This window comes from Bradysia coprophila (assembly GCF_014529535.1).
Source record: "Bradysia coprophila strain Holo2 chromosome X unlocalized genomic scaffold, BU_Bcop_v1 contig_12, whole genome shotgun sequence".
NCBI classification, from domain to species: domain Eukaryota; kingdom Metazoa; phylum Arthropoda; class Insecta; order Diptera; family Sciaridae; genus Bradysia; species Bradysia coprophila.
Window position 1 is genome coordinate 5718573 of NW_023503293.1, and position 72089 is coordinate 5790661.

General features: G+C 34.2%; 1 protein-coding gene across 2 annotated transcripts; it reads left to right on the plus strand.

Annotated features, from left to right (window-relative positions):
• Positions 1–20558: 20558 nt before the first annotated feature.
• LOC119067308 lies at positions 20559–49429 on the plus strand. Of its 2 annotated transcripts, XM_037170217.1 has the most exons (7): positions 20559–20976; positions 39318–39471; positions 39585–39793; positions 42270–42403; positions 44275–44386; positions 44477–44533; positions 47470–49429. In XM_037170217.1, the coding sequence occupies exons 1-7, from the start codon at positions 20940–20942 to the stop codon at positions 47544–47546; spliced, it is 780 nt and encodes a 259-aa protein (XP_037026112.1). In that variant the 5' UTR covers positions 20559–20939; the 3' UTR covers positions 47547–49429. The 2 variants fall into 2 exon arrangements, with proteins under 2 accessions (XP_037026112.1, XP_037026111.1); XM_037170216.1 differs by having other exon boundaries at positions 44275–44533.
• Positions 49430–72089: the final 22660 nt, after the last annotated feature.

Sequence of the window (72089 nt, forward strand, 5' to 3'; positions counted from 1 at the left end):
TGTTTCTCGGCAATTCATCATTGTTGGCTGATTCGTGCAATCGACAAGAAAAATCGGCAAAGTGTGAGGAAACGCCGATAGGCCCAAAGTGTGGTAAATTTGTCTTTACCGCGTTTCTTCACGATTTAGCATTTCTTCAAACTCCGTCATTGTTTCTCGGCAATTAACCCAAGTAAAAAAAAGTTCTCACAAATGTCTCAATCGGTCGAATTCAGACATCTCAAATCTCATTGAGACAAAAAAGACAAAAGATGTTGAGACTAGAGATATCTGAATTCGACCGATTTAGACATTGAGATGTCTCAATTCCAAAAAATTTTCACTGGGGCATCATTGTTGACTGATTCGTGCAATCGACAAGAAAAATCGCCAGAGTGTGAAGACACACCGAGAGACACAAATAATGGTAAATTTGTCTTTATGGTGTTTCTTCCTCGGTTTCTTCACACTTTGGCGATTTTTCTTGGTGATTTAACAAATCACCAAAGTGTGAAGAAACGCCAAAATATGACGAAACATCATTATATGACGAATCACCAAAAAATAAAATCTTAGCTATTTGTCTTTGCTGATACTAAACGGCTATCCGATTAGGCTTCGCCCCAAGGGCCGCCAACATTTTTATATGGATCTGGGCAACGCAATCCAAGAACAGGCACGATAACAGAATCAAATAAGAGGCCTCCACGACGCATTAGTCTAAAATTCTCACAAATATTTATTTTTTTAAGTTGGTATAGGCCACTGCGTTACGGACGTTCCATACAAGTTGGACATTATCGTTTTTGTCCAAAAAAGCTGGCGTCCTCAAATAAGAGTAGAGGCCAAATGACCGTTAAAAATTCTTTGCCTGTTATTGGAGTGCGTTGATCTGGGCCGGCTTGGAAATCTTAATTTTTGTAAAAATTTTCAAATCTTGAATGTAACATTTGCACTTGGTTCTATCACATCTGACGAAGTCGCTATATTTGATCACTCCAAACAATTAACTTTACATGCTTCAGTTAATGTACTTACGTCATTACGGTTTGGCGGTTATACTGAAAAACAAAAAAATTTCAAGATTGCTTCAGCACATAAAATATAGTATGTTTTGACCATCGATATAATGTAGGGTAGATAAGTAGCAAAGCAACTTTATGCGAAAAGATCACATGGATGTACGTGTAACGTAACTTACGTTTTTAGAAAGCGTGCGTAATAATGTCATACAAATATTTGAAAACAATTGAAACTCTGCATTTCTCAATTTCCTTTTTCTCATCGTTTCGTGTTGTGATTCGTATTTTTTGCACTTGTATGTGTGCTATATTTCCGAAATTTCGTTCTTCGCGTCTCATTATCTACAGTATATTATATCGATGGTTTTGACTAGTGGATTACGCTTTGCCTTCGGCTCCAGTACATCCTAATCTACTAAGAGTTACGTGTTTATATGTTCAACTCGGCTAAGTAATTATGTTGTGTGAATGTCAGAGGAGGTAGTTCTTAAATCTAAACGTTTCATTTTAAGAAAGCTCAACAGATGGTGTACATAACTAAAAGAAAAGAAAAAAATCTGCTGAAACAAAGAAATCTGAACGTGAATTTACGGCTGACAGAGAAGCATCTTTGTGCTTTACCGTTTTGAATCCTTTATGTTGTTAAATCGTTTGTTGCACGATGACGGTGATGTTTTTTATTAAAAAGAAATATTGTTGGAAAATGTCTTATGGATTAGCTGCTATAGAAATATATACCTGTCAAAGTGCAGATGAAATCCGTAAGCGATTGAGAAAAGAAATCAAATTTTAATTTTACATTTCCTTTGACAAAAAAAGGAGTTGTCATGACAATTTTCATATTTTAATTTAATTATTATTATATTTGTTGGAAGGTAAGAATTCCATATCCTTATTTTATTGTTCTATTTAACACCGTAACCCTCTTCTCGCCGTTCATAAGACAATGCCTTGTTGAACTCTTTTTGGAAGTATAAAATATTTAACGTGCTTTTTATATCCAAACAATATAAATTATTCGTATGGATAGTAGACTAGAATAGAGTGTATAAATAACAGGAATAAAAGACGATATGCTTTAAGCTTCAGAATGCCTTAGTTTTTTTTTGTCACAAACGGAATTAAGAATTATCCAAAGACAAGAAATATAGCCTAAAGGGGCACGTAGTGTAATAATATATAACAAGAAAAATAGCAACAAAAGACCAATTTTCATTGTTATACTCGTATCGCAGACATAAATAATGGTAGCATGGTATTCATGTATGTTTTCTGTTGCTTGTGTGTTTTATTAATCGCCAAGACGATGAAATTATTGTGTTGTTGGTAGAAAAAGTACAAAATATTGCAGATAACTCAAGCGAATTGAAAACATCATATTGGTGTAACGCAATTGATAGAATTGTTTTTGATATAGGAGTGGTCAATTGGGTGCTCACAATGCATTCCTAGATGTTCCGCAAATTAATTTTTTTTGTAGCTTCCGTGACCCGTTTAGTGTTGTATTAATAAAGTCGAAATTGGATTTGAAAAATTCGAGATAAATCCGCAGAATAGCACATTATTCACATATCAATCGACAGCTACTTTATGAAAACGGTGGAGGTGTCTGCATGTCAATATATGTACAGGGTGTACAGCTACCATAGTAACTGATACCCATAGCAATAATTTCGTAAACAGAAGCGACTTCTTACTCACAGAGTAGAGTAAGAAATACTCAGCAGCTCTGAGCTACCGACTCTAACATTCCATCTTTGAAAATCCTCAAGAATTTGGTTTTAATTTTAAGCCAATCCTTGAAAGGCTAGGAATAATCCTTAAAAATTAAAGAAAATCAAGGGAAAATCCTTAAAGACCGTGTAAAAATGCTTGGAAATCCTTTGACATTGGCAAAAAATCCTTTCAATTTCTTGAAATTAATTCTGCACTCAAAAATACACGATTATCTGCCCGCCGAGTTCAATGGTTTATTTTAAGTGCGTTGATTGGATTACCAAGAAGAAAAAAATTCAAATTAAAGCAATTTTATTTTGCCTCTCAACTGCATTGAGAAAAATTTGAATCAAATGAGAACTTGATACAGTTTGGTTGTATAATGCTAAAAGAAGGCGCCTTGCACCCTTACTTCCTAAAAAAGACTCCACTCTCCAGTTTAACACACGCCACAACAGATAACTATAAGTATAATAGGACAAATTCAAATGTGATGGACACAAATGGACATTGTACAATAAATGTTGAAGACTTTCTTCTCTTTATCATCGGTATAATGCATGGATGAGAGTGCTTTCTTCCATATCAAGAATTCAATATGGATTCCGAGAAAGGATTTCGTGGAATTTGTTCTGAATTTTTGGTACGGAATTACGACGTAAGTGCATTTATATTTGTTGAATGAGTAAATACCCATCGTTGCGTACTTTTGTTAGTTAAATATAAAGCAAGCGCGATTAAATTTTAACATTGAAGAATGAGAAACCAAACAAAGTGGCATTTTTGTAGCGTCTTCTGATTCTGATTCTCTTAGTCAACGCGAAATTGGTTTTTATATTTATATTTTATATACTTTTGCTTTCTCTAGGGTCGAAAGTGGCTTATTACACACCTAGGGAAAACAAGAAAATTGGTCTAGATTTCAAAAGCATGAACAATCCATTAGATAACTCGGCTTTCGTGAGTTTATTGACCTCGGCTTCGGCTCGGATCAACAAAATTCATACAAAAACTCTACTTTTCAACTTTCTATCATAACAACTATTATATTTACGTAGGTATTTTTTTTCGTTCTGTTTGTATCATAGTTGTAAAAACGAAAAGTGTCTGATTCTCAACGTTAAGGCGAATATTATACGCCGTAGGTGGTCGATGGAGGATTGAAGTTTTAGCAAGGTATTTTTTAATCGACGTAAAATGTTATGCTAAGGGGAAAAAACTGTTTTAAGGTATGTCTGCATGCATCGTTTTTTTGATAAACTTTATTGAAAATATTGAATTTTCTCAGAATGCACCTATAACCAGTACAGCCGTCAACGTTGAAATATCAATATAGAGGCGGTCACAAATATTCAATTTTTAATTGCTTCAAAAATTTTACTTCCACTCACAAGTCTGGATCCTTCAATACATTTATTGCCACTTGAGATTCACTGTCATTTTTCTAAGAAAAAGCAAAGGTGACCAGTTGTCATCTCATTTCTCTCATTCGTTTTTTAATATATTTTTCACGCTTACACCTAAAGTCCAACCTGAAAAACATAGCTAACGCCGACCCGTACGAAACACCTATTCGTATCAAAAGCCTTTAATGTGAAACTCTTCATTTCTCTTACTTCATTTTCTTCTCTGCTGAAAAACTATTCTCCCTTTAAAATCACTTACATTATCCACTCTTTGCCTTGTTATCATATACAACTAAATTGCCGGAGGCAATATAGACAGCCCCGTACGAAGACAAATTTCATAAATTCCTATTTAAACAGCTATATACCGCTATATTTAACTATATTTCACTATAAATAAACATTTCACAGATAAATATATGCTATTATATAGCTCTATATGACTGTATATAGCTCAATATAGCTGTATATAGGTATATATAGATGTCCGTATATGGAATCCCTGAAACCCCACACACATAACAAATTATTTCATGTTAACAGAAACTATCTAAGTACAAATTTTCCCACTTTATATCGTTTTACTAAAATCCAATATGGCCGCCGGCAGCCATTTTGTTAGGAGACCGGAAATAGTACCGACGCTTTACATTCGTTAATACCTTTCAAACAAAAAAAAAATTCATGAAATTCGGTCAAAATTTACTCGAGATATTGTCAAAATACACCACGTTCACTGTACTTCCGAGTAGCCAGATAAGAGCTCACTCCAAGAGACCTAGCTCACGCTCCGGAGAACATAATTTCATAAAAAAAAATTTCCCTGATTGGTACGGTCAACACCTATCTAATAAAGCTAAAACAGACGAAATATGTTCAAATGTGGCCGACCTACAAGCAAAAACTGCTTGCCGCCCTGTGCCTGTTACACACCAAGGGGTCTAACTCACGAGTCGGTCATCCGATTTCCATAAACTTTTTTTTTTGTCGATCGGTATTGTAAATACCTTTTATTTGACGTATCACTTACAAGTTTAACGTTTAAATGTCCGGAGATATCTTCGAAAAACCGTAAAGCACTTATTGGGCCACAGCTCGGGAGGGGTCGATCCAAAATCACTCATCTTCGAACTTAGCCTGTCTTTTGACATTACCAAACGGGAAAAAAAAAGAATTTTCAAAATCGGATGCGTTTTACTCAAGTTATCGTGCAGACAGACAGACGGAGAGACGGACAGACGGACACTTTTTTTTTCGCGGATTTGGCATCTCTAGACAACCACAATAGGTTTCCCCTTACTCAGGGAGTCCAATTCGACGTGTTACAAACATATGCGTAAACCTATAAGACCCCAGTACTTCGTACGGGTCTAAACAGCATAGATCAGAGGTGCCGACCTTAGATTTTGCCATGAAGGGCTCGAAGGGACAAAGAGCAAAAAATGATAAAAAATGTTGGAAAACCCTAGGAATTTAAAGCATTTGCCACCGTTGCCCAACGTAAATCCGGCGCCATTGGACTAGATGTCAGTTGATAATACATTTGGCTTCCGCAAAATGTTTGGCGGCTGTCCGTTTCGGTTGGAAGACGCATACTGTAGAACAATTTTTTCGCTTAAAATGTTGTTTTATTTACGTGGACTAAAAATAACTTCTACTTCCTATTCTTTGATAATAAAGCCCCAACTACTCTACTACCATACCAATTTTTATTCGTGTGGCGTAAATAACCTTATTTCTCCACTCAAATGCAGTGAACAGATGGTGTTTTGTTGTCACTCTCTCGGATGACAGTTCAGGTGAGAAATTTTTTATTTTCTCTCGACTTTTCACCCATGGGACGAACAAGAGTTTTTTTGTCTTTGCAACTGTCACGCGTTTTTGTGGTGACACAAATTGATGTATTGTTTCGTGGATAAAAACGATGGATGGAAAATTTTGTGTTCACCTCGGGGAGAAATAAGAAATTTCAACTTTCGCTCTTGTTGGAATTTACTATTTTCTTCACTTGGTAAACAAATAACCATTTTATATGTACAAGAACAGCGATTCGGTTAGTAGTTGCCCCACTCTCACGTATAAAGAGAACAGCTCAATAAAAACACAAATCAAACGAATGCTTCGATACTGACTTGACATAAGAACAAAGGAAAAATTTGAATTGGGTCGCGTTGCTGTGTGTTTGTAGCTTAAGTAAGTTGAACGAGTACGAGGGGACCCCAAAAGTTTCGGGAATCGGGTAATTCAGATTCATGAAAGTATTTGATTTGAACATATTTGTAAATTTCAACATTTTTTAAGGTAAGTCAATTCAGTGCGTGTACTCAGTCATTATTGCTTATCATTAAAAATTGAAGTAAAATTTCACGACTTTGGCAAGTTTAGACCAGGGTTTCTGTTGTTTGGGTCGCAGTTCGCAGTATCGATGTGATACCAGCATATTTCGATAAAAGAATCCTAAAAATATGTGTCTAAGGAATCCTAACAGATTTCATCAGAAATTTCCGGAAAAATCGAGAGAATTAGATTCACATGCAATTTCACTGCGAAAGCGGCCCTACAAAATGAATCATGAGCTTATGTTTCAGTTATGAAAGTCCATCCCTTTCAGGGCAGAAAGGAAGAACATTTTTCCGCTTCTGAGATATTGAGGCTGAGAAATTTAGATCACGAAAAAGCCTGATACTAAAGTCTCACTTTGAGATCACATTTTTCGTGCCTTAAGTTCCCGGAAAGTTTTTAGTGAAATTGTTCAAGGACTACATAATTTGCCAAGGGACACTGACTAAGATCAAACTGGTTTTATCTGCATATATCAAATTATTTCACATGAATTATTACTTTTCTGATAGCTGAGGCAGATCTGTGGAGCTCTGAATCCGTCAGCAGTAGATATTTTTATTTTATCGCATTACTACGAAGTGTCAACATTTGAAGGCCGCGCGTATATGACTTATTACCATTTAGTTGGACCATACTTTACATGTAAACATAAAAATACTTTAATAAAAAATAATTATTTAATTAAAAATAAAAAACGAACAGCACTTCAGAAAATGAATTCCTCCATTTTCAAAAATGGCCGACAAGCCTTTTTATAATTGTTCCTCACCTCATATCAAAATCTTTTTTTTACGATGTTAAGACGTCATTTTACTTAAAAAATGTTGAAATTTACCAATATGTTCAAATTAAATACTTTTATGCGTCGGAAACACCCGATCCCCGAAACTTTTAGGTTTTTTTTTCATTCATTCATTTAATATTCAAGTACAAATACAATTAATAAACTTAAAACGAACATTTAAAAATATCACATAAAAGAGCTGGGGTATCACATGAAAACATTTGTATCACTTCTATCACCAAAAGTACCGAGGATACTCATAGCATTGCCCCTCTGAATGGCAATAGATATTCGCTGCAGCAAAAAGTCTAAACTTCTCGGCTCGCCTGTATTGCGTTTCATCAGTTTGCCAAGATTTGATAAAAATATTTCTGTTTCTGGACCGACTGATCCTAATGTTTCGAACGCCACTGGTGGGAAGTGGTTGCACTTTAAATCAATGTGTGTATTGTACTTGCCGATCATTTTATTGCAAGAGTCTGGCTCGATCAGAGAGATCACTGGACGACAGCAGGTTGTTGTAAATGTGGTTTACCCGCAACAAATCCCACGATGCTTGGCATACTTTTTGTTCCGGTTTCACGGTTTCACTGGAATCCATTCGGTTGGATATGATTCCATTGATGCGGAGGAACAATCGCTCTGAACACAGAAGTTGAATTTGGCAAGAATTCGATTTGACAAGGCCTCTGATTGATAGACGGATGCGAAGTATGCAGGGTGAGCTAAATCGACTAACTTTCTTATAACTTTCTTTCCAGTGCCAGAGGTAATGATGCTTGGGTGCACGATCTGTCGTTCAATTCGTTATTGGTAATTGCTTCGAGAGTTCGCCGGTAGAAGCTGTCGATATCAGACAGTTGGCTTGGATGCGTGAAAGTTGGGCAACATCTTAACAAATGTTGGAATCGTGGCGATGACAATGTCAGCCGTTTGCACAAAGTTTTCACGGTACTGAGTCCCTTCTCTTATGCACCGGGAATGCCATTTACTGTAATCGGTGACCCAAGCAATTGGAATGAGGTATCATCGAGCACTTTTATACCTGGCAACAGACGGTTCAATTTTTCCAAACTTTTAGGTTACCCCTCGTAAGTTAGGATTAAATTTTAAATCCGTGTGGGATTACTTTTGACTTGTTATAGAGATTAACCAAAAAATATTTTAATTTACCTAACGAAACTGTACGTCTGCTGGATGCGCTATTGAAATACCTACAAAATGAGCTATCACCACAATAGCTTGAAAAAAATTCACCCAAAGGAGATGGCTTTTTCACTAACAAAATTCTTGAAAATTGCACCTCGGTGAAACTTGGTGCTATACCAAAACCACGGTAAAGCCTTTTTTTAACTTTTTTTAATTTTTGTATGGTCTAGTAGACCCTCTAGATGCCGTACAGAGTGAAAACTCAGCAAAAGCATCTGTAGATTTTTTTTGGCTCGGACCCACAATCCAGCTACCTCTTGTAGCTCTAAATTTTTTAAAGAAGCAGCGATGCAAGCTTATTTTGACTTCTAAAAAAAAAACTTTTTGCTGATAATTATTGCTAGTGCGATGGTGAATCGCTGTAGGTCGGAATCCGGAAACACTGAAAAAAATTGAAATCGACACACCCTAGTATCCCATGAGAGAGTTAATACTTGGAAATTTTGTATGCTATGCCAGCAAAAGGATTTCAATTTCGCTTGCTAACTACTCGTAGCATATCCCTCTAGCATTTTCTATAAAAATATCCCATGTTCACGACCTTCGCAAAATAAAGTTGTTCAGCCCCACCTAGACATGAGTCGGTTATCCGAAAAACCGAAAATTTCGGTTCGGTCAAGTCCAAACCGGAAAATTCGGTTCGGTCTGATCCGAACCAAACGATTCGGTTCGGTCAAATCCGAATTTTCCGGTTTGGACTTGACCGAACCGAAATTCACTGTACTTGCTGAAAACTATTCAAAATTAAAATCCAATTACGGCAGAGTAAAGTAAACCAGGCAGGAGCACTCGATTTGACTAAGGACCTGAATTATCTTATAGCCTTATTTTTGGCGAATAAAATTATTCAATTTATGTCAGTGTTCATTTGAGTTCATTTTCATACAGTGTATAAGGTCCGTTTGATTCGGATCAGACCGAACCGAATTTTCCGGTTCGGACTTGGCCGGTTTTTCGGATAACCGACTCATGTCTGGCCCCACCGTGATAATCTAGAGATAATTAATTTTACTACCAGTTCGAAATGTAATAAACGTACTCCTGAAGGATTAAATTTTATTTCCAAAAAAGATTCGGGCGCGTACTGTTGATCGTGTTGATCTCTAAAAGATTTCAATCTAGCTAATCCATCTTTCTATCTGTGTTGGATGAAAAGTACCTATTTTTTTAAAGGCAAATCTAGAAATTGATTCCTGTAACATTATATATAAAAATATATATTTCTGTAACTGTATGAAATAATCATCATTGTGAGGGATCAGATCCGAATCCATTACAAAAGTCTGCTGATATTGCACAGTTGTAATAAACGAAATGGATTTCTACTTGAAATTCCGGAAATCTTTAATAAATCTGTTTACATCAAAGAGGTATTAAAGTATAGACGATGAATTAGAATTTATTAGGAACACATTTTTCAAATAAAATTTAAAGTTTTTCGTTTTCCAACAAAAAAAATGTATTTTATTGAAATGTGATGGGAACCGAACGAAATGAATTTATTTCGTATAAAAGTATAAAAGAGTACAAATAGAAAAGTTGTAAAAACTTGTCGGTTTGTAACATCAGTCGTCCTTTTTGCTGGACACGGAGACATAAAACTTTCCGATTATATTAAACTCGGTACTAGAGTTACAATATTGGACAGATATGGAGGGTGAATGGAATTTTATGCACTTTAAAGTTTTCTCTCTACTCCCCTTCCCCCATTCAAAGTGAAATTAGAAACTTCAATTGGATTTTTCGTTGATGGCTTTGCAATTTCCGGTAGTTTTGAAAAGTAAAAGCTAATATTCTCATAATGTTTGAATAAATTTCTATTTGAAAACACGGTGTCGAAAATGTTTTATTGACACACCAGGAATGAATGTGCACTACATATATTATACGAAAAAAAAAAGAAATCTCGCTGAATACCAAGATCTAATTAAAATTCATATAAAAAATTTATCAACAAAATACACATCATTTCGACAACAATTTATAATAAAATTTTGTCAGAAACAAAAACGTAAAGGGAACCCTCTGCTATAACATGTCCCTAAACATATGCCTCCCGGGATTGCCTATTTATTCAAATTAATATTTTAACATCGTTAAAACATATACATAAATGAATGGAAACCTCTAATGTTTTTGTTGACAAAGAAAACCCAACTAAAATATGGAAAATTGCCATTAACATTGTACTTAGTTGCGAAGCACCTATAATCAACTCGTATAATACACCCGAGTTTACTTACTTAATTTTCATATATGCCCATTAAACGCGACGAAGCATTATTCTTGTAATATAAATGGATTCAGGGTAGATATACTTTACATATAATGAAGTAACTACATGTATGATGATGAGATTGTTGAGTATGTTTTAGATAAAATAATGTAGCATGCGACCCAGTTAGAACAGCTAATAAAACAATTTTATTTTCCCTTTTTTCTCTGGGACAATAATATTTGCTATTGAAAAATGGTTTTCATATTTTTTGTCGTTTTCCCCAAAAAAAAAAGAATTAGAAAGCATTTTGCTGTAAACAATGAGTGCATATTAATGATGCGAACAGAGAATAGAACGTATAACACAGCGCGTTCTAATTTTATAAACCGTTCTCAGACTGCATGCAAGAACATTAACATTGCACAATTGCAATTATCGAGTCTTCTACTTATTTTCATGTATGTTTCAATATTACATTACTCAGCTACGCCTCGATCGGTAAATTTCACGCAAGAAGTACCATTTCCATCATTTGCCTCATTGGTAAATAATATACTATTACATGCGTCGAAAACCATACTTTCCGTGTTTCAAGCACTACTTTCGACGCCCGCAGTAATAGTACATTACTATGCAAGGGAAGTAAAGTGATATCTCGTATCCAGATGAGAAAAAGTATCCGAGGGCGGCAGCCCGAGGTACTTTTACTCATCGTGATACGAGATATCACTTTATTTTCCGTGTGTAGTACGACGTTTTACTATGCGAGTGATGTAAAGGTTATTGCCTATACATGTAATAGCCTTGTTACATGCACCAGCATAGTAAAATCCATTACATAACACGGGATAAAAATGAAAATTCACGTTTTCGTGTCTTTATTGACCTTGGCTACGCTTGAGTGGTGACAACGCACTAACTACTGCGTCGAGTGTCTTTTTAAATCTGCCTGTTTGAAGGTGGTGACGGCCCTTACCAAAGTCGTGTAATTATTAAAGTAAGTGAAGGAGCATTAAGAATTACAAGGGATTCAACATCAAATTTCACATTCCTGTACCCAGAAAAACATGCAAAATTTCGTAGAGACTGTTCTGTGAGTTATTGTTTAAGAATTTTAAAGATGTCCGAAGGGAGTTGCACTGGAGTTTCAGCCAAGTAATAACAAGGTTTTGAATTGCTGATGTGGATTAAACTATAAATTGTTCAGATAAATGTTTTTGTTGTCAAGAGTGGTCTCAGGGAGTAGAGTACTCTTTTCTTACTCTGTGTATTTTCCCCTTGGAGCAGTGTTTGACATTAGAAGTAATGTGATGAATAACGAGGTGAACATGCTAAAGCGGTATCTTCAACGCGTTCTGATGTTAAAAATACTGTTCCGCAATTCCATCAACTTCCATTGAGTTCTGAGTTCAATCCAATTCATTCCACATAATAAGACAGTATGTAGGCTTATGCATGTATCGTCACGTTGATGTCGTACTAACATTTTCATAATTTTTAAAGAATCTACATTGCGTTAACTTAGAGTTAATTAATATTACAGCTATCAAAAATTAGATATTATCACATTTTTGTTTTATGTGGGATCTGATATTTCTTGTCCCAAACATTCTGACAGCTTTTATATTGAATGAAATATTTGAATTTTTTCCCAGTCGAAATTTTTGTCATATGTAACGACCAGTTTACTGGGATACAAACCAAAAAACCATTCAATATCAAGACTGTCAAATCTGTGGATCTAGAAATTATGTAGAATCTGTTGAAAACGAAAATGTGATAATAAGTAAATTTTTTTAAGTGTAAGATTAGTGATAGAGAAATGTACAAAATTAAGGTAAATGATGGAGAGTTAACATAAATTGACAAATCCCAACTTTGAACTTGAATTTCTTATCGATTTTGGAACTATGTTACATGGAACCACTTTTAATTTAAAGATTTATCTTTTATTTACTTAATTAATATAAATTTTATTAACTACTGAAGATTTCGTCTAACAAAGTTAATTAATTAAAAAATACAGAGTTAACATACGTGAACTGTGAGTTGTCCGATTTCATATAATTTCATTAAATCGTGAATTTCCCCTTATACAAACGTCATAGGACAACTCGCGGCTTATTGGCGATCATTTTTTTCTTCACACAAATTTACACGGACAACTCAAGATCACTTTTCCACTAGGTCAACTCTCCATCATTTACCTTAATTTCATTTTAACTATAGATTTAGCGATCAATTGCTATATTTGGCCGTTATTCCTCATTATGAAAAGTTTCACCGAGTAATAATAAAAATTTCCTACCTTCTGTTATATCAACCCATTTACAAAACAATCGAAGTTTCGCAATCCACTTAGCCTTATTCACCAAATCCTTATTAATGTTTTCCTTAATAGAATCCTCTTTCATTTTCGTAACAAACGGAAAAGTGTATAAATATAGAGAGATTCAAAATAAACTTTTCCTATCCTCATTCATCAATGTTTTATTATGCCACATCAATAATTATTCAATCGAAGTGGTGGTTAAACCCCCTTATCGCATAGCACATTACAAAACGAAATTTGTTTTAAATTCCACCATCGTAAACCAAATTTTAATATATCTTTTGAGTTGTTGAACTCCCTAAAAGTTCTCTTTTTTCATAGCTTTGATCCACCTAAAATACTTAATGAAATTCAATATCCACATGAAAAAAATGTCGTACTACTGAAAGAGATGACACTAAAGTGATTTAATTGCAATAGTTAACTTTCGGAATTTAAAACAAAGACTATGTAATAGAAGAGGAAGACATAAAGGTATGTCACAATTGAAAATTGAAGATGTTCCTACAATTGAAATTAAAACTTTCGAGCTTAACTCGCGAATGTAATCTCCAAACGTTTATTTCAAATTAACATAGAATCTCTGTTATTTAATAACCTAGACGAAACTTTACATCGTTGTCGTTTCAGCTACTATGTGAAGCACGGAATCTAATTGCTTTTTATAATAATAAAGAATGGGAAGAATTAGTTACGTTTGTAATCGGAGAGGGCATGAAAACTCAAACAGGAATATCGTGTTTTGTAATTTAAATGGAAGCAAGAGCGCCATAGTGCATGCTTACACAATTGTTTAACGATTTCATAGATATTACATGAATAAATTTAAGCACAGACACCGAAATCTCACAGCCATTTACGTATTGATACCTTAATCCAATACGATCCAAATCCACGGATTCTTTTTGCAGATGAAGTGCCATTATGGATTGTTTTGTGTTTTTGTAGAGTTTCTGCGGGGATGAATTGGGATATATGCTTTACATACCGTAATTTTCATGTGTAAGGCAGTGCTTTCTTTACCCACTACATCCCTGAAAAGTAAGCCATTACTTCGTGAGCGTTAAAACCAGGATCAATTTTTAAGATAATATTTTCACAATTTTTCCAGAATTTCCACATTTTTCAAAAAAAAACGAGCCGTCAGAACAGTCGGAGCGTTTGCTGCGACTGAGCCCCGTACGAACCCGTACATCTATTGCGCACGTGACCCTAGTTCGTCCGTCGCCCTACTCTTACCGTAAGTCTACTGCGCCCGTAAACGTCGGCAAAGAAAAATTCTTATGAAATGTGTACGTCTTAAAAATTGCGCATAGCGCAATTACGAAGCCCCGTACGATGTTCCTTTCAAACGTAACACAAATTTCAAATTGACCTAAAATTTCCTCAGTCCTATATTAGCCTATATTTACCTATAAATAAACAATTTACTGATAAATATGCTAGTATATAGCTCAAAATAACTATCTATACCGTTGTATAGCTCAATATAGCTATATATATTTATATATAGATATCCATATTTGGGATCCTTGAAACACCCCACACACAAAATCCAAAATGGCGGCCGACGGCCATTTTGTTAGGAGGTGGAAAGTAGTACGACTGCTTTACATTCGTTAGTACCTTTCAAACATAAAAAAAATCATGAAATTCGGTCAAAGTTTACTCGAGATATTGGCAAAAAACATCACCTTCACTGTACGGCCGAGTAGCCACATATAAGCTCACTCCAAGAGACCTAGCTCACGCTCCGGTGAACTGAATTTCATAAACTTTTTACCCTGATTGGTACGGTCAATACCTATCTAATAAAGCAAAATCTATCAAAATCCGTTCAAATTTGGCCAACCTACAATCAAAAACGGCTTGTCGCCCTGTACCTAGATCACACCAAGGGGTCTAACTCACGAGTCGGTCATCCAATTTCCATCAACTTTTTTTTTGTCGATAGGTATTGTAAATACCTTTCATTTGATGTATCACTCACAAGTGTAGCCTTTAAATGGCCAGAGAAATCTTTGGAAAACGTTAAAGCAGTTATGGGGCCCCAGCTCGGGAGGGGCCGACCCAAAATCGCCCATCTTCGAACTTAGCCTCACTATTTTGATTATCTTTCAGGAAAAAAAAATTTTTTTTAAATCAGATTTGATTTACTCAAGATATCGACGTGACAGACAGACAGACAGACAGACAAAATTTTTATTGCAGATTCGTCATCTATGAACATAGGCAAACACTTTGCCCTTACCGTCTGCTTCGAATTCCATCAATTACACACGGCATCGTAATCCTATAAGCCCCTTCGTACTTCGTACGGGGCTAAAAATTGGAAAAATTTGGGAAATTGTAAGAAAATGTGGTAAAAGCTCATTTTTTTGGTGATTAGCAAGTAAAGTTACTTAAGTCCGTGTTTGAAAATGTTTATTTTATCATGTGTAATTGCAGCTAATCTACTAATCCATAGCTCAGGATAAAAATAAAAGATCACGATTCCATGTGTACTCATGTACTTTCCATCTTTTTATTCTTAGTCATGCATACATGACAACTTTCGTTTGTGGAAATACTTTTGTTTCCCGTGGGTTTTTCTCTTTGTAACAATAATGATTCGATTTTCATCAGGTATATGAAACATCGGGTGACCTGTAGTTTTTCAGTACGTCTTTCTTTATTTCTCTATTTTCAATAAATTCACCCTCGTATCCATGAAATTCATAGCTGTGAAAGTTGGTTCACAAAAAATAGAGCTCTGACATCAGTAATTTTGTGACAAAATGTATTAGAATTATGCGAAGGTCCATTACATTTGAGCTCTAGTTTCCAAACAGCATTTCCCTAAATACTTGCTTAATGTTTACATTCGGAACGAACAATACTAAACATGATACATGTACTAGAATTATAGCTGTGGATTGCGATTATAAAGTTTTTTCCACTTTGCACAGTACAGTCATGACTTCATTGTCAGATCGGATCAGATCGGAAAAGTGTCCGAAAAATTTAATATAAATTTTAAAAGACCAATGCACCCTACCATACATATATTTCGTATTTTCTGCTGGTTTCACTTTCGTATGAAATCATGAATGGTACTGCAAGTCCTTGATTGTCTACGGTTCGTTTTTATTGTATTTTTTTTATTGTCTCTGCTTTAATTAACGATAGACTTGGCAAAAAAATATATTAAAAAAATCTGCTCGTATTTTCCACATAACTTACCAAACTTGATACCTTTAAATCGGTGTTCCACATTGTCGCCAGATTATAATCTGACCTGCCGATCTTAATGGTCTTTCCACATACGCCGTAACGAAGTAAATATGAGAACAAAAAAACGATACAAAGCACAATCAGCCAAAATTCGTTCGATTTATTTTCCAGCCAATACATTTAATACTTGATACACTAACAACTATACATGCCAAGTACCAAGCAAGAAGTTTTTTTTTTTCGTCTTGTACGTATATATACAGATCCCATATTACGACATTGAAGCTTACATTCTTGAGCTTTGCCATTTTTACATGACCTATCCGAAAAAAGCAATTTTTCTGAATGGGAAATTTATTCATAAATTGATTCGATTCAATGCGTTGGAAATATTGTTATATTGGCTGAATTACCGAAAATCGAAATGAAAATGAAAATAGAAGACTACGAAATGTTGATTTTTGCGTCGAGAAAAATCGAAAAATAACTCGACATAATTATTAGCGAACGATACAAGTGGGATATTATTTTCAGATTTATTTAATTCAAATGGTGTACACATTTCCGTCATTTCCATATCAATCAAATTGGTTTTGTGTATGTGTATGTGTTCAGACGGTCTACCTTTTTTTAGTCATTCACCAAAAAATTGTTGCTGTAAAAATTCGAGCGAATAATTTTTGATTTTTAAATTATTTTGTCATTGCGACTTTGTTCAACTCTGTCCTAACTTATACCACCTGATGCTATAGACATTGTGACAATGTATCGATGATAATTAATTTCGTTTCAACTGAATGAAAAAAGAAAAAAAAACCCCAAGCATTCCGAATTCGTACAACAAATAAAATTCAAATGCAACATAAAAGTCAATTTTTCAATTACTAAAAAAAAAATTCTCCGCTCTCCGTAAAATAGCCTAATTGGTTCCCACAGGGATCACAGAATTTATAAACTGAAAAAGCTTCATTTTCAATGGATATTAAATTATGTTGGAGATCCATACAGCATGTAGCATGCATTATGGTGAATGAATCCAACTAAAAATGTTATTCCCAGAAGTTGGTTATGAGAGAGGTATTTATATTTCTGCAACGGCATTTTGTTTTTAAACGCGCATCCAAAATTTAGGCTGAACAATAATGTTCATCGTGAATGATCATTAGTGTTCATGCCTTTACCAACAATATAATAGCAGACTCGAATGTAACCAAATTAATATGACTCAAATATTTTCTCTTTATTTGCGGCTTTGTTGGCTACCCCATGCTGAAACTGGCGCTGATTCGAACACGCATCGTCGGTTAAATAGAATTGCGAAAGTCTCTAACGAGGATAAACTGTAAAGGCCGGTATACACACTTCACCGTGAGATAGTCTGTTTTATGTCGAGGCCCTAAAATGCTAGTATTTGTTTTGAAGGAACAGGCTAAGACACCCATGAAGGCAGTCGCCACCCAAATTTGAACAGTTCAGTTGCTATTTTCCAAATTAGTTTTTAGAACACAGAAAAGTTCGTGTTGAGTGCTACTGACTTCGGGATCAGTACAGAGATGTCGTACCTTTTTTTTAGAACCTAGTTTAAACTGTGTATTTAGGTGGCGAAGCGGCAGAAGTCGTTTCCCTGCCTCAAAGTATATATCAAAAATAATGACATGAGGGAATAACTGACAGGGGGACAACAAATGACATTAACGAGTAAAGAAAATCTAACTTTTTTCTCCGTTTTCACATAAACATAGTGGTCACGTGAAATTCTTTTGCTTAAGTCCACGAAATTTCTGTATTATTTTTGAATCCAAAACCAGATCACATTGATCCTTTACCTCTTCTGCATGCGTAGGTCTCCATTCCCAGTCGAGAAGATATGTATCAAGCTGCCTCTGAATTTCGTAATATCGGTCCCTGTCTGTAATACAAGACTCTAGATGGCTTCTTGTACAACTTAGTGTTCGCTTAAATTATCAACCACCAAAACAAAAACTGGTATTTTTCTACAGACTAAAAAAAGGTAAATTTAATCCAACTGTCAATACTTAATTAAAGTAAAAAATAAGGCTCACTTTGGAAATGTAATTTTATTTCACGGTTTGTCAAAATCTTAAAAATGTGAAATTTTTTACTCAAAATCAGCATTCGGAATTTACGGCCTCACGTGTCTAAATATGCCAACTCTATTATTGTAGAGGTAACACGGTAGATTTACGAAGAAAACTTTTGACTCAAAACATCTTTCCGCCAAATTTATTGAAGAGATTCATGTGATTTATTTAACCAAAATATGTTTTCTTATTTGATTGTATAACCATTGGGTTACACCTCCCCCGCGAAAAAAAAACTGCAAACCATTATAGCAGTGATCATACTTTCGTGAAAACAATTTTTTCCGTATGGAATATGTGCACAGTGTGTCGAAGCAGTCATACGAGCTGTAAAATTGATAAGCTAATCGTGCATGCTTTGAAACGATATTTGTGTTTCCTCTGTGCGGCGTTGTATTGATTATCATAATTACTTGACGAAACTCGGTTGAAATGGCTATTTGCATCTTAAAATTTGTGGAAACTTTTGAAATTGCAGAGACTTCTAGAAATTAAAGAATATTTCAGAAAGACCAAAGTAACCGTTTGCGTAGTTTGCAGCCAGTGACAAAGGCGAATATAAAAACAAATAGTGAAAAAATGTTTCACGCGTGCGGCGTGAATAACCTTATTTTCTCCACTCAAATGCGGTGAGAAGGTGGAGTTTTGTTGACGCTCTTTCTGAGATTCTCGGGTGAGAAAATTTCTACTTTCTCGGACTACAAAGATATTTTCGTAAATATGTATGCGTGTCGGCCGATGTACGTTAACAACAACTTAGCAACTGTTACTTCGTTTTGGTTTAAAAAAATGGGGAAAACAATTATTTGTTTTGTCGATGAAAACGTCATGCCACGCACGGATGAAAAATTATGTATTCACCTAGTCGAGAAATAGGAAATTCAAACTCGAGCAAATCACAGCCTCCCCTTGGTATGCAAATAACCATTCCAATCTCAAAAACACAATTTTGGTTAGAAAAATTTACAGAAGAGATGAGACAAATGCTAACTCGGTAAATTAGACTGAAGTGCAGAATTTGCAACAACAGCTGGTCTTTCACTCTCTCCGTTTATCCACTCTCTCACATAATCATACACACGTGTGAGTAAATAAGCTGACAGATTTATTATTGACTTGACAGTGAGTTGTACGTAACATCCGTAGCCCAGATGGCAATTTCATGCCGACTTCATCATTTGTAATTTATGCTGCGTCCTTTTCATTTTTGATATCATGAAGAAATGGCCATCCCGGCATCCCTCGAGAAAGACTCGAAGAATAATTCACTTTTTCCATACAAAAAGTTGTACTCTAACTGAAGACGCATAAAAATATCTTCGGCCAGTTTTGGCTGATGGGCATTAAATCGATCGGGGAAAAAATACGTCCAATTTCGGAACTCGGATTTAAAAAAAAATCCCTTGCTGTCATAATGTACAGCGACAGTTTCAACAACTTATTTTTAATTTAATCGACATACAACATTCATCTAACTAAGAGATTTTCCTATTGTACTTATGCATGTGAAAAGGATCTCTACAATGAAAAAAGTAAAAACTCAACCAAATTTTTACGGTGGATTGTTTCGAATAGGGTCTTTGTGGTAGAAAAAAAAAATCTCATGTCACTTTTTGAGAACAATGTCTGGCGTGTAGCTTATTAAAAATTTCGTATTGTCAATTAAAATTTCAGGCATTGTCCCTTACCTTATCGAGTCAATTAAATTTTACCTGGTTATCATGTTATTGCAGGTATATTTATAAGTAGAAACTAAATGTAAAATACTTTCATCTGTCTAAAAAAAAATCCTCAAACAATTGACCATGGGTTTCATCGTAACGTCGATGCCTGGTATACAATAAACTTGATACGTACTTTACAAGTAATTACTTAACCGAAAAGATAAAAGATATTACGCCATTCACCATATCTACGAATTATAATTGTGTGAGATGACAGTGAATGTGTAAACTTTAGCACAACATTTTGCACAAAACTTTTCTACAGAGTGAGTGAGTATCCTCTCGAGGATAATATTTTGAAAATGTGTATTATACACACACGTTTCTGAATCCAAAAACGCATAAAAACAGTCTGCGCAAAGGATGCTCAACTAAAAGTCAAATTCATATATATACGAGATAACGATGCTCTCGTTAACTCTCGCCAAAATTTCATTCCCCGATGTTACATTGTAGACAAAATGTTAGGAAAAATGGGCGAGCCCTTTTAGTCTCTTCGCGGATTTTGTAGCATTGATATGATGTTAGATGCAGTGGACCCTCGCCACGCCCCAGTCGAATGAATAATTCAAAGAAAAATTATGCTTAAATTTTATGTGATTTATAAAATACAAACGGGAAAATTTTCGATGCTTTGTCGGTTAATGTGTGCACATGGTTCTGATAATATTAATGACCAATTTTTTTTGAATTGAATGCAAAATTGAATTTGTAAATTTATTTTATTTTTCGTATTTTTACTCTGTTTTCTGTATATTACACTCGAAATTTCGTGTATATACATGGGAATGTACCATAAATATTTTAGTGAAAATGTGGATGAACGTAAAAATATTGCTCAGGATATCAGTGCACTGAAGTGATAACAAACAAAAACAAACAATAACCGAAATGGCCAACACTATTCAAATAGTACTCATATTTGCTGGTATGTTTTGTTTATGTATTAAATAGGAACACACCAGGAAAAAAAACATTTTTTTGAACTGAACAACGAGAGATGTAGTAAATATGCTGAATGAGTATATTTTAGATAGAAGGCAATGAACGTGGTGTGGTTCGGAATGAGATTATAGAAACGAAGGAATTTAGAAAGCCCACACCACCCCAAATGTAGTGATATATAGATATATAAACACAGAGAACTTTAGCAGCAGTAACAGACAAACATATATTTGAATTCAGCGAAAATTTAAAATTGGCGTAATTATTAACGGGTCACTGAATTTTCATTACATTACGTTATAGAGGTTCTCGGTCTGATGTATGGAAGTGAAACATTTATAAAATTAAATTAACTTGAAATCCGGGGTATTTTGGATAAATGATGATGTTGTTTTTTTTAGTCTTGGTGTGTTGTGTGTCTGTATTCTTCGACTCTTGTCTGTTTTGCTAAGAGATACAGTTTTCTCATACCGAATTATGTTAACTCGATGATACAGTCGACGATAGATATATTTCACTGTGCCGTATAAATTGTGGATATTTTATGATAATTTTTTTTATTATTTAAAAATAGATCTTTAGAGCTATAGAGTTTAATGTGCATGCACACTCTCGTATATTGGATTTTTTTTCTCTATCTAAAGGACAAACCGAACTATTAGAATTAGTATTTATTTTCACTTTTTTGCATTCTTTTAAGTTCAATGTCTCGACGTTTCACCTTTTATATTATTTTTAAAATAAGTATTTTCCAGAAATTTTTAAATGTTTTGTATTTTATTAATCCATGCCGAAGATTTTTGTACAAAAGGAAGTTTTTCAATTTATTTTTTTTTTTCGTCGTCGTCTTCTTCTTCTTCCTCTTTCCGTTAGCCGAACTTTGATTGTGTAAAAGAAGTTTCATCTTCTTTTTGTGTTCGCTTTTTTTATAATGCGATATGTATTACATTGCTCCGGGAAGTGGTGTTTGCATTGTGTATCGGAGATATATATAAGTGGTTTGTTGAACTTTTTAAAACAAAGTTTTAACTTAATTATTTCTGTTATGTGTACTAATGATACAATGCAACATTGAAAAAAAAGAGATTGGAATTATCATCATTACAGCGGATGGTATTGAAAATTTCTAACTTTTCACCGCACTTTATATTGTTGTATTGTAACATGCTTATTTTCAACATTTCATATGATTGAGGCGTTACACCGTAGTATATATATAACTAACTATATATGAGTGGTGTACTGCGCACCTCAACTAATTAGCAGTCAAGAGTCAAAAGGGATCACTTTTAGGTATGTTTGTCGCAACGTAAGTATATATGTGAGGTAGGGCAAACAATTTTCAAAATTACGAGGTTATAACATCACTTTTCGTGTAATATATTCCTTCAGATAGTGGTTCCCTCGGCTCTTCAATGCTCACTGCCTGAGTCATGTCCCCCAGTTAGTAATCCATACAAAAATTTCATTTCCCTTTGGTATGAAGAAAGGGGGAGGTCAAATGGAAGCGTTGAAAAAAAATTACATTGTCTTCAGATAGTGGTTCCTTCGGCTCTTCAATGCTCACTGCCTGAGTCCCGTCCGCCTGTTAGTTATACATACAAAAATTTTATTTCCCTTTCGTATGAAGATAGGGGGAATCCAAATGGAAGTGTTGAAAAATGAGGGACATTGTTTAAACTGGCATTTGACAAGTGAAGAAATAAGTCACTTTCGACGCCGATGTAAGGGAGATTGCGATTTTAACTTATAATTAAAGGCTGACGTAAAACTGAAAAATTGTCACTTCTACTGACAAAGTATATCTATATAGAAAGACAACGTGTTCAACTAGCAAATTATAATTAAAATGCAATTTCATTGATTTAGCTCCCTTTATAGGGTGACGATGGTTTTTCTTCTGATGCATCAAAAGACTTTTATTCACGTCGTCAGAAACTAGCTTAAATCAATAAAATTACATTTTTCTTATAATTCGCTAATTGGACACACATGGAATTAGATATTCAATGGAGAGTCAATTTATAATTTTTAACTTTTGAGTCTACCTAGTATGAATCTGAATCTCACGACTAAACTAAACTCGAGAAAATAATGAACGGTCTTGGTTTGTTCTGTGCACGCGAAGTGATGAAACCGCGAACGTACAAATAGGAATGCATACCACAATTGAAATTTGAGTGTGATTATTTGTTCGTACACGAGGGTGACAATGATCCAAAATTATCAGACATTTGGATATATAAAAATATCAGCAGTTTTGGTTTTTATATAAGCTAAAATACTACCGTTTTGTAAGCAATTTACTGTGTGATATATGCCTGCTAATTGATGAATGTAACCGCAAGCATGCGACCAATATCATTCAGTCTGAACAAGACGATTGTCGCAATTAATTGGAGATAGAAGAACAATTATAGCGATTCTCGCATTTCAAAACATTCCTTTCATTCTCTTTTATACACTCATTTCTTTCACTTTCTTTCACAACCACTAATATAGCTTTTGAATTGCTATTGGATCTTTGACTAGTAGTTCAAATAGGACTACGTAAGTTTTTTTTTAGTATTGTTTTCACTAGTGTATAGTTTCGCCTGCCTGTGTCACAAACATCCCACATAACAAACAAAGTATTAGGAGCAAGTATCATTTTTTACTACTCTTTTTAAAATACAATTTTTTTCTCTCTCTCACAATTTACGTGAGTGTAATGAAGTGCTTACAGCTCTTTGCTTTTGAATGTTTTTCACACTTTGCATTTTTTTTGCGTCGTTGAGAACATACCAGATCTATTGTTAAAGAAGAAAAAGGTTGATTGTTCCGGAGTGTGATATCAAGTGGCTAAATGCTCAGATTTGTGGATGGCTCTGCTCTATAAATCCAGTTTTATATTTGTCCGTTAGTAAGAGCATTTTCATTAATTTTCTTTTCATCTCATACAGTAACTAATACCAACAGAACTCACATCAATATAAATTCGTCATTTTACCGTTTAAAAGCTTTCAAAATAGGTCTCGAAGTGGATGCATGTGTATACATACACTTCAGTAAAAGTTTTCTAAATGAAGTTCAACAAAAGCTTTGATAGTTTCCAATATTGCCTTTCTGTACCCGATGAACTGGTAAATCCTTTTTAAATTTGTTCTTTTTTACGTTTTAATTGTTTCACCAAGTTTGGATACACAAAGCCAATTATTTACTGACAAACTTTTCTTTTACTATATAGTCAATCAAAAGCTTTTAGTTATTGTATGGTCAGCACTATACTATGGCTAAGTGGTGAAATTCCATCAAAATAAATTACTTTTAAAACATTCTTTCAGGGTGGGTATGGCTGAATAGTATAGATTGTAACACGTAAGAGTCGAAGCGTATGGTTTTAATGGTATATTCTAACACTAATTGCTTGCTTAAATTGATTATGTAAAAAGGTCGACGTACCACCTTCATCCATTTTATGAATTAGTTCCTTATATTTCTCCCAAACAAAATCAACAAATTTAGTGCAAATTAGGGAATTTTTATGAATTAATTCTACGTGTTGGATATTAAACCTAGAAATTGTTTGAAAAATTCATATTTTTAGGGAATTCAGCTGAGGTAATTTACAGGACACGAAATGTTCGGTTTATGTAATTTCTGACAGTAGACATCTTCTGGAGATTGATAAAAAGAAAACTTTTTTTTATTGGTCTGCGGAAACATTTACGGGTTTTTGATAACTGGCAAGGTACATTTAAAGAGTCGCTATAGTAATAGTTTCAACTCATTCACTTAAATCGCAAGAAATTATATCATCCAACCGTTTCGATCCACATAATTCATTCCACATTATGATACGTATGATGTGTAAGTACGTTAAAATTGATATCGCAAGCGGAATTAATAACATGAATTCAATTAAAGAGGTTGAGATCTTATAGTTCTGCGTCAGTATAATCGAAGAACGGAACAACGAAATGAAGATGGCGTTTACACAGTCTACCTCTCTCTCTCTCTCTCTCTCTCTCTCTCTCTCTCTTTATAAATATTAATCTATTCAATTTCAGTAAAAGAAAATATCGTTTTCAACTGCTAATTACCCGCGTTGATGTTTTCACTGCATTGCTTTCCCCATTTACATGTATTCATTCAATTTTGTAAAGTAAATGTGCAAGTTGATTGATATAACAGGTGCAATGAAGTCGTAGACAAGATAAACAAATTAATAACGAAATGTGTTTGTAGAGACGTTGTAAGAGGATAGGAAAGCGCGCACTGATTAAAATATATATTAAAAATTTATTCCACTCAGCATCATAACATAATATGCAATATTTGCAAACTTTGGATGCCTCTGTGGCATAAAACGTTGTATGAATCCCGGTGCGAAGTACTTTATTAAGCCCTCGATGTGTATTATGACACATGGCCTACGGCCTCATGTTATCATTACATAATTACACATAATTAGTAATTATTAATTACATTACATAATCTAGATGTGTAATTATGATATGAGGCCGTAGGCTGTGCTTCAAACAACGTTTTATGCAACAGAGCGATCTAAAGTTCGCAGTTTTCGAACATTATGATCTCGAGTTGCATAAAAACCGTTTTTCATAGGGAAACCTTAGACTAAATAGGTATAGACCGGCAATGCGTAGACATAAAACTGAAGGATAAGTAAACCGATATTACGTATGTATAACATACAAAAAATACACAAACGCATCCATACGACGAACGATCGTAAAACAAAATTTGAAAAAAAAAACACAATTTGAAAATTACCCATATACATCAACGTTGGCACCGATTTTCGAGTACCGTAAATTTATGATACTCACTCACACCATTAGACATTTCGCATTTGCTTTTGTATGAATGGCCAGTCTAATACTATTTAGTCTAAGGAAGAAAGAAACAATGCTCTTGTTTTCCCTAGTAATGTAATAGGCAGTTTTCGACCCTGGTGAAATCAAAAGCATGTAAAGTTGAATGATTGACATTTACATACGTAAATGAATATTTTTCGTTAAACTGTATAAATGTATTCAAGGTATACTCATTACAGTCTCTGATGTTTTACCGGTTACAGGATAACAGTTACGGTTACTTAAAGAGTGCACGCAAATGTCAAAATACTAACGAATTACTTTGACTATCGAAATGACATTTCGTACTCTTTTTACTTAAAGAATACATCCTTTCATCGAGATTAAGCATCTGAAGAGACTGGAATACACTTTGCGATCGCGTGTATGTGATACACCGATATTACATAACCCTAATCTCTAACCCTAATTAGTTAAATGCAAAAAGGCTATATTAGCGAATTATAAGGAAAATAAAATTTCATTTATTCAAATAGATTGGCGATGTTATCAGAAGTTTATATAAACTAAAAACATCGGCTGCCCATGAATGAAATTTTATTTTTCTTAAAATTCGCTAATGTGAGATGTGCCCTTGTTGCATTTGACTCTACTGTTTACTTAGCTAAGCTTTCTACTCAAATAATGTAAAGTACCATGACGTAACCCTGCTAACAGACAAAGTGGAGAATTTGAGGGGTGAGGGGTGAATGACTTTCAGAACGAAATGAATTCCTAATATATTGTCTAGCGCAATGATTTTGTATTATCAGTTACCTCGCGAGTTCCCCGTAACATTTTTTACAACAAAGAAAAATACTAAATAAGTCTGAGGTGTTGTTCTACTCAATCAACGCTAGAAAGACGTTTTACATCGAGAAAGTTTTTTTTTTTTAAATAACTTTGAATCTGATACATTTCAATTTTATATTATTATGTTAAAAACTTCAGTCCTTTGCAAACTTTATCTTTTTTCTTACTTAAAAAAAAATATCAAAAACATTGTTAAATTCATAAGTTCATATAAGAATATCGGATGGGGGGCTACGCATAATTTAATTCTTATATCTGGGGTTTACGTAAATCTCAAATGCAAAATAAGTTATATCAACTTGACATATTCGTTTATATGTAAACTTTCCCAACAAAGACACATGTCAATATTATAAGTAAATCCATGTTCTACTACAAATATAATCTGGAAACCTCAAGCCATTCTCGAAAAGTATGTCAATACTTTATATACATAGCCTTGTCGCTCTATGATTTAACATTGAGCGAAATATATATGTACAACGATATTGTACACCGTCGTATATATGTATTATCATATTGGTATATATTATATTGAAACGTATATTATACGTATCTTTTGTACAGTTGGCGTAACAGCAGCGTGAAAATTCTCAACACCAAAATAATATATCTATGAAAAAGAGAAAACTTTTTTGCCGAAAAAAAAGGAAGAAAAAAATTTTTTATAAATAAAATAAAACTTTTTTATGTTTCGAATCCACACCAAAGTGATACAATTTTTAATGGTATTTGACATGACTGAATTGTTTGAAATATATTTATGTTTAGTAGTGTTGTAACGCCCGATGAAAAACATTTCCAAAGTTGCATTGAACTGTCGCCTGTTCCACATAATTTTATCTAGATAAATTCCCGTGCGAAAAATATCCGTTGAATGTGATGCATCATGTGCATGTCGTTCTAAATAAATGCATAAATCCCGTACTTCAAAGGCTAAGTAATGAATGTGACTGTGAGGGGATATCGATAGATATAGCTATACAATTGAAATATGTTTGCAAACGCCACAGCAGAGTAAAATAAACCAGGAAGGTGGAGAGGTTAATTTTTTGAAAAATCAAATGAGAAGTTTCATACAGTGAGTGTATGAAAATGAACTCAAATGACCCCTTACTTCAATACTCTCTCTAGCAATCAAACTACTTTTTTTTAAGTCGGTGAAAGTGTCAAGTAGCTTTTGGAGTTTTCATGTAAATCACAGCGTAGTCAGTCAAAATGTAGAATAGCATTTGTAGAATACAAAGAAATAAGGTGTAAATTTGACACAGAGAGCTGAGAGTTTCTTTGCTATAGAGAGCATTGCTTACATAAATTAAATTAATTTTATTCGCAAAATATAAGGCTACTAGATGTCTCAGGTGACCTGAGTCAGGTCACTAGTCAGATTAAACGTTCCTGCCTGGTTTATTATACTATGCCGCGCTAACACAGTTTTGTTAGTTCAGCGAACGAAATGCTTCCAAAATTGGACAAAAATCGTCCTGATTTTTACCCTTTTCACTGATTTTTGGACCACATACCTACTCCCTCATCTTCTTCTACTACATCGAAAATGAATTCTTTTTTTTTTCAAAATTAGAAAACCTCAACTTTCTCCAACAATCAATCTACGAATGTACCTTTCGCAACGCTGTTGTTCTGCTTTTAGCATTGCAAAATTGGGTGACTTGTTTTCGGCCACGTCATTTTTTTGAAAATCAATGCGCGTTGTCTTCTATATTTTCTTCCATTTGATTAAGACCATCATCACATCACGGTAAAAAATCGATTTAAAAAATGTTTTGGCCGAAAATAAAGTCACTCAGAAATTGAAGGTCGTTTTTTTATCGTAAAATTCCTTCCTATGTTTCCTTTCCTGGTGAGGGGGATTAAGAACATGGGACAGGAGTTTTCGGATAAAATACTCATAGTTCTTGAAACATATCATTTTAGAAATTTTATCTTAACAATCGTTATTGGAGGACATATCAGCCATTAAACTTTATATATATAACCCCAGAACAAGGTCAGATCCCTTTACTATTCAGGCATCATTTTTACTTCAAAGCCATCGAGTTCAGGTTCATATCATCAATAGTTCACTACTATTGCTGAGATCGATTACTTTTTCCATTGTCAGCTTTTTTTGCACGGGATTTTTCGGTAGCATTGTAAAGGATATGCTCTCTATGTGCTGTATAATTAAATTTTTTGCATTTAATAAAATTTGCTTCTCTGGCTTTCCATGACAATTCGTGTTCCTTTTATAATTCTATGTAGGTCATGCTCATGCTTTTCGTGTGAAAATGAACATTTTGAAATTTTCGTATTTCTAGATTTTTCGTCAATTCATTCGTTCTGTTTGTTCAAAAATTATGTTTAACTTTCCCTAATGAGAGAGCTAAAGAATTAAAATATCTTCAAATGTGATGCCAAATAGTCATTGCTTTGAAAACCTCTATGGCAAATCATGAAACTGAATTTATAATAGGAGTCACATCAACTTTTATAAAACAAAAACTTGGCAGAAAATATATTAAACTGAAACATAGTGGAGACAATGTTAGTTAAAGACAAAGTTTCCCCTATGATTTTTTACATTTTCTCATAGTTACACCTAAGAGATGCGGTACATGCTAACCAAACACATTCATTTTGATATATGTACACACCAGATTAAACAGGTATAGTGTGCTACATTTGACCGAAACGTTAAAATATTTATATGAAATCATAAAGTTTATATCCCGAAATGAGGCAGTTGTGTTGTTGGTGTAAGTCTGGAAAAAAGTTGAAAGTAGATTTCGAGAAAAGTTTACGAAAGTCGTATCGAAAAACTTGGTGCTATAATATCAATGAATGTATACCAGAAAAATTGAATTTCATCGAAAAGTTTTCATAGTTGTTTTTGCTCAACTTCACAAAATCCCTTCTGAGGAATGTAAAATTTTGATTTTTGATTGAAATTAAAAATGTTTGACTGAAACCAAGATTTATCTTGACGAAATGTTTTTATTAGTGTTCTTCAACACGATGATGAATTAAAAAAAAAATCAATTTATGAGTGAACAGAATATGTCGGCAGATGCTCACGTGTGGTTCAGGGTATTTTTCTGGCTGGCAAGATACGTTTCTTACGAACTGACCTACTATTACCTTAATTATCACTAGATTTCCGAAGGGAACGACAAAAATCGTCTGAATTCCTTGTAGTTCTATAAATAATTATAGGAAAGGGTACACGGTGAGGCTTAAAAATTTTAAATAAACGTGTAAGCTAACATCCTGGTTTTTTTCATAAGTGAGTTGGGGGAGGGATGTGCTGTTCAAGTAAACAAGTTTTAGCAAAATCCCTTGAGCTGTTCCTGAGAACCAGCACCAGCCTCAGCCAGGGCTTGTGAAACAGTGAGGACTTAAGATTTACATTGGAATTGGTAGAGTGACAAATTCTAAGATTTACAGTGTAAAAATTAAGGCTCTCGATAATTTCTTCACTGAGCAATAGTAGCTAAAAGTAAAAATTTCACCATTTTAAAAGACTGATATCTCCTTTAAGAAGCAACCGAGGAAGCCTTTGAATGATGATCCCAGACAAGTTTTGCGAACCCTTTTGAACAGCAAAAAAATTATTTTTAAATCGAAGTTTTCTGTTACATTTTCAGAAATTAAATTTTTGGGTTACCCTCGGTGAACTTTGGACGTTTCAATACCTTACTGGTAAGAGTATTTCCCGTCAATGTGGTTGCTTATATGGTAGCTTAGAGTCTCAGCGTTGAAACGATACCAAATACCCCATACTTTATGCTTTACAATAAATATTGATGAAAAAGTGTAAATCTTAGAATTTGTCCCTCTACCAATTCCAATGTAAATCTTAAGTCCTCACTGTTTCACAAGCTCTGGCTGACGCTGGTGCTGGTTCTCAGGAACAGCTCAGGGGATTTTGCTAAAACTTGTTTACTTGAACAGCACATCCCTACCCCAACTGACTTATGCAAAAAACCTGGATGTTAACTTACTCGTTTATTTAAAAAATTTTTAAGTTTCACCGTGGGTAGACAGGATAGCATGTTGATGTTGAGGTTGCCTCAAACTTGTCTAAAAGTTGGCTGAAAAAGTAGGCAAAAGCGGTGTCTACAACAATGAAGTAATGGGACCGTGAGGAATAGACCTTATTTTGGGTAAGTTTTTCATTAAACAGTCACAGGTATCATTTTATAGAGAAAAGAAACCATTGATTTGTACCAGTAAGCTTTTTATATACAATTTATGCAATTTTATACAGAAAATCGACAATTGCGTTCCCAACCTCCTTTCAATCCAATCCTTGAATGGAAATGAAGGAGAGTAGAAGCAGGGATGAAATGTCTCTGCAAGAAACATAAAAATAAAATCCTAAATGGCAATTACGTATGCTCTATTAATCTAGAAAAGGGAAACTATGAAAAAATCCATATTAGGACGTGCATGACTTTCCCAGGCCTCTCAGGCTCCTGTGGATGAATCGTGGCCGGCCAGTTGAATTAATACCTAATTTATAAAAGATGGATCGAAAATGACTAGCAAAGGAGGTATCAAAGTTGATGAATTTTCCGGGACACAATTTTTTCAAAAACAATTCTTCATAATATGTCGACGTTGAGCCATACCGAAGATATTTTTTTTACGAACCTTACTTATAAATCTCTTTTCCGGTCGATACTTTTTATGCCTAACACCATGGGAACATGGGATAAACAAAAGTCTTGACAATCTCAAGGAGCCCGGAGCCGGAGCGTTTTCTGTCGACACAAGGTCCTGAACAAAATATTTAATTTTGATGAAGTTCGCTCAAGATTTCTTCCTCCGAAACAGTGCGTTTCGAATGAATGACCGAACCCGGCCCAATTCGGCGTTTCGTTTTTAAAGCTCAATTCAAAAGAATCCGATTGAATTTTGGAAAATCCTGGCAGAGGGTTTTCGGTCCGCTCTAAAAGAACATTCATGTGACATATTTGAAAATTTGATGCTTTTCGAAACAATTATTTACTTACTGTTCATTAATTTTCCATGGAACGGAATTCAATTTTTTTTAAATTAATTACGTCATAAGGTAATTTCAGTTTTTAATTAATGTTGTTGACTGGTTGGTTGGTTGGATGGTTTCGTTGTTAAAATGAAATAAATGTTGTATAACGCTTGAAGCGTATATTCCGTTATAGCTACACCGTTAAACACAAGCGCACTATATTATATTGGGTAAACAGTTAGCTTTTCCCATGGAACATCACACACCCCATTCAGAAACAAGTATTAAGTATAAATATGAAAAAAAATGCTGCGTTTAAAAATAATTTATCTAAACTTTTCTTGTTGCATTCTTCGTTTTTGCTGATATTTGTTGAAACATTTAATAGCAAACGATGAACGAACTTTTGTTAGCTTTTTTCGGTGTCGATATAAGCAAGATGTACAATTAACTCGAAATAACCATTTCGTGGGTTCTGTTTGTTTTATTCATTCCACATGTAGCACATCACATAAGAGTAGCTGTTCTCTTTACATTTCTTCCCTTCCATATATAATACGAGTGAGTGCAACGACTCTATGTACTTTTCCCCTGTTGAAAGTGTAGAAAACGATGTGGAACGAATGGAATTGCTGCCCGTTAAGCACATAAAGCGTTTATTTAAGTTAACTTTAGTGTTGTACATGAAGCATTGCTTTATGTAGCGAGCTAGAAAAAATCGATTTTTTAACACCGCAGCTATAGTTTTCTCATATGAGCGGAGCGAGTACAAAAATTTAAATGTGTGCTGGAACAATAAAATTTTCTACCATCAGATGGGACAAACAACATTTTCTGCATTTTCTGGAACACGCAACTACAATAGACTAAATCCATTGTTAAGATTCATGTCCCTCCATTGTTATGTGGCGAATGAGGCAATATATTCAATAAATTTGACAAAGATCGACGTCGCTTTTTTTAAATTGACAAGTGTGAGCCGAACCGGGGTCAAGAGCTGCAATCATACAAAGCAAAATAAAAATAGTTGCAATCAATCACGCAAGTGAATTTACACATTTTACTCAATGAAGTGACCCATTTTTCGATGGTGCAGCGAGTAAAACACTTTACTTTATTCGCCACACAACGTTATCAACGTTTTCTAAACGATCTGATGATACCATACAGTGTGTGTTTGCACAGAATATTAGTCAAACTTATTTACTACTGTGAGTAAATTTAATTTTATTCCAAATAAAAAAAAAACTTTTCGTCAATGCACATCGTTACCTTTACGACGGCAACACTATATGTGCGACTTCAAAAGACTTTGAATTTAATACATCTTCGAATTTTAATATTCAGTTGCCAATTACATTTACCTGATTCAATGTGCACTTCTGTGTAGAAACCATCTTGTTCAGTACTCTCTTTTTTCGACACATGATTTTGGTCAGACTTGCACAGAAAAAAAAGTTGAGTCTGTCAAAGGAAATAAGAAAATGTTCAGTTCAACTCCATGCTAGTTGCATACTAACGAGAGCAAAATCCAAAATCAACGAAATGTTTCTGGTTAGAAAACACGATGAATTCTACAAAAAAATTGCATTTCTGCTGTGTATATATTTTGCTGTTCAACCAAACGAACTATGATATTTTCTGTGAAACTTTTTGCATAAACTAAGTCTTTTCACAAATATATATACGACGTACGTACTTCAACTCTCGCTGATCTGTAACTAGATGAGTAAAACTTTAAGTCCTCCATACATAAAGCTATTTTCCGCGAAAAAGGCAGCAATGATAATTCAAAAAAGAGGGTTAAGTTGAGTAGATATTGTGGTTGTTTGCAAATGTTTTTTTTACTTGTGAAAATTGGATTTGATTTAAAATTGTAAATTTTGTGGCTTTTTTCTGCTAATTCATAGATTAGAATAAATAGAATTTCAAGCTTCGAATACACAGAGGAAAATCTTAGATGGAACTCTATTTCTGTCAATTTCAAAATAATTTTTCGTAAAGAAAAAAGAGTTGAAAATCTTTGGGTAACTTTGTCTCCAGGTAATCTACCATATCTACCACAGTTGTAGCGCCCCATACAAAAAATACAACTGTAGCGTATTATGTTTATGTAAATTATCTGGAGACAAAAATTACCTGCTACAGGTTAGATTTTCAACTCTTTTTTGTCAGTATTGGTTGTTGGTTTTCCACTTACTCCGAAGGAAAACATGCACGTTTAGGAAAATTACCTTTAATGGAGAAGACTTACAAACAGAGTAAATCGTTCACTATGATCAAACATTAATTGAACATAACTCGTTAAGTAGACGTAATTCATGGAATCCAACAAACTACCTTAATTCAATTAATGCAATCGCAAAGAAATTTAATGACATTGATTATTTCCCACCTCCTTAAATAAAATGGACGAATCCAATACTATTTTTTCTAATCAACCTTCAGTACACATCGAATTCTCGAACCAACTTCGGAGTTCGAATACTCCTATTTGTATTCCATTCATGTATTACATATTCTTGTCCAGGTCAGTTGCGGTTGTCCGTGCCAATATTCTATTTCCTTCAATACGGAAAAAAATAATGTGGCTGTGGTACCCATAAGTGGACTTAGCACGGTCTTTATTTTGGCCGAGGCTGTGTGCCCCATATTGGAAAAACTGTAGTGAAAAAGGCTGTATGCCGGATAATGTGGCTGTATGCCGGATATACATGGCTGTACTAGTTATATTATAGCGTTACTTCTTATAGTCCTGAGACACATAATATAGCTGTGTGATTTATAATATGGGTACGCAACTCATATTATGACGTTTAAATAAAAAAAATGTTATTATTTTGCATGTTTTCTGCGGTCACCCACCTATGCTTAACCCGAGAAACTAACTGAAACCTATTCTACTGATGTGCTAACTTTACTTGTGCTATGACATGTTTTTATTTTGAAGTGTTGTTATTACAATATGGACTGTGTAGCTTATTATTCGATCACAACGAAGTTTTGAACAAAACTTATGAAATGGAGAACACTTACAAAAAGAGTAAATCGTTTACTACGATCAAACATTAATTGAATTATAACTCGTTAACTAGACGTAATTCATGGATTCCAACATTGGTCTGATCAATCAAACCTGTCTTCTGTTTCATAGTCATTCACTCGATCAATTTCTGTACATCTGGTATGCTGACGAATTGGAAATTAGCAGCACCATAAGTCATATACATCTGTTTAGTAAATCCTACACTACCTACCCGAACAGTTTATGGACTTCTGACATGAATAATTCGATCATATCTATACTGTACAGTTATCGTAATCCATGTTTGGCCAAAATCAATTTATTTATGTTAACAAACTGATGACAATTTCTGCACACCGTAGAGCACTTATTTGTTGAGCTTAATATTTTTGTCAACTAAGTTTGAAAATGGTCTTATTTTACAATGCCACACCGAATTTACACTGAAAGCCTGAAGCATTGCAGCATGCAGGTATTATATAATTCATAGCAAACAATTTTATTCATGGATTTATGCAGCATGAGAGCATAACACACCATGTATGACACATGTCAATTGTAACCTTTTAACTCTAAATAAGTTTATCGGATCTCTTGTATGCCGTACTAAAATTTTACTGAACATTACTGCCATAACCACACGTAAATGCACATTATGCATTTGCTGTGTTCTATTGCAAGTTAATGTAAACGAAGTCGGAGAAAAATATTCCCAGCATTAACGGTATCTGGTATCTTAATCTCATTTAGTAACGAGTAACAGTATGATCTAACGTCTAACGTGCAAATGAAAGAAAAATGAATGTTTTTTTGGTAGAATTCTGAAGTGTATCCCGTTCTACACACATAATTTTTGGTGGTACTTTAGTTATAGATGTTTAATCTAGAATCACATTTTTAACACAATTTTTGTAGTGTGAGCATTTTTGTATCATTTCAGTTATGTTTCAACGTTTTTCCATTTATGAAACATTTTCTCTTAAACATCAGCCTAAACCTTTCACGGCCATAGATTCGTCAGGTTGAGTATTGGGATGGTCTCTTTCTAGACTACAAAAACCAATTTTCTCTGTCATATACAATTACAGACATCTCATTAGTATAATACTCCAATCTGTTCACTTCTTTCGATCAAAGTGCAACAGGAGTGATGAAAAAAAAACTGTATTTCATTAGTTTAAACATGCATTTTGCTACATAAATAATCACTTTAGCTTATAGTTTATTTTCCTCGACGTCGTTGTTAAGACAGATGACACAGCCGTCAGTTACAGGTGAAAGCAATTGCATTAGTATTTAGAGTTTATATTGTAAATTATTTGCCTGAAGTTTTTGTGAATTGACAGAACTTCAGACCGAACATATAATTTCTGATGCAGCAGGTAATTAAAAACCTGTTACATATTAATTATTTAGCGTATTTAATGAGCTTTTATACCGACTGATTTAAATTTTAATATTTAATTTTGAAAGTTATTTATCGCGTCAATAATAAATATAAATTTAACGAAACATATAAACGGAAATTGGAATGCAATTTTACATCCACACTACAGCAATTAATCAACATTATCCCAATATCCGACTTTAAATAATTAGTTAAATGCAACATTAGCAAATTATAAGAAAAAATGAATGAATGGCTGGTGGAACTGGTACAACATTTTGTTTTCTTTTCAGTCAATAATCCCAAACACATTTTCGTGTTTCGTATAAAATTTTCATTTTTCTTAGAATTTGCTAATGTGACACATGTCCCTTGTCTGCATTTAACTATTTAAATAAGGAATCCATTTTGGGCAGCTTTCGATTTTCATCACTCTAAGAAGCTATGTCAGGGAAAACCTCAATTGTCTGTTTTTAGAATCCAAGTTTTTTAAGGAACAAGTTAAAAATCAATTCAATACAACTAAAGCAAATTCCGTTTTAAATCTGGTTGATTTTAACTGTAATTTGTGGCGTTCACACGAAATGCTTCTTCCCTAAGCCTAACAAAAAATGGGCCAAAGACTTGCTCAAAATGGACCGAAATCGCATTAGAAGAGTAGTAGGAGCGATTACGGGACATTGCGGGCTGAATCGGCACATGAATAAGTTGAGGCTTTCGGACACTCCGAGATGTTCCTGCGACCTAGAAGAAGAAACGGGTGCACACTTGATATGTGACTGCCCCAAATTTCTTCAACTAAGACGCAGTATGCTCGGAGACTACGAGGTGGTTCCTTCGGAAATTGCTGCAATAGGACCTGACATCTTAGACAGGTTCCTATCGGCAACAGGAAGGCTACCATGATTTACATGATGACCGGGAATGGAAACAAAGGATCAACAGATCTGTGTTTCGAGATCTTAAATGATCGTCCCAAACTGATAAATCTAACTGTAATTTGTGAACAATTCATTTCCTGTTGAGTTTTATTAGCGCAACACTTCCGACCGCGCACTGTTCTACCTTCAGTCTGATTATAATGTAGAACGTATTCAAAAGCGAAAAATTCACTCAACCAACTGCGCATTCAGCAATTTTACTGTTACTATATGACTACTTCAAAATTAATATTTTCCACCACAAATATGTTGAAGTTGTTCTTGTGTAAAACTATGTAGACGTGCTCCAGAGATGTATGGTGGTTTTTTTGCGATTGTTATTTTTTTTTCTCGTGTCGATTTTTTTGTTCCCTGTGCTACATAATAAAAAATTACTCGAATTTTGATTCCAGAAAAACAGTTCTCATGAGTGCAATAAAATTTGAATTTATTTCCAATAGCGAGATACTTGATTTGAATGGATTGCTCTGAAATTCTATTAAAATTTAATATTTAAAACGATGCTTAAAATTATTCTCAGGAGTATATTGGACGCTCCGAATCGCACGTATCTCAGTCGCTATTATATTTATACTTTATTGTGTAGCCACTTATTTACGGACGGAAAATGCTATACAAAGCAGAAAAGGTTTTTCTACGAAATGGACAAACGGATTTTATTTAGATACAGACGATTGCAGAATTTCTTCTTTTGATAAATATTATATGGAGCTAGAAGTTAAAGCTACATTAACTTTACATAACCTCACATTGTAGTTTTGATTGTATCAGATCAAATAAAATTACATTTCAAGAAAGCACATCTTAACATTCTTTGTGTTAGCCATTGGAAGAATCTGGCAGCGGCATGCCTGAACTTGTTTGGAGCCATTCAAATACCGTTTTATATTTTATTTTGTTTAGTTCGGATTTATTCAAGAAAATCGAGAAATTTAGATGAATCGAGAATATCTGTTTTCTTGAATTTTCCTGATTTTCTCTGATTTGAAAGAATGTTCAAAAAATTCTATAAAATCAAGAAAAATTTTCTCAAATTCATCTTACAATGCTTTGACGTCTGCATGTACGAATTCCGTGTCAGGCAAGTAGATTCCGTGTGCCACGTATATTCCGTATCCACAATAGCTTGAACTAAAAATTCTTTTATTTTTCTCTAGTGGAAATTTCTATCCCTTTACCAGGTTTTTCTCGGTTCCCTCGCTTCCTAGAGCTTTTTCATGCTCTTCAATGTTGTTTAGATGGATGTGTATTGCATAAAAACGTGGTATAATCTCTGATGGAGCTGCCTCGAAATTGCCAAAAACTAACGCACTTCAAGCACGTTTAAATAGAGTACTGAATCGGGACAGTGTATCAAACAAATTTTTACACAGTAAAAAAATTTCATACAAAAGCGCTTCAAGCATGAGTGTTACTATAAATATAGACTAGGCAATGTATCACACAAATTTTGGAAGTATAAAAAAATGTGGAAAACTCACTACAAATACACTAGTGCGTTGATATTAGGCGTATACGTCATTATAGAACGCTTGAACAGTAAGAAATACAGTGGTTCTTGTATCAACGGAAGCAGCTTTTTACTTGGTTTTTGAATGCTAATAACTAGATTTATAACTATTATGTGAACCTAAGAGTAATTATACCTAGAGAGGAAATTTCGAACAAAATTACGTAAAATATGTGGTGTTAACATGAAATACGAAATGTTTATTGGTATATGTGTTTGCCCTCTTAATTAAGAGGGCAAATTGAAATATCAAAAGCGAAAGACGTCAACGCATGTATGTATTGGTGTAAAATTATACGAAATGTGTATCTTAATCTTATACAAACTGATGTTGGGACCACATTTCGTCGTACAAATTTGTTGGAGTCCAAGAATCTGGGAGACAGGTTCGAGTGGAAACAACAGTTTTATAAAGAGAAATTTAATGTGTCCGAACTTGACGAATATAGAATGTTGACTAAAGTTTACTATGATTACAAATTGATGAGATTGCTATGTGAATCGCCAACAAAATTTCCTCTCTAGGTGTATCTACTCTAAGATGTGAACAGTTGAAAACGTACCGTACCGCACGAATACATGCCACACGAATAACTTTCGTCATTGATTTTAATCGTGTGACAGGTATGTTATACGCACAAAATGCAGAAAATTTCGCTCAGTTTAGGAATGGGTGGGTGTGAGTATTTTTCACTTTTCTTCATTTAAGTTTAGCAATGCAATACCAACATGCAACTCAAACACCAAAAATACGTCGTGTTTCTTTAATGTGTAATTGATGCAATTTTCTTTATTATTACAGGGTTCAATTATATCACAGCCCTTCAATTGACAGAAATTTCCGTCCCCGAAATAGCCGATTTCAGAGATCCAGTAACATTATCATGTAGCTACAATATGGGCTCTCACACATTAAACTCGGTGAAGTGGTATAAGAACAATCAAGAATTTTTCAGGTTTGTTAAACTTTTTAACGCTTTTAACATTTTCGCTAATGTTGATATTCAAATCTTGACGAAAATCTGCGATTTCTTACAAAACCAACCGAAAATCTCATTTTAATTTTCAGATACACTCCACTAATGTACCCAAGCATAATGAAATTTAATGTCGACGGGGTTACGTTGGCAGAACAAACATTTCATTGCAATAAAGTTACATGTAGCGTGAATTTAGCACAATTAGGGCCGCGAACTAGTGGCTTATATCGTTGCGAAATCTCTGGGGATGCACCCGAATTTAAACTCGAGTGGAAAACCGGAAACATGACTATTGCAGGTAATTAACCGAAAACAGGTCGTCGTCGTGCCAAATTTACATTTTATTACAGACCGAACAAAAAAAAATTTATTATAAACCTTGTCCATGTCTTGTACACATCCACACAAAATTTGTGCATTCATAACCGTTCGTTGTTGTTGTCGTTTTTTTTTTTCATATAATGGAATTTGGAAAATCCATGTTGTATTCAATTACATTTTATCGAACCGTTCCCAACTCAAAAATCAGTTTAATGTTTGTCATAAATATTCCCTTTTTTCTGCACGAAAAAAAAAATCATATATTGCAGTGCCTCGAACTGACCCAGACATAAATGGCATTGCATACACAACATACAGTTATAGATTTAAACATTTCGTTCAGGCCAATTGCACAGGAGATAAATCAAGTCTAGTCTAGTATACATACTGAAAAGTGAGTGGGAAATTAAACGTTTTAAGTATGCAGGAAAAAAAAACGGTACAGCACATTAAAGCGCAGTGATATTTTAAATTTGGTTTGGGTAATACTCCTTTCGAAAATTTCATAAATTTTACAGATGGAAAACATGCATAAATATCGGTTTTTGAGTTTACTATACTAATTTAGAGTTTTGAATGTTTTTTTTTTTCGTTGCGTCCGATTCGAAACGATGGAAAATTTTCAGTTGAGTGGTTTCAGTTGAGTCGATATAGTGTTATGCCAGGCATCTTACCGCGGTACGAAATTATCCTCGTCGATAGTCGATCAATAATTCATTCGTGTATTGGCATATCTATATACTCCAACGAATGTACATACCACACCACATATGACCGATTCTTCAAAATCGGTCGATTTATCTTGAACTCATTCATTATTCATGTCAAAATAATGTTAAAATGAGCACGTTTGTATCCGTTTTTAAAATCCTTTTTTCCACTTCGATGGCAAGATGACATTAGACCATACCTAGTAGTTTATATTCATTGATTTACTGTAGTGCTCATCGAACAAATTGATTTTATTATTTTAATTTTCTCTTTTTCGTTTGTCAATTTTCCTATAATATTCAAGGATTTCCTTAAAATTCCAAAGATTTCTTAAAGGATTTTCAATGAATTTGAGGAATTGATCCAGAATTGATCAATCCTACCCCACCACAGTGCAGTTTTACTTAAGTCTATTCCGTCTATTCCAGATGTTGTAGAATGCGAAGAATTGAAAATTTTATTCACAAGAATAGCTACAAGAGTTTCATGCAACATTCAATTTTTCATTTAATTGTATACTTTTATACTTTCAAGACGGACAGGGCCGCACTGGATCGAAAAATTCCTTCGCGCTTTGTGTGAAGAAAACTTAAAAAAAGCATTTAAACTCAAAACAGAAAGCCCTTCGTACATCGCTTCGCTTGAAATCCCGAACTCACAGTTCGGGCCTGATAGACGGAGAACTAAAGAAATTGCGCTTTTGAATGTCTAGTGGCTTTCTACAATACAAACACAACTTACGGTTGCTGTTCTTAAATTAAATAGTCTGCATTGAGTGTACTTTTGTGAAATGTGTTTCTATTCATTTCAAAAACTACCAGCGTTGTAATTTCTGTAAAAAAATCTTGAAATTGAATGAAACGTCCACGAGAGCATAAACCAGGGCATATTTTCAAGATTTCTTTTTCTCTAGAATTTTAAGAATTTTGGAAAATTCTAGCATTTTCGAGAATTTTCAGAATTTAATTCTGGAATTCCTTAGTTTGTGAATTTTATTAATTTTCGAGAATTTTCAACAGTCAATAGGCCCTGACATAAACTCTTAAAATTTGAATCTGAAACCCTTACTGCCTCGCAAATCGACTCGATTCGAAACATTTGAAAAGTTCGTTTTCATGCTCATATTTTAATGCACTTTGCTCTGTACCTACGATCCCATCACTTATCATTTATTCCATTTTTCCAATTGTGTCGTTTTTTCTGAACTATGTTACTACTTATACTAACACTGTTTAATCGTAACCATTTACGTGCGATGTCCAAATTTTTGAAATATATATTTATACCGACCAACGAACGTAGCCTGAACCACGTCTACAAAGCACCATACATAAATAGTTTATTTAGGTGTATACACTAATATGGCGCGATGCGAGGGAACATTTTATAGTTGATGTGTTTCGGGTGGGCACACATTAATGTTTCACGTAGTGATTGCAATAACTCGCGCCTGTCTATTTCGGATGAAAAAAAAGAGTAGAATCGGAAAGCAATGTGAAAATTGAAAATTTACAGGTGTTTCGATTGCAATTTTACTTCTTATTTGGTAACCGTAAACCGTATACTTCACTCTAAATCCTCTGTGCAACGACTTTGTATACATCTAAAGTAGAACATACATTTGTCATGATTGGTAACCAATCTTGTTCGATAAAATAATTGAAATCGGGTAGTCATAAAATGTATTGGATCTTAATTAACAAAAATTCATTTTTTTTTACCTTTTTTCCATTCACCATCAGCTCTACCGAAGCATGATCCAGTCATTAACGGTCTGCAGCCATCATACCAAATTGGCGACTTTGTAACTGCTAACTGTTCCTCCGATAGATCGAGTCCAGCAGCTTCGTTGTATTGGTATATTGGCGATGAAAAGGTAAGACCGCAACCACTTCCACAGCTGCATGCATTTACATGTTGATATATATAGTGAAAGCTTGTACGGAACTTAAATCCGTATGTATACGTACCAGTACCACTTATATAAGTACATCGACAGTGTGTGTAGAGGGTGCATATTTATACACATTCTATAAATATAAATCAAATTCGCCAGCTATTACAGCTTAAGCTCGTACATAAACGATGAAAAGGTACGATAACTCGATGTTTAACTTTTGGGCAGTTTGTAAATTTATGATTATGATATAAACTGCTTCACGAATATGGTTGATAGTCCGGTTTTTAAAATTATTTTTATATTTTATGATGCATAAACATGATTTGTTGAGTTAGAATCTCGCTTGTGATAATAAATGGTTCGGTCTGTATGGAAAAATTGAAGAGGAGTAGGAAAAGAAGACGAAAAAAAAACGTTAAAAGAAAACAAATTTATTATCAGGAAGCATAAAATGTAGCCGCTTGTAATTCTTGGAGCTTACAAAGCGATTTAAAGAGTGATCTATATGCTTCGCTGTATGCGTTAAGGAATACCTTTGCCGGGGCGAGTGTATGAACAAGTAGCTTATATAATATGAGCTATTGCCTTAGCGTTTGGATTTTGAATGTGGCCCGTATTGGAACATTAGTTTTTGGAAGTGGAATAGAAAATTTTTAACCGAGATAAATCTGAAAATGAATTATGAATGGGAATATATTACGAACGGGAGTAGGTAGATGTGCCACCGAATGAGAAAACTTTCACGTTTGCTGATATTTACGCGTTCGTTTTAACTTTCTAGTTGTCCCCCGTAATCAGACGAAGGAAAATGTAATTTGGTTAGAATATTCATTGCTGTGAATGTTGTTTACTCTACTCGACGGTCAGTGAAATTGGTTTCGAAAGGTTTAAATCAGATGTAGGGTAGGTGTGCTATATGGTTGCACTTCTTGCGTTCACGTTAGAATGTTCGTTACCCATTCTTGGCGGATAGCTGCATAGCAGAATAATGGCTAATTGATACAAAACCAGAGCTGTGTTTGAACATTACGCTCTACTCGAAATGGTTGAGATATTTAATCTCGAAAATAGCCAGCGATTGGTATACGAACGAAATTAAACGCTGAGAAGTAACAAAAGGAAAATTTCAAAATACATTTTTGATCTGATTTCGTCGTTTATGAGACTTTTATTTTCACTCAACGTTCTTCAACTTTAATAATTTCAAAATAGTGAAACACAATAGAAAAATTAATTTGGCTGGAATTAACGTGCTGGGTCTAACATTTTGAACAATCCTTTCGGTTCATTTTCCATTATTTTTGATGACTTGTGAAAAACAATGGTACAATGGGCCGGGCTGGCTCGGAAAAGCCACTCGGAGACAACTAAGTTGTAAAATACTCAAAAACATAGACAAAGGGTTTTTGGGTTTTTGTATGATTTAAGTCATACAAAAACCCAAAAATCACTAAGTGACGCATCTGAATTCACAGCCAGGCCGGACCTGATAGTTGTCGATGTTTCAGAGAATACTATTTCTTGAAAATTTCTAGTCAAAAGCGTAATCGGTGCAATTTAATCCGATCGTTTACTGTGTCCAACTCCATAATTTTCCTCATAGCAATTTCAGAATCATTTTACTTATTCACAAAGATTATTCATTTCGCATCAATTATTCAACAATTGTATTAAACTCATCCTTCGAAATCGGTGAATTTAGTATGCGTTTGCATCATATGTCCAATTATTTCTTCTTCTTTTTCAAAACCATTTAATAAATCAATGACCGGTAAAATATTATTGTTCTCCAGTGAAATATTTCCGCATAATGGATACGTTATACGTTATTATCTCTCCACATTCAGGTACCACCTGATTACCTTCAACCGCAACACGAAACATCAGCTCTCCAAAATGAATTTAATTTACGCTACCGCACACTGGAAATACGTTTTCTCATCGATAAGGAGCGGTTTGGTAACGTGAAGCAATTGGTGCTGAAATGTTCAGCGAAAATCGAAAATTTTCCCTTACTCACACGTGATAGAACGATATCGTTTTTTATAGGCTTAGCCGATGATGTGGCAAATCAAAAATTAATTAACAATAATTGGAAAAATTCAGGTAAGTTGATTTTACTTTATCTATCGCTATTGTTCACGGTAAACTCGACGTTTCCAATAAGTGTATTTTTGTTGTATCGAATCATGGCCATCGCATAACTCATCTGCTATCGACAATGATGCGGCAAGAATTTACGATGAGCTCCGGCTAGTGTTCTTTTATATAGAAAAATGTGTGTTAGAATGGATGAAGTAAAAGATTTTGTATCAAACACAGGGCGGTACTTTTAACCACAGAAGTAACAGACTACACTACGTTTTAAGAATTTTCGTTTTTTTTTTTGGCATCCCTTCAAATGATCAACTTCATACAACTTCGTATTTTGCTGCGATGATTGTGAACCAGCAGACAATCTGAGATTTACCTGTGTTACACGCAAAAATTAGACACCCTCCAAAGTGTTTTTTTTTCATCTACTCACTATGTCTGATTTTTATGTGCAGTTATGGCTCGAAATTGGACACCACAGGTAATTCCGAACCAGTCCGTCAAATATTTATTTTCTGTAAAATGTTCATCAAACGATTTTTCTATGATTGACTTTCTAATTATCCTTTGAGTCCCTCATCACTTGTATCATCGAGATGTCTAAAAAAACCTCTCGACAATGCTGCCACAATCCTCGTCTCTCCGAAAAATCAATACAGTGTTCTTTTGATGTTGACATAAATTCGATTTAATAACGTTTCAGTCATAGCTTCAGTCCTTTTCAAACCAGATGATGTGTTCTGCAATTTTCGTCACAGCAGCAGCGAATGAATTGTTGATGTGGAAACTGTAAAGGAATATGGATGAATGAATGCTAATGACGGTTTTATGACCTAAACGAATGGAATAAAAAAAAAACATCCGAAACTCGATTAAAATCTTATGAAAATGGTTTCGATGGCATAACAGTCAGAAAACATTTAGATTTTTTTTATGGAAAAAGAGACTATACTTCAGGAATCAAGTATGTAAGACTTACATTGTAAGTGACCTCGGAATGGTATACTTCTGACGCGTATCATAGTTAACTAGCATGTAATACACTCCACTATTTTCAGTGTATGAAAAAAAATATTTTCTACCCAATCTGTTGAAAACCTGTAAACAAAGAACGCAACGAACTCAATGGTTGCATGCTGGCGAGGGGTAAAACCATAAATATCACTTTTTGCTTCCGAAATATCTCTATCCATATTTCGGATCCGAGACTTTTAAAAGAAGTCATTACACCGAAAACCAACTGACCATATTTGAAACGTGAGAGACAACCACACTCGAATCAAACTCAATCAACTTCAGTTCGAAAATTCAGACTTTTCTCTACCATAGCTCTTGTGAGACTATCACGAGCATGGGGTTTTAAAATTCCACAAGATTGTATAAGATATATGATGAACGAACATCCTATGCAAATTTGCATGTATCAATTATGTTGAGCGATGAGTGGTGTGAACTGAAGAAATAGTAAAGTAAGAGTGCACATCCATGTTAACTAACAACATTCATCTCCGAGGTAAAGTTAAAATATGAAAATCCGTGCACCAAAAGAAAATATTTTTTTTATAAAATCCTCGAATTCGTTGAAAATCCTCAAGAAGTTCTTCAAATTATAAGAAAATCCTTGAAAGTCAAGGAATTTTTTTTTAAATTGATATCAAAATTCTTAAAAATACTTAGAAATTGCAACAAAAAATCCTTTTCGCATCCCTGAAAATCCGTTCCTTTCGAAAACCCCTTCTGCCCCTCAAAGTAAATGATTATCTGTCCTCGATCATTTCCTTGGTACAAAATTTTTCAGTTCATTTGTTTTAACTTGCATTTGGTTATATATATAAAAGAACAGTCGGAGTTCATCGCATGATCTGAGCCCCAGCATCTGGGACTATTAATACTTAAGGCCCGTCATTGGGAAATGACAGGACAGTTTCCCGAAAATGTATGGAAAATTTTATCACAAAAATTGACCGAAAAAATTCAAAGAAACTCACCTCTTATGCTTTAGGTCGCCAAGGCATATTTGAACGCTAAACACTTTTTACTCGATGCAAAAACAAAAAGTTTTTTTTTGTTTTGTCGCGACAAAAACACAGAAAATATTTCGACACAACTGTGACACTCCGTTACTATAAGTACTAGAATGAATGTTTGCTGTGTTCGCTTCGGCGGTAAAATATTTTCATTCAAAAAAGTGCAAAATATTTTGCAACGAGTGAAAAGTGTTTAGCGTTCAAATATGCATTGGCGACCTAAAGAGACTATGCCCGAATACAATGGAAAGCATAAGAGGTGAGTTTATTTGAATTTTTTTCGGTGAATTTTTGTGATAAAATTTTCCATACATTTTCGGGAAACTGTCCTGTCATTTCCCAACTCGAACAAATTTTACCAAATTTTAAAAGTCAACATGAAAAAGTGTTAGGGTTGGCATTCTGGAATTTCGAACAGACTTTCACCAGTGTTCAGTCAGCTCCATGAGCAAATTATCTTCAGACAATGCAAAAAATTGTGTAAAATTTTAGATTTTTCGACATAATCTGAGTTAACCCCCATACATGTAAAGCCTATCGTGAAGTGATCTCAGCATCGTATTTAGTTTTAAGGCACGTAAATACCATGTCGTCTTGTTTGAATAATGTCCCTATACCGGTTTTTATATAGCAACTAGACGATAATAACATTTTCTCGTCTGTTTTATTTATTTAGTTTTTCCTTTTTTTCTACTTCTTCTTGTAGCAGAAAAAAAATGTTTAATGTTCCATGAACTGTTCTTTTCATTCATTTGTTATCAATTGGATGTCAGCTGCTATATAATTTAACAAATTTATATACGTGTATAATACATACGTGTAAGAGTATGAGATCGTCTCAATGAGAGCACTTCTTTTCTAACTTCTATTCCGCCTTTTTAAATTGTTAATAAAACTTTTAAATTCATTTTCGTTTAACAGCTAGCAATATGAGAGTTTTTCCATGTACTTTGCTGCTAATTTACGCCGTTGGATTTGTTAAAAGTATTTATGTGTAGTTTGTTCCATTTAATGGATATTATTATCATCTCATCAACACATTTAATGGAGAACGGGTAATGAACGAGATCGTAATATTAATTAACATAAAGGAAACATTATGTGCGCTAAAGTATTTTATTAAATAATTTAGCAAATGAATAGAATTATGATCAATGAATGGAGAATGATAAATATTCCTCAAAATAGATAGACTATAATCTATGCAACAAATAAATTGAGTCGCATAAACTAGATAATATCAAAACGAAAGAAAGAATTTTTGGTTTCCGTTACGACCGTCGCTGACAGGGGTGATATTATAATTTTTTCGGTTACTGACTAATTTCGGGCTCTCAATGACATGTACAGGTACAGTTCAGTGCAAATGCTGATTTCATGCTGAGTTGAAAACTGATGATTCCGATGGTACTAATTATACGTAGAAGTGACAACAGAGGTCGCTGCGTACATTACAATACGCTTACGAGTGTCTGTTATCATTTTTGTGTATGCTGAGGAGAAGACTAAAACAAACCACAAAAGTTTTCTGAAACTGAATGAGAGATGTTTCAGATATCGATTAACGGAATCAGTACTAAAGCACTTATCATTTCTCCGATCAACATACATTTGCACTCCGCTTAAAAAGTTGGATTTTTTAGTAATATTATAATAATTGTGGGGATTTTAATCAATTTTCCTGTCCAATGTTTACTGAGAGCAATGTCTAACATTAAACAAAAGAAAATTGGCTCCGTTTCACGTTGCCCTCTAACCCCAACTGTATAGTAAATACAGCACGCTAGTTGCTAAAAGAACAAGTTCGAACATCTCCAAGTTGATCACGATATTGCAACGGCATCCCAATTTTCTAGTTGTATCTCCACGAACCTAATAGTTATTTACATATCTGTTGTAGACGGTATATTTTAGGCAATTTCGCAAGTTTAGCCTGGACGATGCGACAAGTGAAAGTATCTATTAAAAAAAATCGTCCACAACAGATGCGTATACAAGTTTTCATGCTGCGGGCCTAAATTACGAGAAAAATTCGGAAATTAATACCCAAGGCATGAAAAGATAATTATCTGTGTACTAAATATGGAAAACATCATCTGCCATCTGGCTTTGTATGTGTCTTAACCTGTCTTTCAGGACCGAGCGAAAATGTAACATCAAATGTACAGATAACACAAGCTGTTGAATTTTTAAGTTTCTTTTTACTCTTCGCTGCCTTTAATATTTAATTGACAGATTTTACATCATTCTTTTGCGGCGCCATTCGAAATTTTATTTTTAAAACGTTATACATAATACATCAATTACTCAGACGCTCCAACTAATTCATAAAACTTCGGTGCATTTTCAAAGTTTGTCGTGCAACAGTTTTCTTTTTTTTTTTACTATTATTTATAATTCAACTTTCCATCGATAATATAAAAGGTTGTTCCAACTAGTTAGGTAATTTTCAAAGAAAACTTATGATTGAATACAAAGCTAATTAAAGAAGTGTATTCCATGCGGTACATTATTCGATGAAGTATATATGAGACACACAACACGAGTCATTTATAAAAACAGCCAAGCAGATTGTGACTGCAGAAAAAAGTTTCCCTTAATTTTTCATGTGTTGCAATAAATTTTTTGATTTGATTTATTCATGACAATATATGTATAAAGTTACATATAATACGCCAAACACAACAACGCGAGTACATAAAAATTGCCTTTCTTGAACATGGGTAGACAGTTGCAAATAAATTGATCATACGTTGGCTAAATGACTAATACAGTTAAAGTCAGCGAAATTTATGTCGAAATTTGCTTCATCTGTTTACCAAGTAGTCCACGTAAACAACTACCATACTACTTATAAGAAGAAGGATTGTATTTGAGTTATACCAGCTTTTTATATAAATTTGGCTTCCTTTAATTAAAGTCGAAGCATTATAATTTGATCGATTCTATTCATTTTTAAATAATTGTAGTTTTTCAAGAAATCATTTCGAAAACATTGCAGTATAAAGGCTTACACATGCGCATTAGAGCTGTTTACTCGCGGTATACCTGGCGGGTAATCCGTTCATATGCACGTGTCTAAGCTTTTATACTGTAATGTTTTCGAAATGATTTCTTCGAAAACTACAATTATTTAAAAATGAATTAAATGAGTAGAATCGATCAAATTATAATGCTCCGACTTTACTTGCGTCCTTTCTTGTTATTATTTCACAACGATGTCAATTCATACACAAAACATAAATTTTAACTAAAATGGCGGGGTACACAGAATTTTTGCTCAATTTTGTAAGTTATACGAGTACCTATTTTGTGTTCGTAATACAAACCTAAGATTACGTACTCCGGCTTGGACTATAACTCTTACACTTTGCAAAATAAAAAGTTTCAAGCGTAACTTATTTCCCTTACTAAGTTTTAATGCTCATGTCAATGAAGTAATGACTCATTTTCCGGGGGGTGTAGTGAGTAAAATAATAATTGTTTTAAAGCTGTGACGATTATTTTGGCAACTCAAAAACGTAGACGTATATACCTACTCGGTATATATCCAAAAGAAAATATCAAAAAAATTTGAACAGTTATAAGAGGCTCTAAATATATTCTTTGATGATAAATATTGCAAATGAATAAAGGAAATATTTTAGCTAGCTAACCGCAAAATGGAAATACTTACGATTTCGTATATAATCTATTGTCCCTTATTCCCTAATTCACATAACACCAGAATACCATGAAAATATCTGTATGAAAGTAAGAAATAAGTTTGTAAGTTACAATACGACTTCTGTTTGATTTTATTCAATTTTTTTGTTGTATAAATTAAAATACAGTTGCTACAAGATAGAAAACGATCAAACCGAAGGACAATGATGTATGGAAACTAAGGGACAAATGTAATAGAGGTTTCTTTCAATCTACCACATTTTGGTACATTATGTCATAAAATTACTGATATGTCATGTCGCTTATTTTCATGTTAACCAAATTCACTAAATTTTACTCTGACATGACAAATGTCAAGTTGCTTCACATGAAAATAAGCTGCAGTGAATGAAGTACTAAAAATGAAAAAAAAAATGTTTCGCTTCCACCAACTTGGCGAATAGGGAAACGATGTTTGAAAACTAAGGCTCAAATGTAATAGATTTTTCTATAATTATATTACATTTCTAGTGGAATTGGTCATAAAATTACTAATGTCAATTTAACTGAGGTTTCCTATAGACTTTCAACAAAAAAGATTTGACAGCTGTCATATAGAGTGAAAGAAAGTACAGGGAATGAATGAATGAATGTAGATGTAGCGTGTTCAATTCATATGTTTCATCATCATGTTTGTATTATAATAAAATCTGAAGAATTGGCACTAGTAAGAGCTCACAACTCCTCAGAAAGTACTCTCGAGAACTTGAAGTACTTTAGAAGTTAAAACTACAGATACAAAAAATCAAGGTTCTAGGAAAGCGGAAACTATCGTGACTATAAAAAGAATTTAAGCCGAGGCAGGGCCGATTCGCGTGAAAGTTATTCTTTAAAATCTCGTAAATTCACCAAATTAATGAAGAAAAATTTTCGAAAATAAAAGAAATTCTGAAAATACGCGCTAAGTGAATTTGAATTTTAAGTGGGTAAAATGAACCGTAGGCTAGTTTTTGACTGTATGAAAAAAAAAATATTGTCGGCTACGGAAAACCTTGACCCCCTCAAAATATTGTGCCATTAAATGCATCTCAAATATGTATTTTTTTAAATTTTTTCATGCAGCTTTAGCGTGGATAAAAATCATTTAAGTTTTTTGAAAAAATATTTTGTATGGGAAAGTTGCTCTTTACTGAATTTTCTCCACAGCCAAGGCTGAATGAAAAAAAAAATAAAAAATATATTTAAGATGCATTTAATGGCACAATATTTTGAGGCGGTCAAGGTTTTCCGTAGCCGACAAATGTTTTTTTCATACAAAAAAAAACTAGCCTAATGAACCGAAAAAAATCCTTTTATGAGCATGGGGTCCGATTTAATGCCCCGTTCTATTTCCACAAAAAGGAAACGCTGAACTCTTTGAGGCATATCGCAGAACATTTTCGTTTCTTCATTTAATGTTTTGAATCGGTTAAAAATAAATTATCTAAAAATACGGTGACCTATCTTATAGGAACTGTATTTCAAATTAAACGAGATTTTTTTTGTTACTAATTAGAGATGAGCATAAATAAAAGATTTGATGAAAAAAATTAATGTTAAATTTAAAAGTTTAAAAATATCAATGTTAACAACAAAACTACAAAATATTAAAAAAATATATTGTCCTTTTTGCAAATCAAACCATATGTAAATACACTGTAAATTGAAATTTTGTACATAAGTAAATATGTTCCTTTAACAAGAAAATGAAGAAAAAAACCAACAACAAAAAACAAAGTGAAATTATGATAGAAAATTTTATAACAACATGTATAAATAGTAATAGAAAAAAAATGGAAAATAAAAATAAAATTTAAAAAAAACATTAAAATGAAACCAAAAAAAAGGAAAAACATAATTATTCGACATTATACTTTTACTATTAAAACCGAACGCAGATTACTAATTGCACGTATAACATTTTTTAAATTTTCCATTTCAAAAATAAAAAAAATAAGAAGAAAAACTTTGAATTGTCAAAACAACGAAATCGTTCAATTACTTACGTAACTTATGTCATCATCTCTACATAATTGAATAAAAAAACTTAAATTATTTTTATAAAGTGAAATTGATTAAAACTAATTGAAGAAAAAATTATGAGAATTCGCTAATTTTGATGAAAGTTTTTTTGTTTCTTTCCTTTAAATTAATGAAGTAACGTGAAGTTTATTAGATCGAAAGTCTGTGTGCATATCAGTCCATCGTAAGATGCGGTTTGAAATCTGAATTGAAACCATTTGACGTACGAATTTTATTTTTTATTAAGCGCTAACTATCTCAGCTGTGACATATTGTTGTCGCAAAAAAAAAATAAAAATAAAATTTTTATTGAAAAGTGTATCACGTCAAATTTTTTGAGTTTTCATCTTTTTAGGCAAAACAAATATTTCAGTAAAAATTTTAAATTTAATTTTCCATTTTGCGACAGTACCTTTCGACACCAAATTAGATTTTCTACGACGTCTTACGGCTGAGATATACACTAGCTCAAGCTTACTCTCACATTAGGGAACTCATATTGCTCAAATGACAAATTGTTTCGTTTCGGGTACTATAATAAGGTGACGACGTAAGTTTCAAACCATATCTTATGAGAGACTTAACTGCATACACGATATCGAATTTACTATTGAGTGTGAATGATATGGGTACCAAACAACACGAAAATTTAATTTCACTCCAAATATTGTTATTAAAAAATTTGTCCATACTTGAAGTGAGAAAACTTAGTTTTTCTCACCGCTTTGGAGTTCAGAAGATTAATGTCATCTCCACGCGTTGAAGTTTACACAATTGCAATTTCTCGTTAGGTTAGAAAACATCTCATTTTTTACCCTACAAGGAAATAATGCTTCTTTTCTCTCAATTGAGAAGCAGAAGAGGAAGAAGTACTGATAGCTATGACAGAAACCTGTTTGATCATTTGCGGGAAACAAAAACGTTGTGTGAATATCGAAGAGAAGAAGAAAAATCGAACTCAGAGATTTTTCGTTCTCGCTGCGCTCGTCTTGCAATTGATTATTTTCTATTGTTAAGAGCTAAAATTGTAGCCTACATTTGTGTGCCTCGTATTTCATTTTTGATGATATCTTTTCATCAGAATCTTTTTTCAAAAATGAACGACCGCAATTTCCACCACAACGTGTTAGCTTTAAATCGAAATTAGTTTTGGTTGTAGTCGTTTGACCAGCTCTGAGAAAAGTGAGCAGTTTAACGAAATTTTCATAAACTACTCATTGTTCTCAGAGCTGGTCAAACTGCTACAACCAAATCTATTTTCTGTTGAAAGCTAACACATTCGAAGTCAGAATTTCGGTCGTACAATTTTGAAAAAGGATTCAGATGGAAATATATCACCAAAAGTAAACTAAAATCCAGTATTTGAAAGTCGCCCTAATGTAGGCTTTTCACCAAAGTGCCGTTGCCTTTTAATTAACAATTCAAGGCTTAGGCCAGTAAAGTCTCGTCACGTACTCTCTTAAACCGATTTTTCTAATTTTCCAGCCGCACACGTCTTAACAACAGATATCCCAGTAAAATTAGCTGAAATACTTTTCTTTTCTTGAAAAACTGTTGTCAATGTGCTTTCAACGCATAATACACTTAAAAAAAATTAACTTATTATCACACTTTCGTTTTCAACAGATTCTACATAATTTCTAGATCCACAGATTTGACAGCAGTCTTGATATTGAATGGGTTTTTTGGCTTGTATACCAGTAAACTGGTCGTTACATGTGTGCGGCAAAAATTTCGACTGGGAAAAAATTCAAATATTTCATTCAATATAACAGATGTCAGAATGTTTGGGACAAGAAACATCAGATCCTACATAAAACAAAAATGTGATAATACCTAATTTTTGATAGCTGTATCCAGTTTTACAGTTGAAATTGCAACAATTTTATGAACACCAACCGTTACAAAGCATAGTTTTCCTCTAAAATGGCATTAATAAAAACGCGCTTTCTAGCATATGCTTGACTTAACGCGCTTTCTAGCATATGCTTGACTTTACGGACAGATATCATAATGTGAAGTGTATTATTTTCATTGGAGATTTTGCGTATAATATTTTTTTCCTCGTGTGTAACGATTGAGACGTTGAAATAAAATAGTGTTTTGGTACCTTACCGTTCCATTTATACTAGGGAGAAAAGAAAACTTGACTTACTTCTAATAAATGGATTTCGAATTTATGTTTGTGATTACATCTAAATCAAGAATAAGAATAAAAAGAATCTTTTGCAAAACGGTATGAAAGCAATGAAATTTATTCATTAGGAATCATACTATCACTTTCTATTTGAATAATATTTAACAACATAAAAACTCATAAACTAAAACAAAAAAAAAATAATAAAGAAAGACCTAATCGCACCTCTTTAAAAAGTGTTAAACACCACAATGTCAAAAAACAAAAATAAAAAAAAATGTTTGTAATAATTAAATAACGAAAACACAAAAAAAATATGAATATGAGATGTATGTGAACATTTTTTCGAAAGAAATAATCAAAAAAGAACCAGCATTGCATTTTTATTAATTTTTTAATTATTATTTTTCCCAGAAATCAGAATCCCATGTAGAAAAATGTTAAGGTAAGATAGCATTTCGACATCAACCAATCCTTTTTTGCATTAGCAAAATTAAAAATGTGACTTTCGTCGTCACACCCATAAACTTTTCGAACGTGGAAAGATGTAGCAAGAGAACACACCTTTATGCAGCATTTTTAGATGAAATTAAAATTTTATAAAATCTGCAAAAAGAATTTTTCAGTTGGATGAATTATGAACAGACAGTTCTTTTTGCAGACCATTAGGTTGGCATTACTAAATTAAAATCTTAAAAATTTCATTAAAATCTCACTGTAAATTCACATTTGTTTGTGATTTTATTACCGTATACTCAAGCCCATCTCTAAAGATTTCATTTCAAGTGTAAGTAAACGTTTGCCAATGATACATTAATATGTTTGATAATATTATTTCATTACATTGGATAGGTCACTAGTTGACAACACCAAACGACTCTCCAACGATCACATCTTATCCACTTACTAGATAAAAAAAATATTTGTTCGATATGTGTTTGCCGTCGCTAAAAGGTTAAACGACTCTGCTCAGAATTTTAGAATTTTTCAAATAAACGAAAAGGATAATGTCAAAAGTACATATACATATAATGGAAGGAAGAGTACCTACGTAATAGCCTTTATTGATATCACAAAGAGTTTTGTCTGGAGCACCATTTTTTCTCTCTAATAAAATATATTGTGGCCTCGTTTGTGTAGACTTTCTTTAACATTTATATATATTGTTGAATGTGCAATATAAAAAGTGATATTGCAGTTTGGAATTAAGGAAGCATACATACTGTCAAGTGTAAGTATAACGGGTCTTTCAAATTGTGCGCACGCCTTCTTGGGTGACCAAAGCGTCCGATCCATGAAATTTTTTCGCTTACTGTGTTTTTGCGTGCACCTGGAGGGGTTTTTAAGTCCGTCTTTTTTAGCGTGCGCACAATGGCCCTGAAGAATAGCATATGTTTGAGGCTATTTTCGACGCACATATTAGCCTCCTTCTGTGTGGGAAAGACGTCCAGGGTAGACGTAATCGGCTGAGTAAACTTGTTAACCTGTTACAGACGGCTGTCATATGTTATCGACAACGACAGCAATAATAAACGACAAGTTCTGACTAATGACGTCTTTATAGCAAAAAGCGAGGGGGAAACCACTCTTTTTTATTGATGTTATTAACATGATTAACATGATTAACCACAACTTTATACGACAGATATTTCTGAAGGATGATTAACCAGTGATTAACATGATGACGAATTGGTGATTAACCAGCATTTGACCGGGGGAATCGTCGAAAAACTACAAATAAACGTGAAATATAGCGGTTAATCAATGTAAATCACTGATTAACCGTTTGGATTCACAAAACTTATGTTTCTGATTAACAGATTAACTGATTAACCATGTTAATCAGAAAATAGTGGTTTTCTCCTCGGCAAAAAGCATGTTCAAAAATAATGAAGTAAAAGATTTCTGAAATCAATATCTGAAAATCTTCGATCAAATGAAGTAATAGTTTGAACAGTAAAACAGTTAATATGCTTGCCGTCTGAGACACGTTAAATTCTTTTGTTGGCTAAAACTCAAATTGTATCGTAACTAGAACGAAATAATTTTCAATGTTTTCACGCATAATGGAATAATTTCACGAACGGTTTGAACTAAATAAAAAATTATGGAAATTTTACCGAAAGCAGACAATTTTTTTTTTAAACTAGTGGAGTTCTCCCGGCTTTGGTCGGATTGCTGTAATGACAAAATATTTTGAAAATGTTTTCCCTTTTAAAGATGTAAACTGACAAAAAAAAGAAAAAAAATTACCGAGTCAAATAACGCACGAAAGTGTCGTCCTAAATTTTCCTCCGTCGGTATGTCCATTCTCTTGGAATTTTTTTCAGGGCTACTGCAGAGAAACAAACAAACCAACAGACAAACTTTAAACTTTATGTTGTAGATAAGAATTGCACTTTCATACAGTATGCTTCTTCACTCAAACTTTAGTATAGGTTTACTCTAAAGAAACCTATCCGATTTGATCGTAACATAATACTACATTTAAAATCTACCAGAAATTTAGTTATCCTTTGATTGTAGCTCTATTTCATTGTAACTCAAAAGTCGATTTTTTAACGATATTTTCGTTGAAGTGTATCACATTTGATACAATTCCTGTGAACCTTTTTGTTTGTTCTATCTAGCCTTGAATATAATTCCCCATTTGTAAAATAAAGTACTTGGATGGATACTGGGCCGTGCCACTTTTAGCAAGTTCGGCACAGATCCTGAAGTGTATTTTTGTATTTTTGAAAGGTATTTATTGCAATGCCCTACTCGATAAGCGTCAATTTGAATCAACCGCATCGTAACGAAATTCCAAGCACACAGCAATCGATTTTAGCTCGACAGCATCAATGTCTTTCATGATCTAGTTTCGAAATGCGTAATGTGCGTACCAATGCATGACCGTCAAGCCGTAGTTAAAATCACAGTATATCAGAACGGATATAGGTCATCCATGATTTCCATTTTATCGTAGATGTCAATTTGCGTTCAAAAAAATTAAACATTTACGCATCATAAATGAACAGCCGAACAGCCCCCATAATCTACGAAGCATCCTGGAGAATTTCATTTACATTAGATCCACGTGTGATAAACAGTTGTAGAGGTCGTTTACTTGGATTTTTAGCCCCGTACGAAGTACTGGGGGCTTATAAGATTAATATGCCGTTTGTAACACGTCGAATTGGAAGCAGACAGTAAGGGCAAAGCATTTAGTTATGTTCATAGATGACGAATCCGCAATAAAAAAAATGTCCGTCCGTCCGTCCGTCTGTGACCCCTCTAGCTTGAGCAAATCACAACCTTTTTTCAAAATTCTTTTTTTCCCCGATTGGTATCGACAAAAGTAAGGTCAAGTTCGAAAATGGGCATGGTAGGGTCGGCCCTTCCAGAGCTAGGGTCCTATAGGTGTTTTTCAGTCTTTCGACGCAATAGCTGCTTGTGATATATCAAATGAAAGGTATTGACGAGTAGAACAAAGTTGCTGAACATTGTTTTTGGGTAAGATGCAACGTGGGCTTGTTAAGAGGGCTCAAAGGTCGTTCCTCGGTCCTAAGTGTTTTTTGCACATAAATCGAGTAAATCTCATCCGATTTTGCTAGATTTAGTTGTTTATGTAAGGTAATTGAATACCGAAAAGAACGTAGCGAAAAAAGTTTCAAATTTGGGCCCTTGGACTAAGACCGCTACTCGGCCCTAAGTGTTTTTTGCACATAAATCTAATAAATCTCATCCGATTTTGCTAGTTTTTGTTTGATTTGAGAGATAATTGAATGCCGAATAGAATTATGGCAAAAAACGTTTCAAATTTGGGCCCTTGGACTAAGGCCGCTACTCGGCCCTAAGTGTTTTTGCACATAAATCGAGTAAATCTCATCCGATTTTGCTAGATTTAGTTTTTTATGGAAGGTAATTGAACATCGAAAAGAACGTGGCAAAAAAGTTTCAAATTTGGGCCTTTGGATTAAGGCCGCTACTCGGCCCTAAGTGTTTTTTGCACATAAATCGAGTAAATCTCATTCGATTTTGCTAGTTTTTGTTTCATTTGAGAGATAATTGAATGCCAAATAGAATGATGGCAAAAAAAGTTTCAAATTTGGGCCCTTGGACTAAGGCAATGGAAAGTTGGCAAAAAAGTTTGGGTTTCTAAAATAATGTCGTAAATTGTTGGTTTTATTTGAGAGGTACTTCGTACGGGCTTTCGTAATTGCGCTATTCGCAATTTTAAAAATGAACACTTTCAGTAAATTTGACCATGCTGAACTTGACTTGCATTTTGGTAACAGACGCATTAGAGGGTTGTAGACGTATCAGGGTTCCGGGCGTATTACGGCTACGGACGTATTATGGTTACGGACGAAATAGGATTACGGGTCGTACGGGGCTAAGTCGCAGCAAACGCTCCGACTGTTCTGATGCCTTGTTTTTAAACAAATCTCGTAAGGTATAAAAGGGTCTCGGTATTTTCGTTAAGGATATAAATCTTATATAACTCTTCGAATATGGTGAAATTTTGACTCTCAACTGATATTGCTCCGCGACTAGATGACCGAGTGCAATATTTTACACGGTTTTACACACTCAATCAGTTAAAGTTTATTAGGAGGGTATCATATAACTTAAAGAGCATTACATTTGATGCTAAATGTCACGGTGGTGCTACCATTTGCTTATCCAAAAATTCAGGACTATAATTTGGCTGTTATTCATAAATGACGTCCGCTTTTTTCAGTGCTGCCAACAGACTTAATTCATTAAATATGCATTTTTGTGATTCAAATGTACATTCTACCCCCAAATATACTACTTATTGGGGGTCAAACACACATTGGACCCTCCAGAACACATAATTAGCGAGTTACTGGCAGCACTAAAAAAACGGACGCCATCCATGAATGATCAGATATTAAGGCACCACAGTGAAGCAACAAATACACAATTTCTATATGGAAATTTTCAATGCGCCCATACCCTTCTACTATATCTGTTCACTGCTCATAACATTCTTCTTCGGTGTGTATAAAAGCGAATTAAATTGTAATTAAATTTACAACCTAGTGAAATGACTTGCAAGAATATATTTCTCTGTTCTAGTGGAAAAAAAGTAGGCCAACGAAAAAAAGAGGGAGAAACGCAGCAGCTGTGTATGGCATAGTTAATTGTAAGGAGATATGTTTCTCTTTCCTTACTTAGCTTAGTTAGAATAATAACAAGTTTCTCTATACATTTTTCTACTGTACATTTTCCAGTATTATATGCATCGCACATTACGATAACGAGTATACAAGACTACAAGAGTGTATAGGCTATGTGTAGATGTTACATAGGTATATACGTTTCATGCATGATACTCTTTAAACATTATTATATGATTGTAATTACATGCCGCAACTCATGTTTTGTTTCGTTATGTTACCTACAAATATTTCAACAAGATGAGCAACTCAGTTCGAGATCTACCAACCCCTTGCAGACACAAGTCTTTTACGTGTGCTGTATGCTGTCGTTATTTTTTTAACATTTATTTTTTGTGTATCAGTTAGTCATGTATATATACAAAGTTGTGGTTGATGCTGTACCGAACGGAATACATTAAAAATGGAGTGGAGAATATAGACAGTTTTTCGTAGTTATGTAGTCACCTGCAATATTGTCAAAACCATTTTCTTCAACAAAAGATGCGAATTTCATCAATGGCTGGTGGCCAGGTTAGTTCAATAGTCAATAAGTTTCATGACAATGGAATCATTGTTATTTCAGATATGTATGTATGTATGCATTTCTTAAGTAATTAAGGTAGGTGCTATTCGCACCATGATGGTGCGATTATTGTTATTCCCTTGATTGAAAGTCAGGGTCGTGTGGCCTTGCAAGATGTCAGTCAAAATAAAAAATTCATTAAGAGCAATAGACCATTTGCAAATTTGTAGCCTACATTAAGGTGGAAAAACATTCGTTTTTTTTTGATGATTTCTCTAAACCAAATTCTGATTTTTCGAAAAAGTAAAACCATTCGAGCACGCAAAAATGTGTTACTTTCAAAGGAAAAATTGGTTTGTGGATGATAACTTATCCCACTAAGAGAAACCTCTGCAGATTATCTGCATCAACTCGCTTACAAAGAATAACTTCGACGTCCGGTTTAATCATGAGACTCATTCATATCGGACCCGTCAAGTGAACCAACTACATAGCTCCGACAAACATCCCGCTTTGATGCAATCGACGATGGAATACAACAGGTTCTGTGGTGGCCTTCGACACCTGACGAGCATAAAGTCTTTCAGATACAGAGTCAAGTTTGACGTCATGAAAGTCAGTGATCGAAAATACAGTGTGATATCGCCTTATGTTTTCCTTAACTGATTCGAAATTTAGTGCTGCCTTTGTGATGATTATTTTTTGTGATATTTGGTTTTTATGTAACCTTCTAGTCCCTTACAGTCAAAGTCAGTCAATTTTCAGCATAAATTAGCTTCAGCTCTTTTTCAGCTGATCCATACAAACAATCACAACCGTTTATACGTCTTTATACGGTTTTACCACTATCATGCGCGTGCGTGTAGCAGCTTCAACCGTATGAACAAGGAAAACCAGTTTTGATATATGTGTGGATCAGCTGAAAAACAGCTGAAGCAAATTTATGCTGAAAATTGACTGACTTTGACTGTAAGGGACTAGAAGGTTACATAAAAAACAAATATCACAAAAAATAATCATCACAAAGGCAGCACTAAATTTCGAATCAGTTAAGGAAAACATAAGGCGATATCACACTGTATTTTCGATCACTGACTTTCATGACTGTAATTATCCGAATTAATTTAATTAATTTATCTATTTTGTTTTTATTTGACAAATCTCTTTAAGAGGATTGATCTATCGACCTAAATGTATTTATCTTTGTATGTATATGTATAAATCATCGTTCGTATCCCACACACGTCAGTCAAAGGATGATAATAAAGAAATCGTCAAAAAAAAAAAATTATGTAAATTTATGTAATCTGCACAGGTTTCTACAAGTGGGCTAATTCACCCACAAACCAATTTTTTCGTTAAAAGTAACACAATTTTGCGTACTTTAATGGTTTTAGTATTTCAAAAGATTTTGGTTCAGAGAAATCATCAAAAAACGAATATTTTTGCGCCCAAAATGCAGGCTACAAATTTGAAGGGGTTCATTGTTCTTATGATTATCTATGGAAATCACTTTGCAGATCGTACGACTGCATCTTTAGAAACTTAATTAGCAAAATCGATTTTTCAAGTTTTCGCTTTTCACTCAATTTTATCAGTGACAACGAAAGGAATGGATTGGTAGTACAGCAGCAAAACCATTTTTCAAAAATACTTGAACAGTTTTCCATTTTATTTAAAAAAAATTCCTCATCCACTCAATGTAATGACTCTGATTTATAGGAGTTTGATGTGATTTTTGAAGTCTCATTTTAGGAGTTTTAAGAGATTTTAGGAGCATTTTTTAATTTTAGGAGATTTTAGGAGGTGTAAGAGGCCTGTAAGAGTGAACTGCGGTTGTTATTACTATGATAAAATCAACTTTAATTATAAAAATCTATGTACTTTAGAGACATGAGACATACTGTAGAACCACTTTCTACTTATATTAGAATAACATCAATCGAAAATGTTGAAATAGCAGTTTACGTAATTGTGGCTCGCCATGTCTCTGTTTCAAACCTATTTTTTAAGGTTATCACATCTACTTTCCTTAATGGAATACAACTACAGCTTAGTATCGGCTCTCCACTCCACCACCGGCCGATTGTGTATTTGGCTGGCGCAGTGCTCTAGTTTTAAATTAAATTATGAATTCGAATTAGCAACAAAAAGTCTGTCTTGTTTCGGTTTTTTTTGGTCATAAATGGCCCATACAAAATTAATCCGAAATGTGATTTCATTCAAAGCAATGCAAAATAACAGATTTTTCCCAATATCACCAAACTCTCCGCGACAAACCTTTATATTAATTTCAAATGCAATGAAATGTATAATTCCATTCAAAGTTTAATTTTTTTTTGGAAAAAAACTTTTTTTTGCATGTAAAATTGTCGTTCTGTAAAATGCTTAAGCAATTATGTTCAATCAAGTGTGCAAATCGAATTTGGATTTTTGTGAACATCGTGAAATGTACTAACATTTTCTATCTTGTCTGAATGTTCTATTTGGCAAAAGGGAATTAAATTTTGAGCGGTTTCACGTTTGGGTAGATCATTGATGACATGGCACAGACGAACACATTTGGTCTGTTTCGTCACATATCTCAATGGTGGTGTACAGTAAAATAACTGAACTGTGATTTGTATTTCGAATTTACATTTTGTGTCATTTCAATATGTGGGAAAGTTCAGTTTTCACAATGTTAGTCGAAAAGGATTTTGCCGTATTGTTTAGCGAAGCAATTTCTATATTTATTTATGTGAGTTGGATATGTTATGTAATCATGTATGTGAACGTTTACTGGGATGGACACGAAAAAATTGACGATTGGAATTCGCCGTTTAATAGTTTCATGTTTTTATGTCGCCAAGGGCTCGGCCAAGGGGTCATAAAGTACGGCTGCCTTTAGGATATATAGGTCGGTTGGCAGAATAGGATGAGGAAAATGGATTATTATATATATTACACACTTGTCACGAAGAAGTCGAGGCTTGCCGAGACTGATAGTGACAAGTGTGTACTCTATTTTATCACATAAGCGAAAACGAGACAACAACATAGACCTGAAGTGTAATTTTTGAATTATTCGTCCAGTTACGTAATTTTGACATCCGAACATCGCGCGCGCGTATGTGATAATGTATTTATTTTATCACATACGCGCGGTGTTCGGATGTCAAAATTACGTAACTGGACGAATAATTCAAAAATTACACTTCAGGTCTATGTTGTTGTCTCGTTTTCGCTTATGTGATAATAGTTATTTATCTACCAAGGTAGGTATGAAGGTATTTTTTCGCACTAGATGTCGATTGTTGACCCGAGGCGAAGTCGAGGTCGACAAGACGTCGTGTGCGAAAAAATACCGGCATACCTACCGTGGTAGATACAACGTTTTTCGCAATTTCGGGCCATAATCACCTTTCCAATGCAAAACATGTCCTACATTTTGTACCAAAATTCTTGTGTATACAGAAATTCATTTGAACGATCAAGAAGGCTGCATTATAATACACATTGCAATGTGATGTAAAGAGACGCGTTGAATGAAATCGAGTAGTCAATGCTTAGTATATACGCTTCAACAATACGTTCGGTATAATTGTGTGACTATAGCCGAATGGCTATAGTCGCTGCTTTGTGTTCAAAAACCTTTTGGTGTCAGGGGTTCGATTTCTGGTCAATGCAAGATTTTTATTTATAAAAATTTAGCCTTCGTTGAGGGTAATAGGTTGATAAGTTGATATCGAACTGCGTGCGAAAAAAAGTTAATATCGCACTGTGTCCAGAAATACAGTGAAATAAATACTTTCAAAACGACATTAAATGGATGCATGGAAAGGTGATGATTATGGACCGGAATTGCGAAAAATAGAGTACACACTTGTCACTATCAGTCTCGGCAAGCCTCGACTTCTTCGTGACAATAGCACTTCACCTCACCAGAAATAAACTTTAAAATTGTTGTAGAAAAAAAGACTCACTTAAACAGAACCTTAAAAATTCGTTCTGGTAACATGTAGACGAAACATTAATTTCTTCTCCTTCACGCTTCCTTTTAGAGAGCATCCATAATTGACAAATTAAATGTAATCGATAAATTATAATTCAAATACATTTTTCTTATGATATTAAAATCTCACGTGAGATTTTATGGAATGAAAGCTGAGAGATACGAATTGAGAAAACGATGAACTTGATATTTCCCATTTAATTCATTTCAAGTGTTAAATTAACACATCGATATACAATATAACGATAATTCAACCCAGAAGGCATTATTATTGGCGCACTAAATAATTGACTAAGTTTTGAATTATGTTATGTCGTGGGGGAACAATTTCGGATCGTATATAGATTATCCGGGTGGCGGGTGTATATATATATAGTGCTAGCAATGGGAGAAAACATCGGATAAGCACGTTTGTATAACGTTGTATTTAACAGTTACGGTTAACGTATTTCTTGTGTTTTCCATTTGGTTTGTTTTTTGGCTGAAAAGGGGCATTCGCCGTTAAACTTCTGATTTCAAATAAGGTCGGTAAACACAAAATAAGTGGAATTTTTATGAACAATATGTCCCATAGGTTTGTAAGCGACGTTGCTCGATTTGTATGAAATATCACGTAAGCGACGTTGCTGTGTATGAAATTGTCGTTGTTCGGGTTGTCAAAGTTCGTGTTTACAGTTACTTGGAACAAACCTGTTGCAAAGTAAAAAACTTGAGGTAAAGTTTGGCACCCGGGAAGTAAAGTTATCTTCACCTCACATTTTGGAATAAACAATTTTACGTGCTTCTGGTGGGTAACTGTAATTTTTTTAGTACATTTTTCGCAAATAATGGGATAAATGATGGAAATGGTACTTCTTGTGTGTTTACCGACATCGGCTACGCTTCTATTGGTAAATTTCACACAAGAAGTATCACGGCCGCTGACCAATCGTTACGTCGACGACCATTTTCGTTCGTTGACGGAGTTATACATTACCACATCCAACAATTTTCACGAAGCCATCTTTTTTCTTTCGTTGACATTGGACCAATATGCGGCCAATGACCAATTCGCTCTTTCTCGCCGAATTCACTACTACGAAACTAAAAAATTCTCATTCAGTTTTCAATTTTCAAATAAATTGATTGAAAGTGGATATGGGCAACATATTTCGGATGCATTTAAATTGTGTCATCCAATTGATACAGATTCTGATGAGGATATAGCAGCCTTTTACGAACTAATCATTACAACCATTTTTGATTGACTGTTATACATATAACTTTCGAGGCATTCAGTCAAGGGAGTAATAAATTTGTCGTCACTTCACGACAATTTGCAACGTCGTTCAAAAAACTGAATTTACCTTACTAGGGAGGTAATATGGCGCTTCCGCCACTTGGAAAGACAATTTACCGCGCTCGTAAGGTAAAACCTAATACAATACACGGAAAATAAGTTATTATGTCCTTTCACGATCAGTAAAACTACCTTGGGCTAAAACCCTCGCATAATTTTACTCATATGGATATGAGATAGCAAATTACCTCCCTACTAATACATACGTACAATGACCACATTTATATACCTTCTATACACTTACGACATACACTTACAATATATTAACGACAGGGACTAACTCACAATAAAATACATTCCGCATTTTACTTTGGCTTCACTTTGTGATGTGAAATCATGACGGATGGATAAATACTTAAAAGTTTATCTAATTTCTGTTTCAGCGTTGATGGAGCCAAATCCTTTTGTTCATTGATGGCAAACGAAAACTCAAATAATTTACTTGCTGCGTTCAGTAAATGGTTTCGTAGGACCCAAATTGAGTTACTTTCCCCACAGTCAGTGAATCTAAACGACGATTAAACGTATTGTTTCGACGACAGTTTTGATGGATTTGTTAGCAAAATCAGTAACACTGAATGGGACAGTGATTCCACTAATTCCGGACGTGAGTAATCTCAATAGATTCGATATTATCGACTAAAGCAGATTCCGTATAGGACGACAGTGGCTTTACTTAAAATTCACTTAATTGGAAGGCTTTCTGATAACTAACAAGTTAACATGGATACCACAAAGCATAACACGAGACTATCACATGAAGAAATGCAATAAAGTGTTTGGTACACCGTAAGTGTATGGTTCGGTTGAAAAGGCATTTTGTTGTGATTTTTCAGCATCGATGACACGCCTTTGGAAACGACAGTGGAAAAGCTTTATAAAGAATTCGATGACTGGAATCCCAACATTCTTTACACTACTGGTGGCGAGGACCCATGGAAACGTTTCACTCATGCCTTTAAATCAGATAACATATCCATCAGCATTGATAGTATGCCACTTTTGCCGTACAAAAACGATAGACCCCACTATCATTACCTTCTGTATTGAAATGAATGTCAAACGTTACAATTAGTGTAGAGAAAAGCAAATGTTCTGACCACACAAGGGTGGGCTGAGTCTAAGCCGACTTAAATCAAAGGGAAGGCGAATGGTTTGCTGTAAACCGACTGAGATGAGCCTAAAATTTGAATTTTAAGTGAACGATTCGATGAAAAAGTGAACCGAAAAATACATTTCAACGCATCTTTATATGAAAATGACGCTACGTTAGAAAGACCTCCGCACTTTCCATTTTGAATTACGACCGCACTTACGCCGTGCTAATTGTTGCAATGCATATATCAACCTTTCCGGAAAGAAAAAATTTTCAATTTGATTGCAGAAAATGGTTGATTAAGCCAGGGTTAAAAATTCAATATTTTGTGTAACGGCAAAACATACATAAAAAAATCAAAAATAACCGTTTCTTTGAAGCATTTTATGATCCGTTTTGTTGAACAAGAACAGCAACGCTCGTTCTCTGCGATATTATTTCGTTATGTCAACGACAAATCCAATTTTCTTGGTAATTAACTCGAAAATATGAAATCAAAGTAAATAATTTCCCGTTGCATTATCATCCTCAGTCGAGTCATGTTACAGCATAATAATCCAATGTTTAAACAGTGTCCAAATAAAGAAATATCCTTTGACGCGTTTTGCAATGTTCAAATTTCGTCTGCATATGTATAACCATATAATGCCACCATAATACGATCCATTCACAGGGTTAAAAGTTCACTAAAAACCAGTGCGAGAAGAGAAAATGGAAAATAAATTATGAATGAAAGCTTTGCCAACAATTTTGGACTTTGGCAAACCTCGTAAGTCATTATTTTTCATATAACATGACAATCATTTACTCGGCGAAAAAAGGAAATTTTTATATAAAACGTTCCATACATTTCACGGTCTATATATAAAATCAAACTGTATAAACATAGAAGCGGTTGACTCTAATGCCGGGCTGGATGAATGTGTACACACTGTACGAAATTAAATAGTGCAATTTACAGGAAATCTTCATTAGTACCGGCGAGTCCGGGCGTACAAAACAATACAATCTATTCGGCGAAACAAGATGCTCTTTTTACAATGTAAAAATATTTTCGTTTTCAGAAAAATAAAGAAATTTTTAGAAATGGAAAATTAATTCACGCTACAATGCAGCAACCAAACCGTTTTTTCTATTCAAACTTCAGAAAGGATGCTGAAAATGAGTTACTTTTTTATGCGCTTTATGCATTATTCAACCAGTTCTGCCTCGTAATGTTGTTGAAGCATCGAATAGCCGTCAATGCAACGCCAGTTTTATCCATGAAATCGGAATAGAGGAGTGAATAATCGTCACAGTAGCATTCGCAGAGAAAAAATTTCACTGAATTTTGCATTAATGTGCTGTTCTTTGCTAGCTAATTTCAACAACGGTTTCAAAGTGGTTTTCATTGTAATTTGTAACTCGATGTCATCCCGTAACGAAACGAGCTGTAGTTGTCTGTTTCATATTTGTATAAAGAAAACCTAAAAAAAGGAGAAAGTGTCGCTGTGTTAAGGTTAACCACTTTTCGGTCGAGCAACTTTTACAACAAGCGTTTCTATAGGTGTAAGATATTAACGATAAGCGTAAGCGTTTGACAGTTTATGGAATCGCTGACCTATTTTCTCAGCAAAACTGTTTCTGCAGGAGTAAAGCGAAAAATTCCGTAGACTTTGACATGAACAGTTTCTCGTGACTTAATAGGAAGGCGTGTGGTTAAAATACATTAGACTAAACGGATGTTCATGGATTGGCCGTTGATTTGCTAAATTAGTCTAATAAACCATTCGCTGGAATGAAAGTCTGCATTTTAAAAAATTTATTTTATCAGGCAAAAACATAAACAATTTTTAACGGGCACCACATTTGTACTACAACTTTTCAAGTCTTTCTTTTTCAGACTTCCATTAACTACCAATTCAGATTCACCCTGCTATTAGCACGGCAGAGTAAAATAAACCAGGCAGAAGCGGTTCATTTTTGAAACATCAAATTATTATTATTATTATTTCGTATGGCATTATAAACAGCTGATTATCACATCGCAAATATTAAAACAAAAAAGTTCAAGAAAAGTTTTAAAAAATACGAAATGAAAAGAAAAAAAAAATTCAACAAAGCAACAAAAAAAAAAAATCAACGTCGGGAAAGCATACTATCGTCACACTTGATTGAGCCATTGAATAGCGTTAGGCGTCAGTTCGTGTAATTCGACTAGGCCACCAGTGAACTTTCTTGCTGGGCAAACGTCGACAATATGATTGGTGGTTTGAACGTATGAGTTGCAGTCGCAGTTCGGTGATGTGATCACATTCCACTTGTAAAGTAAATCGGCGCAACGGCCGTGGCCAGTCCTAAACCTGTTTAATCGACACCAGGTTTTCCGATCTGCGTCAAAACCATTGATCTTTTCTGTCGGGTCAGTGATCAGGTGTTCGTTGTGAAGATTTTCCGCACGCCAAGCTTCTCGCCACTTTTCCTTAATGTCGAATTCATAATTTTCGTCTGTGTTATAAAATGGTTCGCACCAGATTGGCTTTCTGGACTTTAACCTTGAGACGATCGGTGCAAGAATAAGGTCCTGGTGGATCGGGAGGCTTTCGTTTTTAGCGATTTTTGACCATTCTCGATGTAGTGCGGCTTCGCGACGAATAGTCGATGGGATAATGTTCGCCAGTACTGGTAACCATGCCGTTGGTGTTGAACGTATCGTTCCGGTGACAATTCGTAGAGCAGCGTTAATTTGCGTATCTACTTTGCTTGTGTGCGAGCTTCTTAACCACACAGGGCAACAATATTCCGCAGTCGGGACCTGGTCAAATGAGGGACCTGATACATTGTGTGAAAATGAACTCAAATTTACACTGAAAAATTTTATGACTGATACTAATCGCACGCGCGTGCGATTACGCTATTTATAACTATTCGCACTCGGGTGAGATTAAACTATTTAGTGCTATTCGCACTCGCCTGAGATTAGTCTATTCGCACGCGAAATTAGATAAATGACTACATAAAGGCTACTAGATAATTCAGATCTCTAGTCAAATCAAGCGCTCCTGCCTGGTTTACTTTACCACGGCATAGTTACTTTACTGAGATTATTTGTTAAACATTAGGCGCCCATGTAGCTTTCGATTTCAGTTGTTGGAAACCACTTCAGTACTCCGAATATAGAGAAACTAAGAACATTTTCTTAGTTGGGTGGACCTCTCTAACAAAACTATTAACTCTAACGGCTGACGAACTGCATTGGAATTCTTTTGGAACGGGGGTGACCATCGCTTTTCTTAGTGTCAGTGTCACATTTTTTAGTTTTCTGAATTTTCGTTTTGTGAATGGAATGTTTCTGAGTGTGAAAGTGTAAAGTTGGTTCCAGTTTTGTGTAAAAGTGTAAAATTTAAGTCCAGCTGCAGATGGACAAATGGATGAAGGTCAGATTTGTTGAATTTACTTTAATTTTGATTGAATAAAAATGCTCAGGCGAATATTTTTGTTTCGATTGTTTGACTGAATTTTCTCTGTAAAATGATTTTAAATAAAAGTTTCCCTCCTTACCGTAGAGCGCATATGATCACAAAACTCTCGACACTGTCGTTCCTGACGAGTCCCCCAGTGTGCTGTTTCCACCTAAAATTCACGGGAATTTTATGGAAGTGAACTAGTGCGTTTTGAGATCAGCAGGACGAAACGGTGTCTCTAGGTACTCTAGGGCTAACGTGACATGACTGACTAATTGGTTTTGTTTCAGATTTCGTTAAGTTTCGTATGGACAATTGACAATTTAAAATTTTCCCTTGTCAAAATGCGTCATAAAACTGGCTCGTTCTCGCGGTTAGTATAATAGCCTGTGGGTAAGTCCTAATGTTACAAATAGTCCGTTGCGAATTTGTAACGTTAAAAATAACTTCGCATATGTCAGAGTCACGAATGTTTGCAAACTTATGCAATCAACCTTAATATGGTGAATCTTGAAATATTTTGAAATATTCGAAAAAATCAGTAATCAGCAGCGGCAAAAACGGTGCAGAATAGAAACATAGTTTATTAATCAATTGGGACGTTAACTTCCATCACTGAAACAGAATCGAATGACCGAAATTTAATTTAAAAATTAACCTTACCCAACCCACGTAACCGTTTGAAATTAAATTAAATGTTGCTGTGTCGAATATTGCTTTGAAGCGTTTTTGTGTTCATCAGCAAAAGTCCTTTACACAAAGCTCACCTCCTATTGCCTAGAGCGTCGGTCAATTTCTGTATGTACGTTTGTACTCATATACGTATGCATGCACGTATATCGTACATACAATATTAATCGGCACTAACTGCAGCTTTTTCGCACATGTTCATTTACATTCGACATGATTTCAGTAATAATAAATTTGTTATTGGCAAAAGCTGCGAACTGTTCTTGTAAAGGACACAATGAAAATTAACTGCTGATGCATAAATGCTCTGTGTAACATACACAATGTTTAGCTGTACAGATGTATAACATAAAATAAATTAATATTTCGTGTGTGGATTTACAAAGCATTTTCAATGTATGGCAACTTTGAAACATCGTTTCATGTCATGAAAATGCATTCCGGATAATGTGTTTCCGGCGGAAATAGCTTTTAGTCTCAAGATAAAATATATTGTGTAACAGCAGAATTGCTTTTTCTGCGAAAAGCAACCAACTTTACAGTCAATGTTAATGTTGATAGCACATTCTTGTGTCTGAGCATCGGCAAAAAAAGAGAGGAAAGATTTGATAACACCGAATCGGACCGAATGATATAAATTCAATGTGAACTATATAACAACATTTGCACCGAGATTTGCACCCCATATGAATGATATCAATATATGCTTAACAACCTTATACTATGACATAGGGGATGACCAATGAGTTCTTTTATTTTTTGTATTGCTTCAATGAAAACGCAGGTAATGGGGGCGGGAAAAGAAATGCGATCAATTTACAAGGAGGCATACTAGGATCTGCATAAAATAGTGATTTCGAAAGTTTTGTTTTAACTGGAGTCGAAATTGGCTTAGCCCTAGCGACAAAAAGGAAAAGTCATGTCGTCGTGTGATTGTTGACCTCGGCTTCGCCTCAAAAACATCAAAAGAAAAGTTCTGTAATTCTGTACAAAGGCATGAAATAACTATTGCGCACTTTAAAAAAACACAATTTTAGATTTATCAGTGTTTTTAAAGTCATCGATATTCCCAGTCAATTTTGGCGCAAAATTTTAAATCCACTAAAGCGTTTTCATATTTTGCGCCAAAATTTCACAGCCTGGCGACACTCTCTCGTTTCTTTATTCGTATCGACGATTCATAGTAATAAATAAATGTCCTCACGTCAATAAAATTTGACTACATTAGTTCGATCTAAATCAAATCCCTCGAGAGCCTATGTGTGTTTCGTCAATGGACGAACGTTATGTCCATTTTATTTTAAATCAAAAGGCGCAGACGAATTCATAGAACTTAATATCAAAAATGACGTGCCCGAAGAGTTCATCAAAATCGCTACAAAATGACTCGTATTATGAAGGTGACAGATATATATCACCACACTCATTGTCATCCATGCGGC

Coding starts and splice junctions, on each gene's coding strand:
- LOC119067308 (XM_037170216.1), top strand. CDS start 20,940: ATGGCCAACACTATTCAAATAGTACTCATATTTGCTG. Junction 20,977..39,317: donor AATAGTACTCATATTTGCTG/GTATGTTTTGTT, acceptor TTATTATTACAG/GGTTCAATTATATCACAGCC. Junction 44,534..47,469: donor CAATAATTGGAAAAATTCAG/GTAAGTTGATTT, acceptor TTCGTTTAACAG/CTAGCAATATGAGAGTTTTT.